Source organism: Helianthus annuus, chromosome 2 (assembly GCF_002127325.2).
Source record: "Helianthus annuus cultivar XRQ/B chromosome 2, HanXRQr2.0-SUNRISE, whole genome shotgun sequence".
NCBI classification, from domain to species: Eukaryota; Viridiplantae; Streptophyta; class Magnoliopsida; order Asterales; family Asteraceae; genus Helianthus; species Helianthus annuus.
Genome location: NC_035434.2, coordinates 145,281,005 through 145,353,093, shown reverse-complemented (window position 1 = coordinate 145,353,093; position 72,089 = coordinate 145,281,005). Strand labels below are relative to the sequence as shown.

Below are 72,089 nucleotides of genomic sequence, written 5' to 3'. Positions count from 1 at the left end.
TAAGCCGAAATGACTAGGCGATCTAGGATCCGTTCAGCCAAAAATTAATTAAAAATCATCAAAATTCCCAGAATATTATAATACATCAGTTGGTAAAAAGTTTTGTACCAAAACGTGGCCAGAAACGGGTTCTATGCGAAAAGGACCGTTTATGTAAATTTATAATATAGTTTTACGCTAATGGCCATAACTCACAATCTGGACCACCAACTGATCCGAAACTTTCGGTGCAAGTTCATATATTAGAAATAAAGATTTCTATCCTTTCATTTTTCCAAAAATCACGTTTTATATCAAAAAGGGCAAAATAGTCAACTTTATGCATAAATAGGAAACATGCATTCGAATCGGCTAAGCATAGACTTATGACATAAAATTTCCAGAAAGTTTAACTAAAATAAAAATAGTCAAAAATACTTTCCAATACAGATCTCGAACATGCATGTACGAATCCGAATCGATAGCCTACGAAATAATCGTTTTATAAGACTTTCGGTTCCGATTCGTGTCTATACTATAGATTGTCGAGTTGATGATGATAAAACACATTCTTATATGTATTACAAGTTATTTATGATGATCAATCAGATTGCATGTCTAATATATTAACATTCAAGCTTATTTTTGCAAAAATCAATTCTGTTGACTTTTTAGAAACAGGTTTGACTCGACATTTAGCATGCATGTAGTGGGAATCAGAGAGTACCCTTTAGAGGGTTTGTTTCCCATAATATTACCAACATAAATCAGGTTTCAATTCGAGAAATGACTGAAAGAAATCCGTTTAATCAGAAAGTCAAAGCTTATGAACAACCAGTTTGACTTTTAGCAATAATCACTACAAGAACGGATTAAGGATTGAATTGAAAGCTTACAAAGGTCCTATAGGTGTTTAGTGAACACTAGAAGTCGGCCTTGATGATCTGATTATCTCCAGAAAGTCTTGAGAACCTTTGCAAGTCTTGAGAGCTCTTGTTCACAATGAAAATGTCCAAGAACAATGATGTTTGATCTGATTTATGGTGTAATCAGATGGTTGGAGTAGGCTACTGTTGATGTAGGCATGCAAGGGCACGTATTGGAGCATTTGGGAGGCAAGACCAGCTGTTTACAACTCAATTTCGGACCCAAATCAGCCCCAAATACGATTTCTGTCGCTGGCAGACCCACGCGGCCCGCTTGGGCTTTACCAGGCGGGTCGCCTGACCCCTGGTTCAGCCAAACAAGTTTCAGTTTTGGCAGAATTGGTCCCTGGGCTTGTACGCGATGTTTCGGCTACTTTTCTCGACCCGTAAACCCCCAAACTTGGTTTTTAAGAACCTTAGGATTTTTACCAACATGGAAATGTCCTCGGAACATTTTGCGCTCAACCGAAAAGCCCTGAAATTCGACGTTGACGCTTTTAGTCCCTTAAGTACGGTTTTGGCCATAACTTTCTCATACGTTGACGAAACTTCATGAAATTTTTACCACATATTCTAGTGAGTATATTTTAGCTATACAAAGCTTCGGGTCTGCCAAAAGTTCACTCAGAGGTATAAATTAGACATGTTGACACTTTTGGCCCCTATAGTTTGAAATACTTCACTTTTGTGCAATTTCCGCGTCGTATGATCCATGAACCATCCGTTTAAGGTTATAAACATTATGTAGGGTTATCATAGAGCCTATTTATCCATTGTTGACACTTTGGACCCTTACGTTCCATAGTTTTCACCGTTTGTCACTTTTAGTCCCTCTAAAGTATGTTTTCACATAACGGAACCTTATGACACGTGTCAAGACATTATTGGACGAAATTTTTCGAGGTGTTACACCTCGGCAATCTACATCTACCATTCGGTGACTTAAAAACTTATTCGCCATTTGCTCTTTTTCATATTCGGGACAGAATTTCCTTTCTATTAATCGCTTAAATTCTTCCCACCCCATGGCATAGGCTACGTCACTTCCTTTGGCTTGTAACACTGTATTCCACCATTCTAACGCTTCTTCCTTGAAAAGGTGTGAAGCGTACATAACCTTATCTTCCTCAACACATTTACTTATTCTGATCACTGCCTCGGTTTTTTCTAACCAACGCAGTGCCGCAGTTGCCCCTTCATTGCCTGCGAATTCTACAGGTTTACAGGCAAGGAACTCCTTATAAGTGCAACCAGGCGTTGCAGCTTTCCTTTTCTTAGGGAGCGGAGCTTGTCGCGGTTCTTTATCATGATTAACATGATCATTGCCTCCGTTTACGCTATTACTGAAATTATCTTCAGAAATACGTTTGCTAGGAATGATTTGCTGTGGTTCTACGGGATTTTTAACAGCAGTGACAATTGCTGGAATAGCGTTGGCTATCCCCTGAGCAATCATTGTTGGAATAGTATTGGCTATCCCTTGAGCAACGATATTTTCTATATCCTGCCTAGTCATATATTGACCCCCTGATTGTTGCTCGGATTGATTATCTTCATTAACTGGTTCATTATTAGCGTTTTCCATCGGATAACTAATTGTATATATATATATAATTGTATTAGTATCAAATAAATAACAAGTATACACAAAATTATTATATAGTTTTATATAGCCAAACTATTGATTTCTCGAAATAATAATATGCCTTACAAAATTTTATTCGTAAAAATGTTACAGACTGATTTTGACTATTATTATTACACAATCCTTGTTTCATAAGTCTCCTATTCTTTGGTAAATGATATTCTAATAACAGTGTTTCCTCTTAGGAGATCTATTCCTCAATTTCTTAGATCTTATTCCCAGTATACATTAATTCTTAGTCAAAGTGGCGGAGTCTAGCTATATTCTTGTTATTTATTGGTGGATTTTGGTTCTGGATTGAACTGAGGAAAAAGCTTATAGGGATTGTTCTGTAGCTGTATTTCCTGAGTCAACCATTCGTCTATTTTGAAAGGTTGTGGGTGTACTGAAAGGTTTGGAATAGCTGGTTCTAAGTTCATTGATAGTTGTGTTTCATTAATAGTCTTGATAATACTATAGTCTGTTATTGTAAGATCTATTTCTTCTTGAGATGGTAACCCCTTAATTTGCCTAGAACTTTCCTCAATTTCTGGTTTCTTAGGCTCGAGAGGTAAAACATTAAATTCTATAGGTTCTTCCATATCTGGTATATACCTATTAAAATCTCTGGAAACTTCTACTCTAACTGGATAGAGATTTAACTTCTGAAGGGCATCAGACAAATTACTCATGCTGTTTTTGCATAATACACACAGTTATTATGTCAGAATTTATAACAAATTTTGATAGAAATATGTGTTTAACTATCAGAACAATTAGAATTTTAAAGTACCCTAAGTTTTATTTATAAGTTTATATATACTGAATAAGACTTCTAGACTTGTAAAGGCACTAAAATTTTAGTCTAATTTATTTATTAATTGCTAAACATATAAAATCTGTTCCATACTATATGCAATTAATCAGATAATAAAGCACATAATCACAAAATAGCAATTTAATAAAATTTAAGTATTTTCTAAATACTTAATAGGCTTAAATCAGTGGCTTGATCAGTGGCTCTGATACCACCTTTTTCTGTCACGGCCCCCGACCCGGTTTGACCCGTTTCGGGAGCCGCGGGACAGAAAATCCCGTGGTATTTATTTTTATAGCGGAAGTCTTCACAGGATCGTTTTAAACTTGAAAATTTTGCCCGAGTATTATTTATTTATATTTAGGATAAACTCCGTAAATATCATAATTTCATTATTTTACAAACATGTTTATTTATTTTATTTGAGCCACCACTTCAAGCTTGATAGTGCTCCGTAGCACGTGTACTTAATTCAGTAGGTCACCTGAAACATGTTGTAAAAAGGTTTTGTCAGCGGGGAAATACTGAGTGAATCATTCATTTTGATAAAAATGACACATAGTTATAAATTACAGCATAAGAGCGATTACTATGGCAGTATCTTAATTAATATCTGGTCTTGCCACCCGTGTGACGATGGTCATACCACTATTGGGTCCAGTCACCCAATTAGTGATGTTTTGTCACTGTTAGGTCTTATTAGCCTAACCTATGTTAGGGCTTATTGCCTAACTGTGAGAAATTAGTAATGTGCACAATACCCCACTAACCAGCGGTTAAGATAACCACAACTTAATCCCTGTAATTATAACACTTTGAAAATAATTTGGAGTATTGTAAAACAGTTGGCTCACAAACTGTGAGAAAAGAGTTTATAAAAGAGGAATGACTCACATTGCAGATTTAACGGGCAAGGTATAAGCCTACTGATTAGCCTTGATTAACCTAATTTAACACAATGTACACACACAGGTTAGTAACTAATACAGCAATTACGTCAATTCACGAGATTAAACCTTCACAGCGATTAATCAGTGCAATACTCGATAATTCAATCGGATTCACAACGAATAACAGAGCATAGTCCGAATTCGAACAGCACTCTAATATTCAAGTCGAAATCACGACGAATAATCAAAGTACAAGCTCAATTGAGCAGCACCTGGACTATCGTTGGATAGTTATAATCGATCGGACGTTGAATCGTAATAGCGATCGAGTTATACCCTGATTGCGGCAGCACTTCGTGAATCGTGTGTGTTTTTTAGTAAATAGTGTATAACTTCGTCTACGAAGTGAATTTCTTCGTCGAATTCACACCAAAATGCAAGTGCCAGACCCTTCTATTTATACCCAAAATTTGACCCTGTCGCGTAGCACGAGGGGTATCACTATAGGCGTCGCGCTACGCGAGTGGTAACCTATGTTACACGAAATTTGTCCCTGTCGCGTAGCGCGAGGGGTACCCCCATGGGCGTCGCGCTACGCGAGTGGTAACCTATTTTCTATAGGTAGCTTCGTGTCTAAGTAGCTTAGCTGAGTTGATAAAATTGTGAAATTCAAAACGGCCAGCAAGTTATTTAGATAATCGTAACTAGGGTTTTGCCCCCCCTGAGTTTTAGGGGCCCTGATCCTGATTCTGATTGTTCTGGAAATTTTAGGGTTTGCGTAGAATCACTTGGGTGTCTCAATTAGGGTTTTCTTAATAGCTAATTACCATCCTAATTATGGATTTTAGTGACAGTTGTTACACCTATATTTTTTCAAAGTCTTTTAAGCCCAAACGGGTCGCGTTAAAGTAAGCAAATAGCCTACGCGGGCCGCCTGGACAGCAAATATCAGCAACTCTTTTGACAGTAACAGCAGATTTGTTGTTTTTGATTTTATTTAATTCCCAAAACACCCCCGGCCCTTATTTTGTCGTTTTTACTGTTAAACGTACCTGTGATGATGCTCGTTAGTCGACCTCGGCCACGTGAAGGAATATATACCTGCAAAATACTCGACAACACACAATAGACGCAAAAACTACGAAAATCATGAAAAATGACGCAAAGACACGAAAACTCTAACTAACGACACGACACGAACGACGACTCAATGTACAAACTATACACTCGAATTCTCACTCGAGAAACTACGCGGTGGTGCTAGGTGGGTCCGAAAGAGGAACGGTTTCCTCTTCGGTGGTGTCGATGGGACCCCCTAAGTAGTGCTTCGACCGATGTCCATTCACATTCCACGAATTCGAATTCTCTTCATCAAACAACTCCACGGTACCGTACGGGAAAACCTCCTTCACGACGTACGGCCCGGACCATCTCGACTTCAACTTTCCGGCAATCAACTTCAGTCTCGAATTAAATAAAAGCACTTGATTGCCCACTTTAAACTCCTTAACCTTCCGCAACCTTCTATCATGCAAAGCTTTCGACTTTTCCTTGATGCTCCACGAACGATCATACGCGGCGTCACGAAGCGCCTCCAACTCATGAATTTGGAAAAATCGTCTCCTAGCAGCCTCGGTCAAATCTAAATTCACCGTTTTGAGCGCCCAAAGAGCCCGATACTCTAACTCGACCGGTAAATGGCATGCTTTCCCATAAACGATCATAAACGGCGTCATTCCTAGCGGCGTCTTGTAGGCGGTGCGGAACGCCCATAACGCATCGTCCAACTTGTCGGACCAATCCTTTCTACTCTTCCCGACCGTCTTCTCCAAAATTCTCTTCACTCCTCGATTCGCGTTCTCCACTTGACCGCTCGTTTGCGGATGGTACGCGGTAGACAAGCGGTGCGTAACTCCATATCTCTCTAACGCCTTCTCCATAACGGTATTACAAAAATGAGTACCGCGATCACTAATAATTGCCTTAGGAGTACCAAATCGCGTAAACAACTTCTTCAAGAATCTCACCACCACTCGTGCATCGTTCGTAGGCAAAGCTTGAGCTTCCACCCACTTCGAGACGTAGTCAATCGCAACGAGGATGTACCGATTTCCACTCGAAGATGGAAACGGTCCCATGAAATCAATGCCCCAAACGTCGAAGACTTCCAACACTTGAATAGGATTCTGGGGCATCTCATCCTTGGATGAGATGTTGCCGGTCCGTTGGCAACGATCACGCTTTCTAACAAACTAAGCCGCATCATCCACTACCGTCGGCCAATAGAATCCACAATCAAACACGTTCTGCGCCGTAACATGCGAACCGTGATGTCCTCCTGTCAAACCCTCATGAACATGTCGAATGATGTCCCAACCATCCTCTCTACTCACACATCTCCTCAAAACTCGATCACCTCTTATCCTGAAGAGGTAAGGGTCGTCCCATATATACTTCCGCGCATCATTCAAAAGCTTTCTCCTCTGCTGGCGATGCATACCCTCCATCACGAACCCTCCGGCCAAATAATTGGCTATATCGCTAAACCACGGTAAATCCTCGGCCCCTACCGTGACAGAATCAATAGACTCGTGAGGGAATCTATCTCCTATCGCCTCCTCACGAATCTCTTCTCTCCTCGGATCCTCTAAACACGACAAGTGGTCTGCCGCCACGTTCTCTGCCCCTTTCTTATCCTTAATTTCAATATCAAATTCAGAAAGAAGCAGAATCCATCGTATAAAGCGCGGCTTCGCGTCCTTCTTCTGAAACAAGTAACGCACAGCGGAATGGTCGGTAAACACAACGGTTTTCGAAAGAATAAGGTACGAACGGAACTTGTCGAATGCAAAGACGACTGTTAACAACTCCTTCTCTGTGGTGGTGTAATTCTCTTGGGCATCATTCAAAGTTTTACTCGCGTAGTAAATCGGGTGAAAATGATTCTCTCGTCTCTGCCCTAACGCCGCACCTACTGCGTAATCGCTCGCATCGCACATAAGCTCGAATGGTAAGCTCCAATCAGGTGACACGAGGATCGGTGCACTCACCAACTTCTCTTTCAGAAATTCAAACGCCTTGAGGCACTCCTCGTCAAAGACGAAAGGAATGTCTTTCTCCAACAATCGCGTCATGGGGCATGTGATTTTAGAAAAATCCTTGATAAAGCGCCGATAAAATCCCGCATGACCGAGAAAACTACGAACCGACTTGACATTAGTCGGCGGAGGAAGCTTGCTGATCGTGTCTATCTTCGCCCTATCAACCTCAATACCAGCTCGCGAAATCTTGTGCCTTAGCACAATACCCTCAGTCACCACGAAGTGACACTTCTCCCAATTTAACATCAACTTCATTTCAATGCACCTCTTCAACACCCTCTCAAGATTCACTAAGCACTGATCGAAAGAATTTCCATACACCGAAAAATCGTCCATAAACACCTCCATCGAGCTCTCTACCATATCCTGAAAGATCGCGATCATACAACGTTGGAATGTAGCTGGAGCGTTACATAAACCAAATGGCATGCGTCGGTACGCGTACGTGCCATATGGACATGTAAAAGTGGTCTTTTCCTGATCCTCTGGTGCAATAGGGATCTGGAAGTACCCCGAAAACCCGTCGAGAAAGCAATAGAACTGCTGACCCGCGAGTCGCTCAAGCATCTGATCAATGAACAGGAGCGGAAAATGATCCTTACGAGTGGTGTCATTTAACTTTCGATAGTCAACGCACACACGCCAACCCATAACAGTACGAGACGGAATAAGCTCATTCTTCGCATTCAGAACAACTCTCATCCCCCCTTTCTTCGGGACGACCTGCGTAGGACTCACCCAAGCTGAATCGGAAATCGGATAGATCAAACCAGACTCTAACAACTTCCTAACCTCCTTCCTAACTACCTCCTGCATATTCGGATTCAAACGACGCTGCGGCTGCACTACAGGCTTGTAAACATCCTCCATCAGAATGCGATGCGTGCAAAAAGTAGGGCTAATGCCCTTGATATCAGATAGCCTCCAGGAAATCGCATCACTGTGCTCTCTCAGCACCTCAATCAACCTCACTTTCTCCTCCTCTGTCAACTTCGAAGATATGATGACAGGCATATCCGGCTTCTCTCCTAGAAATGCGTACTCAAGATGCGACGGACAGACCTTAAGTTCTAAAGGCGGTGGAATCTCTACAGGAGTACCCTCATCACTAATCTCGTTGAGTTCCAACGTCTCAGGAACCCACAACTCATCATCCTCATCTAACTGCTCCTCCTCGACTTCCTTAACTTTCTCTTCCTTATGCTCGTCAACAACTCCCTCGCCTACTAAATCAGCTCCACTGATGTACTCGAAACACGTGTCGACACATGATATGAAAGAATTTAGAAAGTAAACAGAATGACACGGCCCGCTATCATCATCTCGACCTCCTGGATGCTGCATCGCTCTATCAATCTCGAATGTGACAATCTCGTCACCAGCACAAAGAGAAATCTTACCGTCAAAGACGTCGATGATCGCCTTTGCGGTCCTCAGGAATGGACGGCCCAGAATAATAGGAACTCGTTCGTCGGCCTCCATATCAAGAACAACGAAATCCACAGGAAACACAAACTTATCAACCTTTACCAACAAATTCTCCACTATCCAACGAGGATATTTGACTGATCGGTCAGCCAAAGACAACGACATATGCGTGGGCGTCAACTCTCCTAAACCAAGCTTCTCGTCCAACGAAAACGGCATCAGGTTGATGCTGACCCCTAAATCGGCTAGAGCGTGAGCGGGGGTAACGGCTCCCCCAAAGAAACATGGAATCGTGAAAGTACCAGGATCGGTTAATTTCTCTGGCAGCTTATTCAAGACTACCGCGGAACAACCTCCTATCAACGGAATATTCGAAAGCTCACCGATTCTCTCCTTACGCTTCAAGAGATCTTTGAGAAATTTAGCGTACTTAGGCATCGACTGAAGTGCCTCGATAAACGAAAGATTGATTTTCAACTGCGTGAACATCTCAAGGAATTTCCCGTATTCCTAAGCATACTTCTGCTGCTTAAGGCGGCCAGGAAATGGAAGGCGGGAATGATCAATCACTGGTGGTGGCCGAACCTTCGTCGGCTGCTTCTCAACTTTCTTCTCTACTGGCGACTCCTCGGCGTGTGCGGTACTTGCTGGGTCTAGCCTCATCTGCACCTTACCTGGAGCCTCCATCTCGATCTCCTCATCGACTTCATCCTCTTTCTCTTCCTCAACTCTCTCCCTCGCTGCTTCTCCCAAACTCTTTCCACTACGGGTCGTAATAGCCTTCGCTGAATGATTCGCGGGATTTGTGAAGGTATTTCCCGAAAACTGACCCGGTGGATGCTCCTGCAATTGTTTAGCAATTCCACCTACTGTCCTTTGAAGATCTAAAAGTGTGGATTGCTGAATTTTGAGCTGAAGTTCGTGACTTTTATTTATCTGTTCCTGACTTTTAACGAACGCCTGATTCTGCGTCATCATCTGAGCGAACATCTCCTCCATCCTGCTCAAACTACCCTGTAAAGCCTTGTCACTGCCTTGACTCTCCTGAGTCGACCCCCCACTAGCGAACTGACCTCCTGAGCCACTAAATTGACCATTCTGACCTGAACCAGTACTCGTGTATATACCGGGCCCTCTGCTCTGATACTGACCAGATGGAAATCCATGAGGATTTCCAGACGAACGATAACCACTAGTATTACCACTACCGCTCCAGTTGGAGTTGTAATTGGAATTATTGAGCGGATTTGTGGGACCCCTAGACTGGCCGGCTATGTACTCTACCTGCTCAAGAGTAAGGGTAGGACAATCTATCGTATCATGACCCCCTCTACATACCTCACACCTGTCAACTTTCTTCTTGATCTCTTCCAAGCCTTGTCTCATCTCTTGCCTCAAAATCTTGACTACAGCAGCTACCGATGGATCCAAGCTAACTTGGTTTAGCCCTCGACCGGCCGAGGAGGTACTCACAGGAATGGAAGTCCTGCTGATAGTGTCGTAATCCATATCTGAGTGGGAGAAACTCTCAAACAAATCGTTACACTCATTCACTGTCTTTTTACCCATAAGCTACCCACCTGCTGAAGTATCGAAACGAGCTCTAATCTCGGGAGTAAGACCATTGTAGAATTTTTCAACTAACGCCCAATCAGATAAACCATGCTGAGAACAACGAGAGATCAATGTCTGAAAACGCTCCCAAGCTAAGTGGTACGGCTCATCAGGCTCCATGTGGAAGGAGTGAATCTGGTCACGAAGGCGAGACGCCTTAGCTGGGGGAAAGTACTTGGCTAAGAAAGCATCACGAAGACCTGGCCAAGTAGTGAAAGTGCCTGCGGGCTGAGAATCAAACCAGACGGTTGCGCGTCCAGCGAGTGAGAATGGAAAGACCTGAAGGTATCGAGCATCAAGGTTCACCCCCTCGATGGAGAAGGTGCTGCAAAGGCGAGTGATGCGATTGATGTGAGCGGGTGCATCCTCGTCGTCACGACCATGGAACTGGCATGAATTGGTGATAGCTGTCATGATGTAAGAAGGAATCTGCCAAGACCTATCATTCGCGATGTTCGGAAGGGTGATGGGTGAAGTAGCGCCGGTGAAACCGGTGGTAGCCTGCTGGTAAACAGTGCGGTTTGCCATGGCGGGTGGAGGACTAGGTGTACGAGAACGGGAGGGTGGTGGGGAAACGCGGGGTGATGTCTTTGGTGAAAGTGGAAAATCGAGATCGGGGGTGGAATGCGAAAATGAAGGTGAGTTAGAAGAACTTACCTCGAGTGCAGAAGATGAGACGGAAGTCTTGATCGTAAACGGAAGCGGTGGTGGACCCTGCGAGCGCGTATGGGGCATCAACTGCACAAACCGAATGCAAACAAGTAAGAAGACTCTAACGAATGACTCGACAATCTATAAAAGACACTAAAGCAAATATTTTTTTGAATTTTTTTATATAACTAGACTCCTACGACTCAACGAACAAACAAATAGCACGTAATATGTCAAGTAAGTCCAAACAAAGTAATTAACGCAATCGCCAAAGAGTCCCCGGCAACGGCGCCAAAAACTTGATGTGCTGAAAGTGGTTCAATTAAATTAACTAAATTAAACCCTAAACTAGTCTCTCTAAGCTTTAAATTTATAAAACTAAGACTCTCTAAACCCTAAACCACACGACCGGTAAGTGAACCGATCGATGCAGTATAGCCTAAGGAAGTCCGAGTATCGAACCCAAGAGACTCTACTAATTACGCTAATGACTCTATCTAGACTTAGACTGACACGACTCAAACTATTCGTTTATTGATTGGGGGGTTTCTAAAAATCCTAAGAATGCAAATAACGAATGTAACACCTCGAAAATTTACGTCCTATAATGTATTGACACGTGTCATAAGCTGGAACGTGTTAATGAATACTATAGAGGGACTAAAGTTAACAAACATAGAAAGTATGTGAATTCAAGGGTTCAAATTTTCAACAAGGGATAAATATACTTTACAGTAACCCTACATGATGCTCGTACCTTCAAACGAATGAATCATGGATCATACGGAACTAAATGTGGAAGAAAGTGAGAAATTACAAACTACATGGGTTAAATGTGTCAACATGTTTAAGTTATACCTCTGAGTGACCTTTTAGCAAACTCCAAGCTTGTAATGGTAAATTATGCTCACAAGAATGCATGATATAAATTTCATAAAGCTTAAAAGGGCACCCTCTGATTCCCACTCTAACTAGTTCAAATGTCGGGTCAAAGTTGATTAGAAAAAGTCAACAGAATGCTAATTTTCGATTTAACGCATAATTAACAATGTAGATGGCATGTAACCTGTTTTATCACTCATATAACTTGATAACAAGTTTAAGAACTGGTCTAAGCTTGTTTGATCCGACCACTTACTGTTTTGACCCGGTTCGGAACCGAAAGTCGCAAAACTTTGGCTTTTGCTTTGACTTCAGTTCTGACCTGATTTAGTATGACTTAGAAATGCCTTAGGACTCCCTTAGGACCAGGTTACATGATGGTATAACCCTCTGTGGCTGGTTCAATGTTTGTCTGAGTCATTTGCACATTTCCGTTAAATGCTTAAATGTTGACCATAATGCTCTTTTGACCTTAAAACGAGAATTTTAGACATGTGAAAGGACAATAACCTTAGTTACTGATTTCTAAACATGTCCCAAAAATTTTATGTCAATTAGAGGTCTAGAATAGGAGTCATGCTAAATAGCGCAATTAAGAAAACTTTTGTTAATTAAACAGCGCACTTAGCATAAAGTCTATCTAAACCCAAATTTCGACACCAAACCTTTTACACCCTGATGTAATATAATATTCCGGGATTTTTAAAGATTTTTAATTATTTTTAACCTGCTCATAACCTAAGGTTATGACCTTGATATGGTAAATACCGAATATACCCTTTTCAGACATAAAACGAGTTCTACATAGTATTTTGATGCCAATCCAATTGCTACTGATTTTAAATAACCCGGAAATCGCTTAAAACGACTTTATACGCGTATTAAACGCATAGTTTGGGTTTAAAACCATTTTTGTCATAAAGACTTATTACCTACTGATGTAACTTGTTAAAATAAGTGGTTTTACTGATTACTTCAGACCCGAACATCAGAAGTATAAATAATCTCTTTTATAATCTTTAAAATGACCAAAATACCCCTACAGGGCGTATTATGGGATTAAACTCGTTATGGGCATAATGGAAGGTATCTACTGATATCACAACATATTTAGAGCATATTGACTTAGGAAACCTGCATAAGACTCTTACGGTTACCCGTTACGCCAATTACGCGTTCGGTTCGATTTATGTAACTAGTTTACATAAATTAGCCGAAACGGGTCAAACCTTGTCGTTTTTATCTCAAAATCCAGAATGTGGTTGGATTATCCATATTATACAAGTCTTCAATCTTGTCGGGTCTAAATCACATTCTATTCCGGTCTTCGCTTTCGTGCGTTCGAACCGTATCTTTCGTTAAAACTAACCGGTCTAAGTTTAAGCTTAATCAAAGACCCGTTAGGATTCTAATAGGTTATTATAAACCTTCGTTCTAGAGTAGGAGACCTGGTAAAAGCTACTTGCACTTGCTGTTTGTGAATTATACTTGCAAAGGTAAATACCTTTGACTTAATTTCCCTTATACGGGCTTGGGGTACGGTATATAAAATACCGCTTGGTCCAGCATTGAATTTTTAATCGATTAGAGGTTAAATCATTGATATGCTTTGTTTTAAAATGTTTTGTTTGCTTAAAGCCTTTGGGGGGTTAATGACCATGTCCGGATATCCCTGGCATCATTCATGAAATGGCCACGACCTAAGCACGGGGTGTAGGCGTACACCTGACAGCTGCATATGAAAAATGGTATCCCACTTAAGGAATAACCTTGTGGGCATTATACCTGTGGTGTGTCTATTAGTCTTTAACCCGGTCTACGGAACGGGCTACTGAACGCATAAGAAACATGTAATTCGTTTACAAGTATTATATTAAAAAAATTATCCCAAGTTATAAAAGTTTGTGCCACGTGCATTCAAATCAATTTTATTAAACCTTTTACAAAAGTGTCGGTTGAATGTATTTACCAGTGTAAACTGACGTATTTTCCCCAAAAGGTTAAGTGCAGGTACTAAGCGAACTAGGCTGGCTTTCTCCTAGCATCCTCAATAAGTCCCGCAAGCTTGGATGTCAAACTGTTGAACATGTTTCCTATTTATTTTGGATCTCCTGTGGATTAATTTCGCCTGTTGTGATACTTGATATTACAATTTATTAAAGTTGAAATATATCAATCTTTTGCTTCCGCTGTGCATTTAAATATTGTGTTGTTTGACTGTAATGTTACCAACTACGTCACGGTAATCCCCCACCGGGCCCACCGGTGAAACGTGGAAATATCGGGGTGTGACAGGTTGGTATCAGAGCCAACGTTGAGTGAATTAAACACTATCCTTATGTGTTTAATCTCAATGACACAAGTGCACATACTCGAGTCTAGACAAGAACTTAGGACGAATTCGAATTGTTGCATTAGTTTGGCCTTTATTGTTTGTTGTTGATTTCAATTGTTTAAGCAGGAAATATGCGACCAGCAATCAGAAGAGGAGGAAGAGGCAAAGGGCCAATCACTACCCACAACGACCACGAGGCCGGGCCTTCACACATGTGAGCTCCTGCCAGCACAATGAGTGCCGATCCTCAGAGAAATAGAAGGAACCTTTTCGAGCCCGCTAGACGGTCTATCTCTCACAGTTCAACACCTTCTTACCGTCACTCTTTTGGGCCGAACTCGGAAAACGAGCCCGATAACCCACAACCTTCATTCATACCTCTCCAACGTTCCGTTTCGCACCGTTCCTTTGGCGACCCTACTCCTGTCTTTCAGAGTCGATTCAACCCGGCGAACTTTATCCAAGAACCAGTAGGTTTTAACCCTCTTGGACCAGAGGACCATTTCTCAGAAGACAATGCAATGGACGAGGACACGGACCCCGTCGAGCCTGCACGCGGTACTCCCACGCACCCTATTGAAGTCTCTGATGGATAATCCTTCCATGGAACATCCTATCAGGGTCCAGACAGTTATCAAGCAAGATTCAACCAGTGTGAGTGGTACTTTACACCCTCTCACCATTTATCGCCTCATGAGCAACAACAACAGCAGCAGCAGGATCCCTCCGAGGATTCGCGTTTCGTGGCAGTTACGCCACCGCCTCCACCGCCGCCAGTTCATCAGGCACCTCCGGATCCTCCAAGGCGTAGGAGAACAGGTGCACGGATATCCGCACGAAGAGGGGATTTTCACTTTAGCACCCCTCGACACTCCAGTGGCAGTCATTATCCGCCACTGCATGAAGACCCACAAATGGGTGGACCTTCTAACCCAGCTGCAGAGGTGAATTCTGCACCAGTTGCACCACCTCCACCACCATTTGGTTATGGTAACCCGATACCTACATACGCCGGTTCCACAGCGTACAACCCGTTTGAGCAGCCAGCTCACACTCACTACAACTATATTGGTGTCGACCCATACATAGAAGCAGCGGCAAACTACCACGCCCTTCATCCTGAAGTACCTTATGAAACACCTTGGGGAATGGGATACTCAACTCATGGGTATCCAATACCTGCTAGACCTCCGGCTCAGCACCTATCGCAGCAGCCACGTTTTTCCCCACCGGAGCAAGAAGAAATCCTCCACCGTTTGAACAGGGTGGAACGAGATTTTGAGCAAGAACGTAAGAACAACCGTTGATTCCTCAAAGGCCTAGCAAACCTGTTAAAAGGAAAGAAGAAGCGAGATCATTAGTCTCTATATGTACTATTGTATTTCATATTTCAATCAAGTCCCTGCGTGGACATTTATGTGTGTATTTAGTCCCTGCGTGGACTTGTCTTTCAGTCCCTGCGTGGACTTGCCTTTTCAGTCCCTACGAGGACATCTATCCTAGTGATGGTCCCTGCGAGGACTTGTTTTCTAGTTTAACCCCTGCGTGGGTAATTTGTCTATTAAAAGTCCCGTTTAGGGCAGCGTGTAACCCTTTTTATGTTTTAATGGAATGTTAAGTTTATGAAATTCATTTTTTTGACATTATGTACATTATGTATGAAATAGATAAATCAAAATCATTCCTTTTAAAATAATCTGCCTATTCAAATATTAATAAAGAATCTTAAGGTGTAACCTAGCCTTCGTGTCACTATAAGACCTGGCCAAGATGGTAAGACCTGGTTAAAAGATTCAAATTCCTGTTAACCTCTGTAAACATGTTAACACTCCTGGCAGACGTGATTCGTTAAAATCACACGCGTCATTCTTATGCAAGGATCTTTCGAGGGAATTCCTTACCCTAACTTAATGAACTATAAATCATGGGTTTAAATCATCAAGTAAGATGATCACATATCAAGCATCCATTAGTGATGTAGTGCCTACGGGCCATACTCATTGTCATATAAGACAAAAGACAATAGTAGTCTATGACTCCCTATCAGAAAAGGTAAGAGAATTATGTTCAAACCTTTATACCTTGATTCTCTGAAATCATGGCTTATAATATAAAACGTCCCTGTGACTAGGCTTTTGTGCCACTAACAATATTGTTTATAATTAGGATAAGTTATATTAAAATCCTAAATAAATGTGAGTAACAAATTAACCAAATATGGTCTATGTTTACCATGGTTAATGAATTGCCAAAAAGGGCAATTCCATAATAAACTCCCAAATATTTTTTTTCACTATCTTATGTAGCAGTTCAAGATAAAATGGCTTACTCGGATGAAATAAATAGTCACCCAAAGGAGAATCTGAATGATTCTCATATTAATATAACGGGTGCTGAACTGAAAGCGTTAGTAGACAACGCTGTTACAACGGCCTTAGAACGGCAGTATGAGGAATATAGCGGGACTCGAAGTAGGACGCTATCCGCGCCGCATTCTAAGCCCAAGACTCATTCCGAGGCACATAGCAAGCCACCACCCTCCAAGAAAGAAGAACCAAAGAAAGATGATGACGATCGTCACTCTTCAAACCATCATAGTGTCCCGTCTCAAAGAGTCGTGCTGAATCAAGGACCCTGTGATAAGGGTTGCTCCTACAAATACTTCGTTTCATGCAAGCCCCGGGACTTTACGGGGGACAAAGGAGCAATAGACTGCATAACATGGTTGGATGAGATGGACACCGTGGTTGATATCAGCGGATGCGCTGAGAAGGATGTAGTGAAATTTGCGTCTCAATCGTTTAAAGGTGAGGCCTTAGCCTGGTGGAGATCATTGATTCAGGCAACTGGAAAGAATCCACTGTACGGTATGTCATGGGAACAATTTGTTGCCCTCATCCGAGAGAACTACTGCCCTCAACATGAGGTGGAAAAGATTGAGTCGGACTTTCTGTCGTTAGTGATGAAGAATCTGGATTGCCAAGCTTACCTTACGAGCTTTAATACAATGTCAAGGTTGGTTCCTTATCTGGTGACCTCGGATCCCAAAAGAATAGCTCGTTTCATAGGGGGCTTAGCTCCGGAGATCAAGGCTAGTGTGAAAGCCTCTCGGCCAGCTACATTCAGGTCAGTAGCTGATATATCCTTATCCCTCACACTGGATGCGGTCAGGCAGAGATCACTGAGGAACAAGGATGCCGAGAAAAGAAAGCATGATGATGATGACAACTCACAGCGATCGAGCAAGAAGCACCGAGGAAACAATGACCACAGGAAGGGATCTGGTTCAAGAAAAGATGGGCACCAGTCTGGGGATAAGCCCAAGTGTAAGACTTGCCAGAAATACCACTTTGGGAAGTGCAGACTAGACTCAAGATCCCAATCTCAGACGAGACATTGTGGAATTTGCAAATCCACGGAACATAAACCCCTCGAGTGCAAGAAGCTGAAGGACGCCACACGCTACAGTTGCAATGAAAAGGGGCACATTAAGACAAACTGCCCAAAGTATGCAAAGAAAGCGGATGAAGGAAAGAAGACTAATGCTAGAGTCTTCAGAATGGATGCAAAGGAAGCTGTGCAGGACGATAACGTGATCACATGTACCTTTCTTATAAATGATGTGTATGCAAGAGTACTATTTGGTTCAGGAGCTGATAAATCTTTTGTAGACAATAAGTTTTGCAAATTGCTGAATTTACCTGTCAAAACCTTAAGTGTGAAGTATGAGGTGGAATTAGCAGATGGCACTTTAGAAACCGCCTCATCCATATTAGATGGATGTTTCATATCCATTAAGAACCACTCTTTTCCCTTGACCTTACTTCCTTTGAAGTTAGCCGGTTTCGACATAGTTTTGGGTATGGACTGGTTATCTCATAACCAGGCCCAAATAGTCTGCAATAAGAAGCTAGTAGTGATCAAGACTCTGTCAGGTGAATCACTTACCATTCAGGGAGATACCCAGTATGGACTGCCTGAGCAAGTGACTATGCTCAAGGCCTCTAGATGTTTGAAGAAGGGTTGTGTCATCTACGTGGCACAGGTAACTATCGATGAGCCGAAACCCAAGATTGAAGATATCCCTGTTATTTCAAAATATCCTGAAGTTTTTCCTGAAGAACTACCTAGTTTACAACCAGATAGGCAAGTAGAATTCAGAATCGACATTATCCCTGGGGCAGCACCTGTTGCTAGAGCACCTTACAGATTGGCACCAACAGAGATGAAGGAATTAAGGACACAACTAGATGAATTGCTAGCCAAAGGTTTCATTAGACCTAGTTCGTCTCCTTGGGGAGCACCAATCTTATTCGTCAAGAAGAAGGATGGATCCATGCGTCTGTGCATCGACTACCGTGAGCTTAACAAGGTCACTATCAAGAATAGGTATCCATTACCCAGGATCGACGATTTGTTCGATCAACTTCAAGGGGCAAGCAACTTCTCTAAGATCGATCTGAGATCAGGTTATCACCAACTGAAGGTTAGAGATGAAGATGTACACAAGACTGCATTTAGGACTCGTTATGGTCATTATGAGTTCATGGTGATGCCTTTTGGGCTCACTAATGCACCAGCGGCATTCATGGATCTCATGAACCGTGTTTGCAAGCCATATTTGGACAAATTTGTCATCGTCTTCATAGACGACATTCTGATTTATTCAAAGAATCAAGCTGATCATGAGAAGCATCTTCGATGTATTTTTTCACTACTTCAACAGGAGAAGCTTTATGCCAAGTTTTCGAAGTGTGAATTCTGGCTTCGAGAAGTCCAATTCCTTGGACATATGGTTAGTGAGCGTGGTATCCAAGTGGATCCCGCTAAGGTGGAAGCTGTCATGAATTGGCAAGAGCCGAAGACGCCCACGGAAATTCGCAGCTTCTTGGGATTGGCAGGTTATTACAGACGCTTTATTGAAAACTTTTCAAGGATTGTTGCACCCCTAACTTCTCTAACTAGAAAGAATATTAAGTTTAACTGGGGCCCTAAGCAGCAAGAAGCTTTTGATATCCTTTAACAGAAGCTGAGCAATGCACCTATGTTGACATTGCCTGATGGAATAGAAGAGTTTGTGGTATCCTATGATGCATCACACACCGGGATGGGATGTGTGCTTATGTAGAAAGGCAAGGTTATTGCCTATGCTTCACGTCAGTTAAAGGTGCATGAAAAGAATTACACCACCCATGACTTGGAGTTGGGTGCCGTTGTATTTGCACTGAAGCTATGGAGGCACTATTTATATGGTATCAAGTGTGTGATCTATTCTGATCACAAGAGCCTCCAGCATCTGTTCAACCAAAAGGATTTGAACATGAGGCAGCGGCGATGGATGGAGACTTTGAATGACTATGATTGTGAGATAAGATACCATCCTGGCAAGGCAAATGTAGTCGCCGATGCCTTGAGTCGAAAGGAAAGAGTGAAGCCTATAAGAATCAATGCCAAGAGCATTGAGATAAAGAACAGTTTGAATGAAAGGTTGTTAGCTGCACAGAAGGAAGCTGTGCTAGAAGCTAACTATCCTAATGAGAAGCTAGGAGTAACTGAAGAACAGTTATCCTATGGCAAGGACAGAATTCTAAGGTTAAATGGACGAATATGGGTTCCAGTTGATGGAGGACAACGAGATGTTATCCTCCAGGAAGCCCACAGTTCCAAATACTCCGTTCATCCTGGGGCTGACAAGATGTACTAGGATTTGAAGGCAAACTTTTGGTGGATAGGCTTGAAGAAGTCTATCGCTACCTATGTAGCAAAATGTTTGACTTGTGGGCAAGTCAAAGCTAAACATCAGAAGCCGTCAGGTTTGCTGCAACAGCCTGAACTTCCCGAGTGGAAGTGGGAAATGGTGACGATAGATTTCATCACCAAATTGCCAAGGACAAGGAAAGGAAATGACACTATATGGGTGATCGTAGATAGACTGACTAAGTCAGCACATTTCCTACCTATTAAGGAGACTTATAGCTCCGACATGCTAGCCCAATTGTACGTAGATAAGATTGTATCTCTACATGGCGTGCCTGTGTCTATTATCTCTGACAGAGATACTAGATACACGTCACATTTTTGGAAAAGTTTCCAACAATTTTTGGGCACGCGCTTAAACTTCAGTACGGCTTACCATCCTCAGATGGACGGACAGAGTGAGCGTACAATCCAAACCTTAGAAGACATGCTTCGTGCATGTGTGATTGACTTAGGTGGTATTGGGATAACCACCTACCATTAATCGAGTTCTCGTATAACAGTAGCTACCATACGAGCGTTAAGGTTGCTCCTTTCGAAGCCTTGTATGGTAGAAAGTGCAGAACACCCGTCTGTTGGGCGGAAGTTGGAGATGTCCAGTTGACAGGACCAGAAATAATATTTGAAACGACGGACAAGATTGTCCAAATTCGTGACCGTCTGAAAGCTGCCCGTGATAGGCAGAAAAGCTACGCAGATTTGAAACGTAAACCTTTTAACTTCGAGGTAGGTGACAAAGTACTGCTTAAAGTATCACCCTGGAAGGGAGTGATGCGATTCGGTAAGAAAGGCAAGTTAAGCCCGAGATACATTGGACCCTTCGAGATCATCGAACATGTCGGATCAGTTGCCTATATGTTAAAATTACCGTAAGAGCTCAGTAGTATTCATAATGTTTTCCACATCTGCAATCTGAAGAAGTGTTTCGCTGGTGAATCACTAGTTATACCGTATACAGATGTGCACATAGACGAGAGCTTGAAGTTTATTGAAAAACCTGTGTCGATCGAGGATCGACAGGTTAAAAAGCTTCGAAGGAAGTATATACCGATTGTAAAGGTTAAATGGGATGCCCGTAGAGGTCCCGAGTACATGTGGGAGGTAGAGTCCACGATGAAAGAAAAGTACCCTCATTTGTTTGACTAAATCTCGAGGTCGAGATTTCTTTTAAGGGGGTGAGGATGTAACACCTCGAAAATTTACGTCCTATAATGTATTGACATGTGTCATAAGCTGGAACGTGTTAATGAATACTATAGAGGGACTAAAGTTGACAAACATAGAAAGTATGTGAATTCAAGGGTTCAAAATGTCAACAAGGGATAAATATACTTTACAGTAACCCTACATGATGCCCGTACCTTCAAATGAATGAATCATGGATCATACGGAACTAAATGTGGAAGAAAGTGAGAAATTACAAACTACAGGGGTTAAATGTGTCAACATGTTTAAGTTATACCTCTGAGTGACCTTTTAGCAAACCCGAAGCTTTGTAATGGTAAATTATGCTCACAAGAATGCACGATATAAATTTCATAAAGTTTCGTTATCAAATGAGAAAGTTATGATCGAATTCGTACATGAGGTCGAATTCGTACATGAGGGGTTAAAAGCGTCAACATTGAAAGTTATGACTTTTCGGGTAGTAACAAAGCAACCGAGGACTTAACAAGATGGGTAAAAGTCACGAGGCCCTTATACGTAAATAAGAAAGGCCCAAAATGCAAAGTTACCCCTCCGTAAAACCAAGAGCCAACTGCAATAATTGAAAAAGATTTGAAAAATCTTACAGCAGGTCTCAGGCGGGCCGCGTAAGAGTTACCATGAGTTTATGTGGGCCGCGTCTGATACTAAAAGATTTGAATCTGTTAGGGTGATTCAGGCGGGCCGCGTAAAGGTTAGAAGGACTTTACGTGGGCCGCATCAGCCTCCCAGATACAGAAAATGCGAACAGCAGCACTGTTTGGTGTTTTAACCGACTTTAAACCATTATTGTGCAGCATGGGCGACCCCTAAACGACTCCTAGGCCTCAGGGGCACTTGTTGATGATCTGAGTACACTTGTAGACTTAGTTGTCATGATCTTGAGCCACCAAGATCACTATAAAAGGCCATTCATGTTGTAACAATTGTTCACACCTTCAATCTGCATTTCTGATCATCTCTGGAGCATAAGTGTCTTCTCTAAGAATCTCTGGTCGTTCATTAGACTTCAGTAAGTGTGCTTAACCTTTCTTAGTTAAGTTTTTGCTTAGTTTTAGCTTAAAAGTCAAACCGTCGTAATTAACAGTTGACTTAACGATTAATCAATCTTGGTCCAGTGATTAGTCGAATCAAAGGTACTTATATGTTGGTAATTATGTGGGCATTAAACCCTTAAAAGGGCACCCTCTGATTCCCACTCTAACTAGTTCAAATATCGGGTCAAAGTTGATTAGAAAACGTCAACAGAATGCTAATTTTCGATTTAACGCATAATTAACAATGTAGATGGCATGTAACCTGTTTTATCACTCATATAACTTGATAACAAGTTTAAGAACTGGTCTAAGCTTGTTTCATCCGACCACTTACTGTTTTGACCCGGTTCAGAACCGAAAGTCACAAAACTTTGACTTTTGCTTTGACTTCAGTTCTGACCCGATTTAGTATGACTTAGAAATGCCTTAGGACTCCCTTAGGACTAGGTTACATGATGGTATAACCCTCTGTGGCTGGTTCGATGTTTGTCCGAGTCATTTGCACATTTCCGTTAAATGCTTAAATGTTGACCATAATGCCCTTTTGACCTTAAAACGAGAATTTTGGACATGTGAAAGGACAATAACCTTAGTTACTGATTTCTAAACATGTCCCGAAAATTTCATGTCAATTAGAGGTCTAGAATAGGAGTTATGCTAAATAGCGCAATTAAGAAAACTTTTGTTAATTAAACGGCGCACTTAGCATAAAGTTTATCTAAACCCAAATTTCGACACCAAACCTTTTACACACTGATGTAATATAATATTTCAGGATTTTTAAAGATTTTTAATTATTTTTAACCTGCTCATAACCTAAGGTTATGACCTTGATACGGTAAACACCGAATATACCCTTTTCGGACATAAAACGAGTTCTACATAGTATTTTGATGCCAATCCAATTGCTACTGATTTTAAATAATAAATAAAGTATTTTGAACTATATAACCTGATCAGAAAACTCAGATTTCCTATATAACCCGGAAACCGCTTAAAACGACTTTATACACGTATTAAACGCATAGTTTGGGTTTAAAACCATTTTTGTCATAAAGACTTATTACCTACTGATGTAACTTGTTAAAATAAGTGGTTTTACTGATTACTTCAGACCCGAACATCAGAAATATAAATAATCTCTTTTATAATCTTTAAAATGACCAAAATACCCCTACGGGGCGTATTATGGGATTAAACTCGTTATGGGCATAATGGAAGGTATCCTACTGATATCACAACATATTTAGAGCATATTGACTTAAGAAACCTGCATAAGACTCTTACGGTTATCCGTTACGCCAATTACGCGTTCGGTTCGATTTATGTAACTAGTTTACATAAATTAGCGGAAACGGGTCAAACCTTGTCGTTTTTATCTCAAAATCCAGAATGTGGTTGGATTACCCATATTATACAAGTCTTCAAACTTGTCGGGTCTAAATCACATTCTATTCCGGTCTTCGCTTTCGTGCGTTCGAACCGTATCTTTCGTTAAAACTAACTGGTCTAAGTTTAAGCTTAATCAAAGACCCGTTAGGATTCTAATAGGTTATTATAAACCTTCGTTCCAGAATAGGAGACCCAGTAAAAGCTACTTGCACTTGCTGTTTGTGAATTATACTTGCAAAGGTAAATACTTTTGACTTAATTTCCCTTATACGGGCTTAGGATACCGCTTGGTCCAGCATTGAATTTTTAATCGATTAGAGGTTAAATTATTGATATGTTTTGTTTTAAAATGTTTTGTTTGCTTAAAGCCTTTGGGGGGTTAATGACCATGTCCCGGATATCCCTGGCATCATTCATGAAATGGCCACGACCTAAGCACGGGGTGTAGGCGTACACCTGACAGCTGCATATGAAAAACGGTATCCCACTTAAGGAATAACCTTGTGGGCATTATACCTGTGGTGTGTCTATTAGTCTTTAACCCGGTCTACGAAACGGGCTACTGAACGCATAAGAAACATGTAATTCGTTTACAAGTATTATATTAAAATAATTATCCCAAGTTATAAAAGTTTGTGCCACGTGCATTCAAATCAATTTTATTAAACCTTTTACAAAAGTGTTGGTTGAATGTATTTACCAGTGTAAACTGACGTATTTTCCCAAAAAGGTTAAGTGCAGGTACTAAGCGAACTAGGCTGGCTTTCTCCTAGAATCCTCAATAAGTCCCGCAAGCTTGGATGTCAAACTGTTGAACATGTTTCCTATTTATTTTGGATCCCCTGTGGATTAATTTCGACTGTTGTGATACTTGATATTACAATTTATTAAAGTTGAAATATATCAATCTTTTGCTTCCGTTGTGCATTTAAATATTGTGTTGTTTGACTGTAATGTTACCAACTACGTCACGGTAATCCCCCACCGGGCCCACCGGTGAAACGTGGAAATATCGGGGTGTGACAACGAAAAACTAGATTAGCTAAATAACTAACACGAACTCGAACGAAGACTTTGACCAGAGATGATGAAGACTACCTAGGCTAGACGCAAGCTAAACTCATAATGGATCTCTATTCGATAATTTTGTGGTATGGAACCGGCATCTTCGGATACTAAACCTATTAAGACACCACTAAGCCCCTCAAACACTCTCAAGGCGATTCTTGTGGCACTACCTAGGCTGTTACGCTTACCGGTTTTCTAGATTTCCTCACAGTCCTCTAGTTTCTTGAAAGTGCCTATATAAGACAATCTACCTCACAGCGCGAAAGTCTAAAGCAACTACGGGTTTTAATTCTGGTTTAATAGACAATGGAATGTTTAAGGACTTATAAACCAAACCGAGACCTATTAATAACCTCGAGCCTCACAGCGACAAGATTAGCAGAACACTTGATTTTATTAAATTACCGAAAATTACTTCTAAGGTTACTTACTAGATTTTCACCCTAAAGGATTAATGATCTATTACGTGATAAAGACCGTCACCTAAATCAAGAACCCTAGCACAACCCTATTATGTGATAAAGACCGTCACCAAGGATTATACGAAGCAATAAACAGTGATAAAAACAATTGTCAAGCACGCATATACACCAAGTTAAATTCCCAAAGCTTTTACAATACAAGAAAAATCCATAACCACGCCAAAAATCGAATAAAGATCCAAACTTTATTTAAACTATTGTCATTAGCCTAGGTAGTTAAAGGTTTTTAGCCAGAAAACATGATCAAGAACATAAAGAAAATCATAAACAGATCTGAATTCATCGTGTTACACATAAAAACGAACGAAGAACGAAAGATTAGGATAGTAAAACCCGTAGTCTTCACTCTCGAACACTCCTGGAGTATACCTGAATGATTCCTTGCTTCCCAAGATGCTCAAGAACCTTCAACAGCCTTCAATGGTGCTTCAAGATCCAAAATTCGTATGATCCCCGACTGTTGATGAAGATGATGTTTTATAACTTCAAAAAAACCTACTAGTCGTTGCCTGTTGAGTTGGCTGCACGTATACACATCTCTCGCGGCCCGCGTAGTACGTAAGCATAAGCTTACGCGGCCCGCCTAGAAGCTCCAGAATTGATTTTTTTCTTCGTTCTTGCTTCCGAGCCCTCGTTTTCCGATCCAGCCTTTCGCCTTTCCAGATTTCAACTCATTTCTGCTTCTTTTGGTTGTAAAGACCTGGAAATCACAAAATATCAATAGTATGTACATTCTACGCTAAAAACGGACTAAAAACGAATATCTAACGACTAAAACGGACGCGAATAAAGATGTATTTTGCAATACATCATAGCTCAGCTGGAATGCTCAATTTCAGTAAGTTGGGAGAGAAATTCAGAGTGTGGAAGGTGAGAAATGAGGGTGAGGGTTCATATTTATAGGCTTGGTGGGCCATAAGAACGAATGGGCCTTCGGGGCGGATGGGCTTGGGCGACTGGGTGTTTGGGATGGTGGTCCCTTTCGTGCGAATAGGGCTCCCTTCGCACGAAAAGCCCAGTTGCTTGAAGGTCCGAGTTTGTTTTTGCGTGTTTTGCTGGTTTTAAGCGTTTTAAACGTGTAAGTGCAATGCATAAGTGTGATGTATGAATAAATGTATGTATAAAATGAATTTGCATATATAGCAAGTATGTATTTACGTATAAAGGTATCAAGTTTGCACGTATAATGAATGCATAACAAGTATGTATGAATTATGTATTACACAATGTATAAAAAGAACGATTTTTATTATGATTCAGGTCTCGGATTACAGTGCATGGAAAGGAAAGACGAATACAAGAGGATTACAAGTTTCCATTAATGGAAATACAAACAAACTTTCTAAATAAGGAAAGTTCCAAAATGAGGCGTTACAACTTTTATATAAACTAAGTCCTTTACACTTTGGTAGTAGCTTCACGTAAAGGCAAGAGCATACCTAACCCGATGTCCCATCTAAAACCTTTAACCTCAGTTAAGACCATCAACATGTTTTGATTCTACATAGACATAGAAAACATGAATGACCCAAACCAATGGTGACGTAAGATTGTTGGTAGATTTTAAGGATTAGGTGGAAACTTTAACGACCCAAATCAATGGCGACACTATTATTTCACTCACTTTCAATAAACTATTTAATTAGTTAAATTCATTAACACACACACACACACACACACACACCTTGCTTACCCATAAATTTCCTTAGTTATCTTGACATCAAGGGGATAAGTTCCCCCCAAACACCCTCAAGAATCTAGCCAAGAATGTCATGGAAGAAGATATGATCAAAATTGTAAAGATTATATAAATCATAAAAAGCTTAATTACACTAATGATTATTGAGTTCATCCTAATGATTACAATGATTAGAGAGTGTGGAGTAGAAGAGAAGTGTGTACTGGAGAAGAGGGGAGAGAATGATCAAAGAAAAATGGTGGAGACGGGCTCTATTTATAGGTTGGCTAGCGCCAGGAACGAGGTGTGCCTGGATGGCACGAGCCATGACTAGCCAAATGACCGGCTACTCCCGGTTTCAAAGGCACGGGCGTGTCCTGTCAGCATGGGGTGTGGTCAACTTTGTGGGCCCCAAACGATCCTCCAAATCTTCCAAAAGCTTTTATCTGTCTTGTACTGCCGAGGCATGGGGCGTGTCTGGACAATTTCTTCTATTTTCCTCTGTTTTTCGCCCGATTTTGCTGCCTTTGTTAATCTTGGGTTATTTTTGTCCTAATAATTCAATATAAACCAATTTAAGCCTATTTGAACATTTCATTAACAAAGCATGTTAATAATGGGTAATAATTTGATATAAAAACATATGCATTTTTGCTCATATCAGTTGGATTTTGATGATAACAAGGAAACTCCAATTTTTAATACATATTACTTGTATGGGTATATTTGTAAATTATACCGTTCGAAATTAAAAACTTATATATCAAAGATTTGTAGTTTTAAAAATATATATCTGTTAATTTTATTTATTTTTAACCAATATACTTCTCATTTACCTTTTAATCAACTAATTATAGTTTTATTCTATTTTAAGTAAAGTGCAATTTGCCTGTATTAGGTTTGGTGGTGGGAGCAAGATGCCTCCTTAAAACGATTTATATTTTTTTGCACTATGCACCCTCATGGTTTCAATTTATCATATCATGCCACCCTGCACAGGTCGTCTCTTCTTCGTCCATGTAGAGGGTGAAATGACTATTATACCCTCAATCTCTGCTTTCCTGCATTTCAAGCCTTGATTTTAAACCCTGTTCCCATTGATCAATCCATCTTCCCTATATGCATCTTATTTGGTCAATCCATCTTCGAAATCAACAATCCATTTATAATCTGGGTGAATCGTTTACAACGTCGTAGTTCTCATCATCGTCATCTTCGAAATTAAGCTCAAACAGGGTTGAGGTATCGAATGTGATTTGCTTTTGTGGCACTGGTACCTACTATCGCGTCTCTAGGACTGAAGCTAACCCTGGCCGATGATTCTCGTGTTGTGTAAGTGTTGCAAATGGTAATTTTGTTAAGAGTTAAATGCCATTTTAGTCCCTGTGGTTTGGGCCATTTTGTCAGTTTAGTCCAAAGGTTTCATTTTTAACCTGTGGGTCCAAAAAGGTTTCACAGTTGCCATTTTAGTCCACTGGGTTAACTTCATCCATTTTTTCTGTTAATGAGAAGGCCAATTCGGTCATTTTATATGGCTGAATTGTCCTTTTAGTTAACAGAATTACATACAAAATGACCAAATTGGCCTTCTCGTTAACAGAAAAAATGGATGAAGTTAACCAAGTGGACTAAAATGGCAACTGTGAAACCTTTTTGGACTCACAGGTTAAAAATGAAGTTAACCAAGTGGACTAAACTGGCAAAATGGCCCAAACCACAGGGACTAAAATGGCATTTAACTCTTTTGTTAATTTTATTTTTTAGTTGAATTGATGTGTAATTAATGCTTATGTGATCACAATATTAATGTGTTAATGTGTCTGTATGATCACAATGTTAATGTGTTAATGTGTCTCTTTGGTCACAATGTAAATATGTTAAGGTGTCTAGTTAGTTGTAACATTTGTGTGTCCTAATAACCAGTGTTATAGGATTTAGGTTATAACACCGCCCATTCACCTCGTTGTTTTCTTCTTAAACATCTATACATTCTTGCATATAACACCCCAAAAATACTAAATTCGATTATCATGTTTAACTGAGAATTTATACGATATCTTATAACCATGAATGTTAAGTATTAGTTAATTACTAGTTATGTGGATTTTAACCAAACAAATAACTAGTAAAACTACAAGGATTGAATTTGAACATGTGGCAAGCTTAATTGATTAAAACACAAAAAAAAGTGTATGTGTGTGTGTTGAGATACAGAAAGAGAAGAGAGGGAAACCCCTTCTTGCACAAGAACATAAATTCAGAAATCTAGAACTTAAATCAAAGGGGTTTTGATGCATGCTTGAGGGATTAGATTACACAATATCATCTAAACCTAAGTTATGTCATAATTTTACTTTTGGTGGATTCTCAAGTTTAGGAGAAATCCATGAAGTAAGAAGGTCTAGTGATTAAATCACTGTAAGGATATGTATAGATGATTGTAGGAGTGTTTATGATTATCATACTTGTTGATAATGTGAAGTATTTGATTTAATGACATGCTTGGATGATTATCCAAAGTATAAGGTGAAGTGGGTTTTAACCTAAGTGTGAAAAGCCCCAAATTCATGTGTAATAACTAGATGTAATAGCTTTAACTGAATATAAATTTTAATTGGGTTCCTAATGAATGATTCAACTAGTTGAGTTGAGATAAAGTGATAGAAGTTAGCAAACTAAGCTAATTAAATAGCTTGAAAAGAATGCTCACCAAATGTTTAATAAAATGCCTAAGTGAAAACTAGTTGGTAATAACTCATGAGAAACCCTGGTGAGAATCCCAAGAATGATTGTTTGCAAGTATTGATGAAAGGTTATGAATGATTTTGTGTCCTAACGGCCACTCGGGTTGTAAACTATAGGCAACTCGAATGAGGCTTCGGGAGGCCAAGTCGGGAAGAACTCTCGTCTCAAAGGAAAGCTATAAGGTACGTAGCTATATTGTTACCTTTGTACTATACCATATTGTTGTTGAAACTGCTAAATGACATACTAGAGAGAATTGATTTAAGGGTCCCTTTTTGGGATTAAACGGAAGAAAAGTGTTTTAAAATAAAACTGTATCAAATCGCATGTAAAACCGAAGTATAAATGACCTGCTGGGTCATAGAAGCTGAGGTATTGCCTAAAGGAAATAATTGTGGTCATGGACCATGGAGAAAATTAATGAGAAGGATGGTTGACACTCGCGCTTGTTGAGAATCATGAGTGGCAAAGCAAACAGGTCGTTTGTGGTCTATAAGGCCATGTAAAACCAACATATAAATGACCCGTGGGGTTGTAAAAGTCGAGGTATTGTTCCAAGAAACCAACCATAATTTTGATTGTGGTTGGAAAATAATAAGAAACTTTGCTAAAAGGGTATGAAAGATTTGAGCTATATATCTCTAAGTCTTGTAACGGGTCGCTTTGGGTAAAGTATCAAATCGAAAGGAATAAGTGATTGTTAAGGTTTAGTACAAAAAAATAAATCATAGTAAAGATTGTGGTTGGAAGAAACGGGGAAAATTTAACAAGAAATTAGGAGGCACGAGCTAAGATGCAAAACGCCTCCTAAACGGGTCGGTTGGGTAATAAACGTCAAACCAAATAAAGAGCATGAAAACTCAAAAGACTCTGGCATGGGTAGTGTATTTGGACTTATACATACATATAAGCGAAAAGTGTTAAGACGAGAAAAAACTAAATCTGGGTCGAGTTTGGATGGAAATTGGTGAAAATTTTGGCAAAATATGGCCGAGGGTAAAAACTGTCAACTCTCCACCGTGCCACGCGGAGGAGAGGGCTTGCTCCCGCGACGCGCGGAGGACCCAGTCAACCTTTTTTCTCCCTCGCACCACGCAAGGGAGCTGGGTTGCCCCTCCACGACGCGAGGTCACCCTGTTTAGAAAAATTGTTTTGCTTTCTTGTGTTTAGCGTTTTCATTCAAATATTGGTGATTGCTAATCGTTTGGATGAAATCGTATGATAGGTAACTACTAAGTTAAGACCCTGGATGAAGATCAATCCACGTCAAGAATCAAACACTCGTTAGCATCCGCTTTTGTTAATATGCTTTTGAAATGTAAAACATGTGGACTTGTATTTTGAATTGAATGATTGCTACCTTGTCTAGCTTATGTTTTAAAGAGAATGTAAACTTCTCTTGAATTAGTTCGTATAAAATGTAAATTTTATATTCTTCTTTAAGACGGGTCTTACATGGCACCCATTCCCCCTCTCTTCTTCCACCCAAACCTTCATTTCAAGACCACTTCTTCCTCAATCTTCTTACTTGTATCCATCCGTTAGCACTCCCACACAGTCTAACGACAAATCGCTATCTTCGGATTGAATTTGAGACGCATTTTACCAACGTTTTGTATCTTTAGCCATGCTATTCTCTCATTTTACCAACGTTCACCCTTTCCATATTTCACAGTTAGAGAACCATCCAGTCCCATGGAGCGTCAACCCGAAAAGCGTATACCTCTTCTTTTGATCGGAAAACCAATAGCACATTAAAGTCTCCAAGGTACTTGATCTCCACATTCCGGTAACCTGCTTCCAGAACTAAGACTTTGATCTTACGTAGCGTCCACAAATCTATGGTCCTCCCTGCAACGGCTCTGCCATGGAACTCCGCGAAAGCCTTGACGTTGTATTGACTCAAACTTGGACAAGGGTGTCACAAAGATTCAAAAGCCAAAAGTATAAATACAAATGAAGCCTCAAATGACAGAAATTTAACAATCTCATTTCCAGGCAGTTTCTTGATAATTAACTAGTAAACTAAACCACATTCAGTTCAGAAACAAATGCTCAAATAAGGGCAAAAAGGTCACGCAACCATACTCGAAAAAAGCGCGATAAAAACACTAAACCGCGCTTCGTATTCCAGGCAGCTGACTATGAACAACAACGGTTCCATTTACATATTTCAATTGGTTGTTTCCTCAACAGCTGCCTCCTGGACGTGCGATGAATCTTGATTTGGTTCGACTTCATTTGTTTCATTGGACGATATTGTAATTTCACGAGAAGTTGTATCTTTATCGTCAGCGGGCAATTTCGTCTTTTCAGATGGTAGTTTAGGAAGCGATTTCCTAATCGGCTTCTTAGCAGGAACAGGAGAATGAGGTTTAGTGACGGTTTTGTTGTTTAATGACTTCTTTGCATCCAAACTTAACCGCGGTCGAAAAGTGTTACCGCCGTTTGCTTCCGTTTCTGCTGATGGTGATTGCGAATCCTTTTTCCGTCCAAGTTTTGGAGATTTGGGACGCGTGGTCGGTATCTACATGATTAAGAATCAATCGTTATCGGTTTCGAGATTTAAAAGTAGTTTGTTTGACTTTGTATAGTCAAACTTACCTTCTTTAACTCGGTTTTAGGAGGAGTTTCATGGTAAAAACTCGGCATCGGTGTTGCTTTGAACATAAGGCTCTTGCGTAACATTTTAATCTCGGCTTCTTGATGTTCCTATAAAAAATATATACAATTTATTGTTATAATCGATCGCCTTGACGTTTATCAACCTTTAGATATGTAGCAAAAAAATATATAGAGTAAAGTACACGAATAGTCCCTGTGGTTTTCCAAAATTTTGGATTTGCTCCTTAACTTTTCAAAAGTACAAGATGGTCCTGGTGGTTTGCACATTTTGCCAAAAGTATATGGATGGTCCCTGTGGTTTGCACTGTGTAATGCATTTACTCCCTAACTTGGACCACCTAAAAGGCTAAAACCTTTAGATTTGTTGGCTAGGGACTAAATGTGATATAAAGTGCAAACCTCAGGGACCATGCGTGTACTTTTGGAAAGCTAGGGACCAAATCAAGAAATTTGGAAAACTACAAGGACTATCCGTGTACTATACTCTAAAATATACCTTCGTTTTTGCTTGCAATGTGTTTTTTTCCTCTTCTTGCGCATGGATCTTTTCCTCGAGCTTAGAATAAAACTACCAAATGCAAAAAAAATATAAATAAATAAATAAAGTTTTCAGGGTTAATTATGCTTATATGACTCATAAAGTCAAAAGTCAAAAGTCAAAGGTCAATATTTTGAACCTCTTTCCGTTTTTCCGCTCTTTCGTTACACCTAAAACTAAAACTATAAGCTGGCAGTGTGCCCTGTCTTTGCGGTTTCTCATCTCCTGTTGTAGAGCTTCTATTCAAGTAATTAAGGACAAACCGAACATAATAATGTCCTACTTTGACTTTAAATGTCAAACAAAGTAAATTTCTTTTTGAATTTGATGTGACCATGTTTATCTTTTCAGAAACGATCGGTAGCAAGATCAAAGAGTAAATAAGGATTACAACTCCGAAAAAGAACCAAAGTTAAAATTTCAAAACATACAAGTATAATTGTAGTTTCGGTAAATAGAAGTTTGACATTCAAAGTCAAAGCAGATATGTTTTTTTATCAAATTAGCGAGAAATATTTGATACCTACATTAAATCGTGTATTCGTGTGGATAATGAAACGTTCAAATTTGAACATGAAAACGAATTAGAATTGACCTCAAAAGTCAACCCGTAAGATCCAAGAGAAAAAGGATACTCAGAAGAATGTGTTCTTCCTTCAGTTGTGCTTCCATGAACGGTTCTCACCGACTTCACTTTACTCTTCTCCCTGTAATAAAATAAATAAATAAAGCATTATCATTATAAAGAAATTACATGTTTAGTCATTCTACTTTAAAATTCCTAATATACATGTTTAGTCCCTCTACTTTGATAAAGTTTTTCCCCCATTAGTTAACTTTGCTTATATACATGTTTACCCCCTCTACTTTAACTTTGCTAACATATATTCCTTTAAATATTTCGCCTTTTATGGATTTTTCTTGCTAACGTGACAAACCAAACCAAACCAAACAATATCTTTAGCAGTATCGCTATCATCAGAACCGGTAATTTTATTTTTTATTTTTGCTTTTACCATTTCGTCTTTTAGTGTTTTTCTTCTGATACGTACGTTGACGTTTCGATGTTCTTTTCCCCATGGTTTACGTTGTTGCTATACTGAGTGTCGGTATTGGTATTGTACTGATAATCAAACTCCCGCCGCAACGCGCGGGGTAAAATTACTAGTTTTCAACGAAGCATAGAGCTCATATAACCAAAGACATTGGACGCAAAGTTTAAGAGTAAACGAAACTTACTTGACGCCTTCAGATTGCTCCACATTGGCGGCAGACGTTATAGAATCCGACTTTACAGGCTGCAGACGTAAACCAATAAGGAACGTGACTTGTTTATTATGCAAGGATTATATTATATACAGAAATTACGGAAACTTGGTGTTACTCAAGAAACAAGTGTATAAAAAAGGTTTTAGAGTAAAGTACACGTATAGTCCCTGGGTTTTCCAAAATTTTGGATTTGGTCCCTAGTTTTCCAAAAGTACACAGATGGTCCTTGTGGTTTGCAATTTGGCAATTTGTAACGTATTTAGTCCCCAGCCAACAAATCTAAAGGTTTTAGGTGGTCCAAGTTAGGGAGTAAATGCGTCACAAAGTGCAAACCACAAGGACCATCCATGTACTTTTAGCAAAAGTTGGGGACTAAATGCGTTACAAAGTGCAAATCACCGGGACCATCCTTGTACTTTTGAAAAGTTAGGGACCAAATCCAAAATTTTGGAAAACCACAGGGACTATCCGTGTACTTTACTCAAGGTTTTACTATGTAGATTTATTGAAGATAATCTCCAAAAAAAGCGGCATAACTACATAGACATATAAAGAAGAAAATGTACCTTAGAAAGACGAGCCTTAACTTGAACTACTGCGGGCTTTGAATTGCCACTTTTCTTTTCACTAGAAGCCGGGCTGCTTTTAACCTTAGTTTTCTTTGCGTTATTAGTATCTGTTTTGTTTGTTGTACCCGTTTTATGATCCAAACCGTTTCCCGTATCAGTTTGACATTTGGGTTGAGCTCGTAAATCATCAGTATCTTTCACTTGAAGCTCCTGATAGTAAAACAATACCTTATCTTTTAGAAAACAAATAAAAACGGAAAACAATGATGGTTAACAAATTTCACAAACATTTGTTACGAAGTTGATGAAAAACATTCCCGATGCCAAATTGCTTTTTTTTTTGGTGACCGTGAGACCCATTAAGGTATACTCACGGGCCCCACCAGTACTCTGCTAACTAGTAAGACTAGATAAAGCACCGCTTACGCTGGGCAGGTGGCCTTCAAGAGGTTACGGTAGAAAACTAGTGGAAGTTGGATTCGACCATGAAACTTGTGCTAGAATGTGTTTTTATGTCTAAATGTATTATTCGGTCAATTCTTCTATAACCCCTAGTTGTCAATAGTGAACGGCGGTAAATAGCAACAAGCTACCTATATGATGCATAGCGATAGCGACGTAATAGCACCCATTATTTCATGTTTAATGATAAAGTAGTAGAATGTTTAGGAAATATTGTACATGTATATTTTATCAAAAATAGCTAAAATACGCTATCACTAATCATCTATATACGCTTCTTTTTTTCAATCGTGAACCAAAAAAAACCCTAATGGGCATCGCTAATTCACTATTTATATTTATAAAAAATAAACAAAAAAATAATAAAATTTACAGAAACGTCGCTATTTGTCGCTAAACACCCTATGGCGCCATATGGGCGCATCGCTATGTAGCTCACTCTAGCAAGCGCTATAGCCGCTATTGACAACTATGCTATAACCGTTAACAAAAGGATGAACATGAATATATTTGTCAGATTGACTAAACTTATATTACATAGTTGACTTGGTAAATAACTTATGAATATCCAAACTACAAAATAAGCCTGTTTAGTACCTTGAAAGCATCGTTGCTTTCTTCGACTTGCTCAGAAAAGGACTCGTTAACACTCCCATTTCCTTCTTTACTTTCAGAATTATAATTCGGAATTCGCGCTACGATTTCCATCGAGTCATCCTCCTCGGTGTGGTTGGAAAACTGATCATGAACCGCATCATGAGTAGTCCCATTTCCGGAAGCAACCATCATATCATCAACGTCAACGTCAACGTCCGCCATATCTACAAAACTAAAAAAACTTAACTTTAATCCATAAAATAAAAAATAAAAGCCTACATTTTAACTACTATTTTATGTGAAAAAACTAAACAAACAGATTAAACATATACCCTTTTCGGCATAATCCAATTAACACATCAACAAGTCAACAACATTAGATTCAATCAAAGAATCACAAACCCTAGTTAACATTTCTTCATTTTTCCCTTAAACATCAACCAATCTAAATAAAGATTCAAACTTTATAACAGTATAGCACTAACCAATCACTTCACAAGCTAAATCTGAACAAAAGACACAACCTTTATTTAAAAACTAGCCAAAATACATCTACCCACAACTAGATCTTCAAACTTATAAACAGATCCAATGTTCTATCAGTAAGATTCAAGTTACACATGAACAGAATAAACCCATTATAACAAATCACACATTATTAAGATATGAAGTACTAAAAAGACCCACCTAGAGACTAGAGTAGCAGACAAAGATCAAAAGGCCATGAACAGAGAACACTAAAGGTGGGATCTTTGGATGAAATATGAATCTTTTTGGTGTGAAATGAAATGGGTTTGTGTGTAATGGTTATTGCAGGTAGAGATTGTGATGAAAGACAGTGGAAAATAGAGTGAAGAGGAGGGGATTGAATTGGTGGAAGCGAATCTGGTGGAGCGTCGGTGATAAATGCTGCTACAAGTCATCTATCTAAATCCAACGGTGAACAAAGTGTCTTCAAAATTGGTCAGCATATTCCTTTTCACGGTTTTTTTTAAAGAATTCTTGAATTTTACAAGTTACCCGTCTGATGCGTAGGGACGCGATTAGAATTCATAACGTATAGCGTAACCGATAAATAAATTTGTAAAATTAAATAAAGTGATATCTAAATGTGTTATGCTATTTGCGTCGTAACTCAGCTCTAAGCATCTAAATAATAAGAAAAGGTAAAACAATATAGTAAATAACAAAGGTAAAAAAAGGTAAACGATAGAAACTCGGTTGGTTTCGATGCGCTAGTTATAGCAAAGAAAAAGAAAAGTTAAAAATTCTGTTCAAAAGAGTATCGGCGTGTTCGTTAAAAAAAACGTTCGACACACTCGTTATAACAAAGAAAAGAAAAGTTTAAAAAATATGTCTAAAACAGTATTAACGTGTTCTTTAAAAAGACTATTTAGGGTTACAAAAGTAACTTGGTTAAAGTAAAAGAAAAAATATAATAATTAAACTACATGGTTACAAATGAAAAAGTTTAACTAAATGACGAAATAGACTAAATCACAAAAAAAAAAAAAAAAAAATTATTCATCTTCTTATAATTTATATAAAGAGATAATTTATATATTGAGATAATTACAGGATGAGAAAATGGTACCTTCTTTTGAACGGCCAACTAAATCACCAAAAGTATCATGAGATGCCCTCAATCGAGCAAATGTAACCCTTCCTTCATAACGGTCACAGTAGGGCTGTTCAAATCGCTCGCTCGCCAATCGCTCGGAAAACGCTCAGAATATGCTCGCTCGGTTTGGTTCGATTTACAAACGAGCTAAGCATGAGCAAAGGTCCGCTCGGCTCGGTTCGGCTCGAATTAATTTTGATTAAATTATTACATATATAATTATATATGCACACACAAATTACATGTATATTCATATTTTATACATACCGCTCTATTACATTTGGACCACTATACTCAAATATACAATTATATTTATCCATACTAGCCTAATCAAACCAATAAAAAAATTTAACACCAAATTTAAAACTAAAACTCTAAGTCGTGAAACGACAATATTTGACATCTTTCTCTTATCAATCAGCAGTCGTCAATCGTCTCTCGCTCTCACCATACGCCACAATGCGACAATTGTTCATTGTTGTATATTCATCGCCTCACCTGCCTCAACCAGAGCCTCATCCTCGGACGATCCGACCTCAATCTTTTTGTCATCCTCGGACAGTTGGACCTTAGTCGTGACCCGATAGCGGAGACATCAAAGGAAACGTGCTAAATCTATGGTTGTCCAAATTACTCGTCGCTCGCTTCTTACTCGCCTCTCGCTCGGAAAATTACGCGCTCGAGTATGCTCGTTCGGATTTCGCTTGGTTGTAAACGAGCCAAGCACGAGCAAAGGTCTGCTCGGTTCGGATCGACTTGTGAACAGCCCTAGCGCAGAGTTGGATGCATACCCGAGCCACCAAGCCACTAGTTTCGGGGAAAACTTGCCCGCCCGAAGGCCCACTACAGTAAAACCCGGTTCGGCTCGGTTTCGAACTGGCAACCTCTAGAGAGGCCTAGTTCTAAACTTTATTGTCACCACCAATGTCCTTCCAATGTCCTTCAAAGTGATGCTAGTGGTAGTTGAACTTGTGACCTCAATAAGAGAAAGAGAAACCAAGTGACTAAGCACTAGACCAACTTATTAGGATTGATAAAATGGTACCTAGCACTGAAACAAACAAGTGCCAGGTGCTAGTATTAAGCCGACAGTAAAGAGCGATTTTCGGTACCATTTCGCTACCCACTTTTTTGCGTTTTTCGGGGTCGATACTTTTGGTATATTGGGTTGATTTACCTTCGAATACCGATATTGAACCGTACCGATCACTTTCGATACAGATACTCATTTTTTACATTGTTCGAGATCGGTGCCTTCGGTGTCAGTACGGTACCGAGCTCATCCCTAAAGTACACGCTAATTGCCTCCTGGTGGAGAGAACTAGGGTTTTGTCTCGATTAAAATGATAATTAATCGTTTTTAAGAGTAATTTTTAGAGGGGTGTATGTTTGCCATAAAAAAGTAAATTGTATAACTTTATTATACTTTGTTATAATAAGTTACGAATAATATCATTGAACTACAAAACATATATGCATCAACATCTTTTAAATTACTAGCACGGTGCATGCATGATGCAACGGAGGCAATACTTTGCATTGTGATACTCGTTTTTTGTAGTTTTATTATTCGCATAATATTTTTATAAAAGTTTATTATGTTTTTTAAGGTTTTAGTTAGTAACATCATAGTGGTGGATATACGTTTACTTGCTGGGATCAAGGCCGACTCAAGGGGGAGTGTAACAAAGTAAGGGCTTTAGGCCCCCGCTTCTCTAAGGCCTCAAATTCTTAAAAAACATATTATATGTAGGTGATTTTGTCTTTGAGATTGTTGACAATGAGGTTTATAGTCTATAATTATATATACATATAGATGATATACGAATAGTAGGATCTAAAACAAAAAAAAATATGGAAATGACCTCAATTTTGTTATCCGCTTTAGGCCTAAAAGGCTGCCTCTGTGGAAACCCTAGTTAATATGGTAAAAAAAAAACGAGACATTATTTAATGGTAATTATGTTTATCAAGATTATGTAAAGTAAGTTAGTAAATTTGGGTTAGTATATTTTGGGTGGATCTACATAATGTTTGTGATGAAAGATGTCGCTTTTATCCGAAAATTAACGAATAAATACAAACGAACACGAACACTTTAATTTTCTTAATTATCGAATACAAACATAAAAAATAGGTTAATTTTATATAGTATGTACCTTAAGTTAGCAGGCAAAAATAATATTCCACAAATTGAGTCTTCTTCTAAGGTTACGCAAACCTAAATCTCGTATTTTCGCAATTAGTTTTATTATAGTTTATTAAAGTCAAAAGATGGTTCGTTAAACTTTCCCCAACGATTATAAGATACACTAATTATAATACTCATTCTAATTGATAACTAATTGAATGAATTAATTAATTAATCGTGATAAGAATTATGAGTATAAAACCAACACATACGCAACCATCACATATCTCGACACATACACACACTGATTAAATCAAACACACACGCACACCATACACATGTTCAAAATTACACACGCACACACAAAAACTTAAACCACTTCCACCACACAACACATTATAATAGACACACACTCACATGTAACACACTTACACACACTCTTTAATAGTATATTTTTAGACATCATTTGATGGTGCCAAAATGACAATTTTATCCACTAACTAACTTCATTTAGTATTGTACTATAAGCATAGGTTGTAATTACTTAAATTTTGCAATAATCATTCCCAGATGTATCCACCCTTATCGGTTTTACTCACCATTGGTCATTGTTGTCTTTTTCAGCCCACGATAGCCTCTCATCTCTTCTTCCATGTAGCTGCTTCTATCATCCTACTTTAACTTAGTGCTTTTCGACTTGGGTGTGTGAAACATGTGAATTGGACCTAGTTGGTTTAGGGGCTTCAATTTATAAGGTGGTGGTAATGGTTGTGAATGATTAGTTTGTTTTTGTGTGGTGGTTTTGATTTTTGAACAATCAAGTGGCGTTTGTGTGTGTCGTGAACGATGGAGTGTTGGTTGGATTGTGTGGTTGGGGCAGATAATCGAATATTATGGTGTTGTAGTTTCTGTCAAATTCATTATGAGAGTTCTATTCGAAGTTGAAAATAGGGCAGGTATTATTGAGTAATACATATAACAGGAAGTGAAAACAAAATTATGCATTTACCCTCCTCATGTGCCTTGGCTATTAAACGAACATCTATATAAAAGATTATTGGTGTTACACATTTTATAATAAAAGATTTTCCATGTAATTTACTCTATAGTTATATTTGATATATATGTGCACACACGAACAAATATAAAGTTTTCGTTAAATGCTCTTTATTATAATAGTCCATCAATATCAATGTTATAGTTAACCTTAGCAATCACAATAAATTGAAGGGTACGTGCATTGCTTAGCTTCTCTTGTAGGGGTACCTTTTAGAACATGATTACTTAGAAATACACAAAGATTTTTTTGTATGTAAAAGCAGAGACACAATAAGAAAAATGCTTAAAATACTTAGGTCATACGTAGTGGGGCGTTATGGGAGGGATTTTTTGGGTGATAGCACCCGCCACACCATTACAAGCGGCGTTATGAGGGTAAAACTTGAAGGCGGCGCTATGTTCATAGCGGCGTGAAGAATTTGCAAACCTTTCCCCCCACTCACACTCATATATATACATACATATGTATGTATAATTGAAGGGGTTATTAATTAATTGATTAATGATGAGTTAGGAGCTTTATGACTACGGGCTCTAGTGATATAACGTCCCATAAAACTCCTGTATGACGTGACACGACTCCTGTCGCATAACGCCCACAAAGAGGCTTTATGACTACACATGATCTTACGAATACAAAGTGAAGGTATGTGTATGTATATGCATCTTTATTATAATCCACTATAAATTGTTGAACAATGTGCAAGTCTTTGATATAACTCACATGTCATATTTAGTTGGTCTTGGATATTTTGTATTGTCAAAAAGAACTTGAATTAAGCTGAACTTTTTTAACTCATTTCAAGATTCCTTCCAGCATAGAGACCTAAAGCTAATATATTTATGTCTAATAGAACGTTCAAGAGCACAAATAGAGACAGACACACTTTTACAATGTTTAAATCAAATTTAGGATTTAACTTGGTTATTAGTTATTACATTTTGCTATTAAGGTAAGATTTTTCAAACTTTATTTTATAGTACTGATACCTTAATTTTGCTTTTAGTTAGGATTTAATTTGGTTATTACATTTTGCTATTAAGGTATGACTTTTCAAACTTTATTTAATTGTACGGGTACCTTAGGCTACTCGGTGCGGGGACTTCCTCGGGCCGGCCTGATGCGGCGATGCCCCCCCCCCCCCGCACGGGTCGTCCCCGTCTTCTCCGTCTCGACGCTCAAGCCGGGCCTCACTTCTTTAACCAACACACACACACAACTATACATAGATACATATGTATATATAAAGGGGCTCATCCCCACACCCTAGGCCCATCCCTTTCCCACACATGCTTATGTGGACGCCTAAGTGGCGGATCATCCTTTGAGAACTACCCTCCTCCACACCCCATAGTATTAACTTTGCTATTAAGTTTTGCTAGGTATGCCTTTTCAAAGTTTATTTGATTGTACAGATACCTTAACTTCTTTAGGGGGTGGGCACCTGGTTACGCTACTGTAACACCTCGTATTTTGAAAGTCAAAGTACAAGTCAAAGTCAAAGGAAGAAAAGATTGCTAATTACGATCTGTCAATCCTTGCTTAACTATGGATTGTATGCCATTGACTTGTAATCGAATTCTACTATTTGTTTGCTTTAGTTGTATTATGTGGAGTATCTATTAACAATCGAGGTTTAATCGCATGTTAATCGCTAATCTATTTATCACTTTATCGCTAATCGCATCGCAACTCGAATTATGTGTTCTGAATATTGTTTTACGTGTGTGTGCTATTTATGTGTACTTGTGCATGTTTATTAATGTTCTGTGATGATTATTCGAAAACGCAATTGCAACTCTAACGCAACGCAATCTAAATCGCAGACGCTAAAACGCAAGATATTTATGATGATTGTATGTTAGATATAGTATTTGTGTAACTATTATTAACCTATCGCATCACTTAATCAACACTCGCTTAAACGCATTGCAACACTCAACACGCAAAACGAAACGTCGAAACGAACTCGCTGGATCACCTCGATCGAATGACCATTCGATCGAATGGTCATCCGTACGGATGACCATCCGATCGGATGGCCATCCGATCGATATGCCATCTGATCCGACACTTGTGCCCCCCTTTCCTCTTTTGCCAACCTACAAATACCCCTATCACATCACCAACAGCGATGTGACAGCTCCCTCATTCGACCAGCATGCTCAAGCCCTCCTTTCTCCCGATTTCTCGCGATTCTTGTAAGTTTTCAACTCAAATCTTGTACTTCTATGATCTATACACGCTTCTTCATCATTTTCACCTTTGAATCTTAACTTTTAACCGTGAAATCAGCGGGTTTGAGGTGTTCTAGGGTGATGTCATCATGGGGTTCTTATGAACTTCAAGATTTGGCTTCATTCCACCAAGAACAACTCAGATCTAAAGGATTTCGACATGTTTAAACACTGATTTCGCATAGATCTAAACATTTTCAAAGATAAAAAGGATTGAAAGATGGTTTCATAACTTTCTTTCAACTCTTTTACACTCAATGCACTCAAAACCGGTAGAATCGGAGCTCGTTCAGGCCTTCTACTCGTTTCATAGTGAAGAGTCGGTCCAAGATCTGATTTCTATCAAGGAGACCAATGGTTTCGGGTTGAACACGAACAACCGTCACGAACAGTTCACTGATCAGACTGGGGTGATTCCCATCCAATCAGATAGTCTGGACTTGGTGGAGTTCCCGTTGTTTAACACGTTGTCAAACCATCTCGATCAAACCGCAAAACTCTCAAACTTAACAAATTTCCAAACGAGCAAGTCCTGGAATGGATTGTCGTCCGATCAGATTGCCATCCGATCGAACGACAATCCGATCGGACGACACAAGATTTCAACACTCAAACATTTTCTGAATTTTCAAAGATCATTAGTTCTAACGAATTGCCATCCGATTGGTAGACCATCCGATCAAATGACAATCCTGCTGTGAACTTGTTCTCTGAGAAATGTCACGCCGAACGGATCGCCATCCGATCGAACGACCGATCGACCAGACGACCTGAAAGGTAGAGATACTTCTCTGATTTTAAAATACTACAACGAAAACTTCAAAGCCATCATACACAAACACATCCATCCCAAACGAGTGGCAATCCGCCGGAATGGCCATCCGAATGGATTGTCATCCGATCGAATGACCATCTGTTCGGATTGTCATCCGATCGGATGACCACTCGTCACTTGGTTCAATCATCATCGTTTTACACGCCGTTCTTCGCTTACGCTATCGTTAACTGTTCAGGCTAATTCCTCAGCGCTCCCTTCAATCCAAGAGAGTGTTTATTTACTAAACACGATGGTGAGTATACTCGATCCCTTTTTTGCTTTACGCACTATTGGGTGTTACATACGTTACTTATTCAAATCACAATCTACACACAACGCAAACACTTTTATATGCTGACCGTTATTGCATGCTACGTGTGATTCGATGAATGCTTGTATGTTATGTTTACACAGTGATTGTTGCCTGACACCTTAGCAACGATAGTACTATAGTTTGGACTCGGCACATGTCACGGACGGGGATTGCTAAGGGTATTTCTTCACGTGTCACAGTGGTGATATGTGTTGCGCTCTCCACAACTCGCAGTCACGTCTGTGCATATTTCATTGTCGATAACCTACTAGCTTCACTTTGGTACATGTTACATGTTGGTTATGCGTAAACGCTTTCGCAATCTATTATTGCTATTAAACTTGTATGCTCACCTTTACACTATGTGTATTGACCTCTATTTTAACATATGTGACAGGTGTTTAAGATGCTAGGAATGTTGTGCTTTGGTGAATCAAGCTAGGGGTCTAGTTATGTCACGCTAAATCTGAGTTGTCAGAACAGTGTCTGTTTTTTAGACAATTATTTGTAATAACTGTTTTATTTGGATATGTTGTGGTATGGGACATGACGTTCAAATATCTGGTAATTAATAGTTATTATGGATACTCATGGACAATCTGTTTCGCTCAGTGCCATGCCCCGATGTTTCCATCATCGGTTGGGGTGTGACAGCTACAGCGGATAACCCTTACCCACCATCACACACTGTCGCCGGTGATGCGGGTAAAGGGGAGGGATATGGGTTGTGTTAAATACCTATCAATGCGTTTGTTGATTTTTTTTATGTGTATGACCATTGAACAGTCGAATATTTAATAATTTTTTTAAACATCTAAAACCATAACCAACACCACAATTACAAAAAATTAACCATACAACTCTCAAATACTCTCCATACATTCACTCACCCACAAATATTTTTACACCATATCTCACGAGTTTTTCACTCCATCGTTCGAAATCCCAAATGCATTATTATCATGCCATAGTAGTCTACAATATTTGGTGGATGCCGCCAAGCGAGCTGAATTAGAAGACACGGGAGCATCTACAAAAAGAATTGTGCGGCGTGATCGTGATAAAGCTCACAATGTTTTGTTTGAAGATTATTTTTCTGCTAAGCCCAAATACCACAAAGGTATATTTATACAAAGGTTTCGTATGTCGAAACGTCTATTTTTAAAAATAGAGGTCGACAAAGAATCAAATTTCGAGTGGGCGCGGATGAGCGGATGAAAAAGAGTTTTACCCCATAAAATGCACATCCGTCGTTAAACTTGCAAGTGGTAATCCTACAGACGAGTACGATGAATATTTATGTATGGCCAAGAGGACTTCGCGTGAATGTCTACAATTTTTGTAATGGCGTGATTAGATTATACGACGAAGAGTTTTTAAGAAGTTCGACAAGCCACGACATTGCATGCTTGTACCAAACACACGAAGGGAAACACCACCTTCCAGGTATGATCGGCAACATTAATTGTACACGTGTTAATTGGAGAACGTGTCTTAAGGAGTTGCGAGGACAATATATGAAAGGTGACCACCGATATCCTACGATCATGCTAGAAGCGATTGCGTCACAAGATTTTGTGGTTTTGGCATGCATTTTTTTGTCCACCCAGATCATTAAACAACATTAATGTTCTCCAACAATCTCCAACCAACGAAATGGAACATCACCACAATGTCCATTTATTTAAAATTGACACACATATAAATGTGAATACCATCTTACTGATGGTATCTACCCTACTTGGTCAACATTTCGCTATCCCACTGATCCGAATGAAACGAGATTCAAGAGGGTGCAAGAGGCGGCGAGAAAGGATGGGGAGCACTCGTTTGGGGTACGAAAAGGGAAATGGGGTATACTTAATAGATCATTGAGGGCTATGAAGGTCGACGACGATAAGAATAGGAGCGTCGTCTATGCGTGCATGATATTGCACAACATGATCTTGAAGAACAAGGGTCATGCATTATCACCGATCAACACAAGAGATCCACTTGTCGAGCCAATTTTTGACGAAAATGTCCTTGGGGAGTTGCATAATGAAGACATACGTTTCCGGCTTCGGTATGATCTCACGGAACACCTTGAATCTCTAGATCTACCCTATCTTTAGGAGTCAGATAGTTTATCTATATTTTTTATTTCTATTTTATGGTGTGTCGCATTTTTAAATTTAATGGTTTGTTGGTTATTTAACTATCATTGAATGTATGTTTTTAATTTATAGGAATAATTATTTATGTGTTTAATTATTTATATCTGTAATTAAAAAAAATAAAGAAAGAGAGACCTGGTCTAAGTGGCACCACTATATAGGATAGGAGAGGGTAGTGGATCATGTAAGTGACGTGGCACAAGAATATTGGCGGAACTTGGGGTAGGGGTGAAGTGTTTGACCCCCTTATAAATGAAGCCAATGACCTTTAGGCATCCGATATGTTTTTGAATCATTTTGATTTGGCATTTGCGTTGAGTTAAATTAAGTTTTTACTTACAAATTATTTCATGTTGTAATAAGAATTTTGAACTTATGTGATATTATTTAAGTTATAGATAGATAGTTGAACTGCCATGTATATAATGAATTTATGTTTTACCTTAATTATGTAGAGGTTTTTTTGTATCGTCTCACATAGAAGGCTTAAGTATTATTTGTTTATGTTGAAAAATACTTTATTAAAGCGATCCCGCATTCATAGATTAATAAAAAAATGTGTAGTTTTGGTTGTGTTATGAAAAAAACAAGCTAAATCCAACATTGTGGTTTCATTTTTATTTTGTAGGCCAATTGGTTTATTGTTTTTGAACTGTAGCTCAAAGTTAGTTAAAGTTGAAGTTTTGTGTTAATAATCGATACTAACCAAAACCGAACTATAACCAGCTTCTTAACCGATTAACCATAACCGAAATTTGGTTACGGTTATGGTTAACCGAACAAACAGTTATGGTTGTAGTTAATAGTAAAAACTGAACCAAATCCACCCATACACACCCCAAAGGAAAACATGGATCAATCCTAGGGTATAACAAGAAATCAAAAGTCAAGGGGATGGATGGGATGCATGTCATCCCACATCTTAAAGATATATGAATGTTAACTCGGGTCGATAATTCTCTGTGTGATACAATATTATTGTTTGTGTAGTCATGCTGACTATGAGTTATTATATTTTTTTTATACCAGACTTCATACTTATTCATCAATATTTGTGTATTCATCATATTTCAGACTTTGGTTCGATTATTTGATAACCTTTGTAACGTGATTCAGTTATTGTCTTATTTATCATATCGCTTAAAATTGTGTAAGCCATGATAATGTTTTTCCTTCTTTGCACAATAGGCTACTAGGCATAAAGGAGATCTTGTATTCATTAGAGAACAATTATTTTTTTTTACCTGCGTGATTAATAATTACATAAATCGTTTAACCTATCTGTAGGCCATATGGTGTGGGTAAACCCCCAAGCCTTACCCACCATCACGTCGGAGCCACGTTGGACGTGCCCCCACCTCACTATAACGCCCCCTCCTCTACTCCTTTCGCTTTTATGGGATAACAACCAACACCATGACACCCCTTAAAACCCAGGTATTGGTGTTTGGTGCCCTCTTTTTGAAAAAGGCCTCCACATTGGAAGTGAGGTGGCTGTTGGCGCTGGTGGGCTCACGCCCCATACTGGGCAGCCTTTCAATGTTTTAAGTGTTGAATGTTGAATCTTTGCTTTTGATATCAAGGACAATTTGTCTTATTTCTAATTTTTATGATAATGAAACTTCAGTGAGTTGGGGTGTTGCAAAACCTTTCATAACTAGGTCTTAATCAAGTAACCAAACAACGACCAAAAATCGAGTAAATGCGTAAAACAAAAACATAAATTTCTAACATCAAGTGACTCACGTGATGTAAAACGTAGACGAAGTCGAATTTACACCAACAAAAGTTTAGGGTTAGAATTTTTTTTTACAAGCAAACGAGTTCTAATTCAAATACTTTTTCTATATTAACCTAACAGAAAGTAGAAACCCAATTCTTGAAGCACCAAAGCTGTCTATTAAAGCTTACTATTATCTTCATTTTTACTGAGGTATGGATCTCAAGCATTACAAAAACGTAAAGAATTATAAGAACCCCAAAAAAAAATAAAAAATTGAAAACTAGTAAAACTCAAAACCTTTTTTTGTTTTTTTTTTTTTTTTTGGAAAAACACAAAGAAAAGAAAAATAACCTCCTACATTAATACATTTATTTGCAATCTCATATTTTCTTCCTTCAATTTTACCCTATGATTTACCCTATGGAGGGCATGAAGTAAGGATGAGTATCTATGATTTAAAAATCTTTTGTTGGGTATATGGACCCACTTTATTACATAAAACTTAAAAAGGCTTGTAAGCTAATTATGATGTGTAGCAAAATTGTTTTTCCTTAGAAGTGGTTGAGGGTTTTTAATCTCTCATGATGAGGAGTATGTTCAAAGTAAATAATAAAACTTAAAACTAAAATCAGTTTAAAAGAATTATTAGGATGTTTGGACATTTTAATAAAACATAATTTTAATTTTAAAAAGCTCCGATTCTTCCCTAAAACCTGTATTTATCACATTAAAAAAAATATATTTCCACTTAATAAAAAGAGTTAAATGTCATTTTAGTCCCTGCGGTTTAGGTCATTTTACCAATTTAGTACAAAGGTTTGAAACGTTGCCATTTTTGCCCAAATAGTTTCAAGCGTTGCCATTTTAATCCACTGGGTTAACTCCGTGCATTTTTTCTGTTAGCTAGAAGGGTAATCCGATCATTTTATATGGTCGAATTGCCCTTCTAGTTAACAGAATTACATATAAAATGACCAAAATATCCTTCTAGTTAACAGAATAAAGGGATTGAGTTAACCCAGTGGACTAAAATGACAACGTTTGAAACTATTTGGACTAAAATGACAACGTTTCAAACCTTTGGACTAAACTGGCAAAATGGCCCAAATCAAAGACTAGAATTGCATTAACTCTAATAAAAAAACCCTCTAGCTCTAGTATACATGACTCTGCATTGATCTTCCTTTCATTCAAGAAACCAAGGTGCAAAAACCAATCCAAACCAGGACCACCTCGCCAAACGAATCGCGGTCTGGTCATCTTCGATCCATTAAGAAAATTGCATCTTCGGTCCGGTCCGGTCCAGAAAAAAAAACCCGCTAAGCCCGAGACCAGCCGAGATTGGAAATCTGGCTTTATAAACACAACTCCAAACACACCTAAATCTTATCATCACATCTTTAAACACACATGTCAAACACCCTGAATTCTTTTGATTTAAGGAAGCAAGTATCTAATGCTATTTCTCTTTTTAAGTAAAAGCATATCAATATGAAAAGACCCAAACAGAATAAAGTTTGCTTCCAAATGTCACACAAAAGAAACAACATATAACAGCTTTGATTCAAAACCAAATAATTACATATAGTTGGTTATTAATGTGTTCTAAAATAATAACAAAAATGCCAACAAGAGCGGAAACACAAACCTGCAGGAATCAATTGAACAGTACAATATATGATAAAAGAGCAAGTAAATACACATCACATATGGCATCAATAAGTAGGATAGTAGTACCCACCATTTACTGGCGGCGGAACGCCGTAAGGCATCATGGGCGGTTGACCCGGAGCAACATATCCTCCACCGTTGATCCTGGTCAAACCGACTTGACCTTGCATTCCATCCCTCGCATACTGTTGCCAAACCATCTGTTCTTGAACTAGCAACCGCTGTTTGTTTTCGACATCCGCCATTTGGACATACGCTGGCGGAGGGACACTTAACGAAGCCGCAAACGGGTCTCCACCGACGGCTTGAACGGACCCGTCAGGAGCCGGGAGCGCCAACACAGGTGTGGATGTCTTCCCCGGCAACGCCACGCTGCTAGCACTGCCGCCGGTTACCTGAGTGTTGTTCACGTGTTGTCTCACCATTCCTTGGTCGTACATTCCGTTTAGCAGCAACGGGTCGAGCCCACCGCCCATTGCCGCCTTCTGTTTCTCGAGATTGCTCGTCGTTTCCACCAACGCAAGTTCCCAATCGGCTTTTCCGGGCTCCGCGGCGGGATTCTGCCACGCGGATGTCACTTCCGATTCCCCATTCGACCCAAACGCTTCCCATTTCCCGTTCCCGTTATTCGCTGCTGGACCCGCAAACAACGCCAACGCAAATTTATTCCCTTGATCATCAGCCGTCCCCACGTCCTCTCTTAAGTCCACTAAATCGCCAGTGTGTTGCGGTTTTGGAACCGGCTCAACCACAGGTGGTGGCGGCGGTGGTGGAGCGGTTTCCGGTGCCGGCAAAGCCTTTATTTCGTTCATATCGGGAACGGGCTCTTCTTTAACTTGTTCGACAACCTCGGGTTTCTTCTCGGGGCTTTTCCTAGCTTTCGATCTATCCCGCACGAAGTCTTCAAGCGTCTCCAGCAATTTTGCGGTTATTTTCTGAACTTCCGGATACTCGGATGATCTCGCGATGCCCGTATCCTTACACCAGTTATAAAAACCGACAAGCTCGTCAATCTGTTTTGCCGCACTAGCATACGCGTCAAACGCCTTCACACAATCCTGATGCTCCATATCAAAAAACCGATCAAGCAAAACTGCTAAAACCTCACATATGTCGGAATAAAGTTTAAAACTTTCTTGCACAACGGGGTATAACGCAACCAAAACCATCCTGCTGTTTCTTGCAAGACCGGTCGGTCTGCACGATAACACGCGATCTAACAGCCTCTGTAAATGTCCCATTTTCCCGAAAATCCTCTCGAGGGTCATCTCGCGTACCGGAGTCGCGTCTTTCTTTTCTTGAGATGATCCACCAGACCCAGACCCGTCTCGCACATCCCCGTAAGATCTCGTCTTCCTCATGTTTCCGTACCCAGGCTCATCGCGAAACTCGTAATCATAATCGTACCCACGGTTTTGCGGAGATCTCCAACGATCTTCACGGGCTTTCTCAACATCTTCACTGCCACCACCACCGCCGTTTTGTTTCCGCTCATACGCGATCAAATCCAGCCGCTGATCCAAATAAAACCCATAAGTCCTCACGAACGCAGAATGATCCCACGAATTCGAATGCGCCTCATCGCGAAAATCCGCCATGTTAAGCAACCTAGTTCCTCGTCTAGTAGCATACATAATCTCCTGCTGAAAAACCGTATCCCCATCGTTCAACAACCGGTGGATCAAAACCAAACATTTCAACGCAACAATCCAATCACGCGTCTTGCTCAACCGCTTCGACACCGCGTGAACGCAGGCGCTCACGTAGCCGCGCGAGTACGACGTAAGCTGTAAGATCTCCCTAATGTACTTCTCGCTTGCCGGATCATCGTCGTGGCTTGTGGCTTTCACTATGGCAACTTCTAGCTCAGGCGCCATATTGCTAGCTACCTTAGCAATGCTTATGCTTGTTTGATCCTTCACCGCTCCTATCGCCTTTCGAATCGTTGTCGGTGCCATTGTAATTTTTCTTCTTCTTCTTCTTCTTCTTCACACAAAACCCTAAATATCAAAACCAGATCTATAATTCTATACAATACACATTAAATTATAAATTATATAAATTAAATTCTATTCTATTTATACAAGATCAGAATAATCTGATCTCAGAACTTGATGAAACAAATTAAACAGTAATTAAATATGACGTCATTAAATATAAACAGAATTGATAATCATTGATTAGGTTTCTATTAATAACAGAATTTATATATAATAAAGGTGAAATCAACTAATTAGGGAGCGTAATTATGTGATATAATTGAATTTAATAACAGCGGATTTATACAATTATTATATGAATATTACAAATAGGTAATCAATCACAAATGCAGTTGGTAGAGTAATTTAACAAAATTTCAGATGAATTTAATTGAGAAAAATTATAAAAATGTAGTGGAGTATGTTACCGGTTAAGATCTGCAACAGGTGATCGGAGTGGATGAATGGATTTAGATCTGAGTTGACTCAGTTACATCTGGAGGTGTGTATCGCCGGATTCTCTCTCTATATGTATATGTATATCTCTAAAATTGAGCTGGATTTGGTGTGGAGAGAAATGAGGGGGGGATAAGTTGGGGGAGTCGGTGAGATCTAGAGAGAGAAAGTGTGTGTGTGTGAGAGAGAGAGAGAAGATCTGGGTGTCGGAATTGATGTGTGATGGGTTGGTTGGCGGTGATGTAAATTGTTTCAGAGTTCACGTATTTTTGTAAAAGTATTGGACTAACGTGATTGAATTTACACTTTACGGTGTGATTGGGGTTTTGACTTTTTGACGGTGGATATATTTGTTGACTTTTTTTACTGGGATTTCTACATCGCTCGCTACGATGGGGAATTCGCGTACAAACTAAATGATAAAGATCGATATGAAGATGCAAACTATAAAGACGTATAAAACTAAAATTTAAATAAAATGTAACAAATGGAATAAAAGGCGGTGACATGGTACCTATGATGTGGTGTTGCGACCCGAACAAACGAACGAAAAAAATTGTTGGTGATGTGGCGTTGAGCCGTTTAAAAAGAAAGTTATATCACGTAACGAATCGAATGAAAGTTATAAAAGAAAAATAAAACCGTTGGGTTAAGGACGTAGTTTATTGTAATGTATAGGGCTAATTTGGAACATTAAAAAAAGAAGAAAAAGAAAAAAGAAATATAGCCGCTAAAAGTGTAAGAACCAAAACCTTGATGGTTAAAATATAAAACAAAACAAAATGCACTTAAGGGTAAATGATGAAACTAATAAAAATTTATGGTAAAAACATAAAAGTGAAAAAAATGTCTTGTAGTTTTCATGATGTTATTTAATATATATAATAATAACGATAGGGATCACGAATGTGGAGGTGGCATTACGGATAAGCCTGGTGGTACCAGTATTGAAAATGCTAATTTTGAAAATTGTTAAAACTGGTATCGAAAATGTTTGATACAGTATTGTATTTGAAGACAAAAATTGGTAAAATACCGGTACCAGAATTTTATCGGTATGATATCTTTCGGTATCAGTACCGATACCGAAATGTTCATCCCTAGGTGGCATCACCTTCGGGTGGGGTGGGGGGTTGGGGGGGGGGGGTTGGGTAGGTAGTACCCAAACAACGTTTTTATGTAAAAAATAATTAATCAAGAGCAATCAAAGCTCACCAAAATCCATCCAATAATGAAACGCCGCCACGTCACCACACCATTTGCCCTCCACGCCAATGAAGAAAACCCAGCCCCCATCATCATGCCACCCCACGGAGCGGTGTTCCCGGCGTAGAGGGGTTGCCATGTCACCACAACGCCCACCACTCTTTGTGGTCTTAGAGTAAAATTGAGTTGACAATGCGTGAGTGGTGGAATTTCGAGTACATTAGGCACGTGCTCTGACCCCCTTAGAGAGAGATAATTGTAACACCCCGAAAACGGTTTTGGTAATTAAACCCCGTTAATATTAAAGAGCGGGTAAAAATAACATTAGTGGTAAAATTTAACCCCGTAAATATTAGGATTTAAATAAATAAATCTAATATTATGTAAAAGGTGAAAGAATGTTTTTGAGAAAATAAAGTTTACTAGAGGCCCGAGTTAACGGGACTTAAAATAAAACAGGTTATAACCTCCCCGAACCCACTAAGTTAGCTAGGAATGTTTAACCTAGTTAATAAGAGGAGATGTTGTTGGAAATGAGTAGGTTGTAGCCTACTTAATAACTAATCAAACAAGAGGGGCCAAAGTGGGATAACTTGAAAGTAGAATTAATAAAAGAAAAACAAAACGAAACACACACTAAGTGTGTGTTCTGGAATGACCAGGAGAAGCTCCCAGGAGCCAAAACCCTAATTCAACCAAAATGATCAAATTGAAAGGCTAATTGGAGCTCAAATTCATGAATGAACGTGAATTAACGATCACCCAAGCTAGGGGATCATAAGGTATGTAGAATTTTGATGTTTATTGAAGTTGTGAAATTTGATGAACATCACAATTTGCGATTTATGTATGAATCGTATAGGTTATGGCTGAATTAGTGATGTATAGTTGCTTAGGAACAAAACCCTAAGTGAAAATTATACATATGTTGCCATGATTTGAATGTTTAGATGATTTACCACACTAGGATAAGTGGGTTTTAATAATATGATGAAATTGATGATATAATTATGTTTAGAATCATCATACATGATAGTGATAAGATGATGCCTGAATAAATTATAAATTCGGGCATATGTTCATACTCGCCGTAGAGTGGGTTTTGAATGATAAGAAGGGATAAATGATATATTCATGTGAAATGATGTTTGAGATCATCATGTGTTATGAATGGTTAAGGTATTTAGCTAAACTTGATGTTTAGGTGAATTATATATATATATATATGATGTAATGAATTGTTTCATATTGATAAAACAATCCCAAATCTTTGTATGTTATAAATAGTTTAGCATACAAAGATTGATGTTGTGTTAATTCGATGATTTATGGTTACATGAACTTGGTTGAGAAAGTGGTTAAAACGGTAGTGTAAGAATAATGCTTACTGGATATTTGACAAAGTGCTTAAACGAGTAGTTGAGCTACATAATATCAACATAAAACCCGTAACATGGAATAGTCGTGATTGATAATGACTAATCTAACCATCTTATGAATTATAATGATAGTTTGACGCTTGACAAGCTAGGTGGAAACTTGGGAAGGAAGCGAGTCAAACGAATCGAGTATGAAGGAAAAGCATAATTTGGATGCAAGGTAAGTAAAGCTTACACCCTTGTTATTTTGAAGAGCATTCCCTTATTATATTGAGTACGAATAAGGTGAATAAGTGTTTGGAAAATGACGTTCCGACGTGTAGTCATAAGGAACGAAATAAATAAAAATATTAAGAAACCATGTTTAATGGTTAAAAAGTAGTAATACGATAATTCGGTCATGCAATGACGAATAGACAATGAAGTTTGAATTAAGTTACCTTATGGTGTAACCATAATGAGTAAAAGAATAATATAGTAATTGGTTACAAGTTAACGGATAAACCTCAGTTTTTTAGAAAGACACTCTATAGCGTAAGCCATGATGGGTCAAAAGAATCAAGAAGTGATTTAAGTAATATGATGGTACAATGTAAACCGAAATAGATTACATGGATGAGATGGTAAATAAATATCATCTCACAAGGATAAAACGGTCATTTAGACCAAACGGGTCAAAAGGTGATGATATCTCCATTTGACAATATCGACTAATGATTGTTTGTCGAGTCACATGCTCACAGGAGTGAATAGCGAATGGATATTTACGTTGCTATTAATTAGCGGTTATTAAAGCAAGATATTAAAACGGGTCTATACTTTGACCCGAGCCAGGTATGTCTAACTAAGATTATAGCTAAAATTTGCGATTTTGGTCAAACATGTAATTGAAAGTCCTTTGTCGTTAAGGAAGGGCTAAAGTTGACCAAAACGCCCTTGTATGAAAAACTGGGCAAACGACCGCTAAAGGTAGTTTGATAATAAGTTTAACGATCGAGTAAATCCTTAGGATAAGTATAAAAGTGAAAGGTATGAACCTTTTGGGTCAAATGCCTCGAAATGAGTCTTTTCCGTAAAATGACAAACCGAGGGGTAGAGCTCGGAATGAAAAGTTTATCACATTAAATCCACCACAAATATAGTTGTGGTGGAAGACAAGTTGACATTTAAATGTGGAAATTAGATGTAAGCAAAAGAGGAGCGTGATTTAAGTTTAAAAATTCTTAAATCCCTTAACGGGTCAAAATGAGTATACACGGAAAAACAGGTTAGGGATGCATAAAAACCCGTGAATAGAACCTTGGATAATATGAAACATTTATAGTATGATGTTCATGAGTATTTGAATGCAAATAAACAAGTTTATTTGATAAATCATGAACGGGTCAAAAGTTTTGTAAATTAATATAAAGCCGAGGGCTTAAAAACCTAGAAAGTTGTTAATCTGGATGTCGGATTTTAACTCCACGTGATGGAGGAACAAATTACGATCGCGTAGGAAGAAACGGGCCGTAAAACGGATAAAAATTCGGAAAGTTATGACCAATTACGTAAACATTGGCAAAGCTGGGAAAAATGCAGCCCAACTTAAGAACTTTCTGTCGAAACCAGGTTCTCGCGCCCCGCGACGGGATTAATAAACTCGGTCGCAACCCGCAAGAGGCCCTCGCGGCACGCGAGGGTGATGTCTGATCTAATCGCGGCCTGCGATGGCTTAAAAGGCTGATAAAAATTTGTTGTTTACTTGTTTTTGGCTTACGGACATGTTTAAACGTATTATAAACTCTCATAACTAACTCATTTCATGTTTTATGAAATGTAGGTATACCGTAAAGTATCAGATGACGATCAAGCTCAACGAAGAACCGAACACCATCAAGTTTCAAGCTTCCGCATTATGTTTAGTCATCACGCCTAAACGACAATATTATATTGAAATGTTTAAAATTATAAGAAGGTTTAAGAAACTCATTTTCATACGTATGTGTAATTGTATAAACACGATTATATACGAAACTTATATGTAATATCGATAATCAAAGTAAGGATCTTACAATAACATGTGGTGTAACACTATAGGTTATTAGACTAGATGTAATGGGTTAATGACTATGATTACATTAGTAAAAAAGGGGTGCCAAGGACCATGAAACGAGCATCAAAGAAGGTAACTGAAGGGTTTAACCGGCATGAGATATCTAACATGAATAGCCTTTTTTAACCAATCACATCAAGACACATCACTTACTTTTTTAGTTCAACCACTATATATTTTTGAATGGCATAGTAAGCCAAAGACCCCGCTGCATAAGTTGTAGAGACATGACATAAATGTTTATACTTTTTAGTTAACAAACTACACATAGTCTTATATGTTATCAAGTAAATACTTATTTTATATCCTAAATGAATGATTATGAATGATTTTATTTAATAATGAGTTTGTAAAAGCCATATATATATATAATCTGTAACGGACATGGTATGGTGTTAAAGGGCCTTCGCTCTATCAAAAAAAGGCGAATTGGAAATAAATAATTCCACCTAACTCAATTTGGGTGATAATAATCTCAAGTCAGTTATTGGCCGATAATAATCCGAACTGGTTATTTTCTTTTGTAAAATAGTCCGCCGTTAAAATAGCTTAACGAAGTTAGTTTTTTTTTTCCGAATTACAAACCGATGTTTTAGGGCTTTTGATCAGAACGAGGATACGAGTCGATCGATGTAAAACTTACCAAGAAATTGTGCTCGAAATGGCTTGATTTTTATTAATTGGAAGTTTAAACACCCGAATTGAAGCACCGTTTTCGTGGGTTGGGACAGTATTTCGAGGTAAGTTTTACATCAATCGACTTGTATCCTTGTTCTGATCAAAATCCCTAAAACATCGGTTTGTAATCCGGAAAAAAAACTTAACTCCGTTAAGCTATTTTAACGGCGGACTATTTTACAAAAAAAAGACCAGTTCGAATTATTATCGGCCAATAACTGACTTGAGATTATTATCAGCAAAATTGAGTTAGGTGGGATTATTTATTTCTAAATTACCTAAAAAAAGGGTTTAAATCCTACAAGGTGTAGATTTAAAAGTATTTAAGAATAAGTTGTTTACAATTTAAGAAAAAAAAGCCAAGAACTTCGTTTATTTATTAATCGAAAGAATGTGAATAAAATCATGTGCTTGTTTATCATTTTGTTTGCCCCACTCGCGTTGTGGGGCGATAGCCGAATAATTTTCAATCAATTAAAAAAATACAACTATAATTTTGCTAGGGAAAAAACTAAAACGATTATAAGACCGTAATTTTCGGCTTAGGGCAAAAATGTAATTTTTCAGGACTAACGAGCGAGTGTCAGTCAGCTCTTTGATACGGAAAAAAAATTAAATAGAGTAAACCAATTAAAACAAAAACTTTTATAGTTTTGCTAAAAAAATAAAACGATGGGAAAAGCGTAATTTTAAACCGAGGGCCAGATGATAATTTTAATTCAGGGATGAAACCGTAAATTAAAAGAACCAATGGGGGAGTGCTAGTGTAACGCCCCAAAATTTGAAAACATATATTTACCCTATGTTTTCACATGATGTAACATGAAATAAAATAACTAGGCCATTTAACCTAGTTAAAATACTTGGTAAAATAAGTATTGAATGAAATGGATGGCATTTGTGATGGTGTCACAAACTAGAGGGGCTAAACTTGAATAAGTGGGAAGTGTTTAAATCAAACACTTAACAAGTTTGAAGGGGGTGATGTGAAAGATTGTAATGAATTAAGGGTTAGTAGTGCCTAAACCCCAAACACACACTCTGTGCGTGTTCTGGGATCGATCAAGGGCAGGAGAAACAAGGGTTTACCCTTGTTCTTGGTAAAACTCATCAATTAGCAAGAGAATTCGATGTTAATCGGCTGCATGTCTTCAATTTTCGATCATCTAAGCATACCAAGCGAAGTGGTAAGTCGAATTTCTTGATTTGGTGAATTGTAGAAAAAGGGTTTCAACCCAATCATGAATATGTGATATGATATGTCTAATTTGGATGTTAGGGTTACTCCCTAGAGTAGAAATCATGCTTGATTTTAGTTTAATTGAAAGAAAATTTTATAAACCCACTTGTAGTATAGAGATGATGATATGGAAGACTATACATGTTCAATGCTTGTGTGAGGTTGATGCGTGATGTTGTTGTAAGGAGTAATGGTTTGATAATGGTATGAAAAGTTATATGATTCTAGTTGAAATTGATAATCTATGTTGTGAACTAGGAAGAGTATGCATAAAACACTTGTACTATATGCTTAAATTGCTTGTACAATGTGCTTACAATGTTATATGCACGCCAAGTGTTCGATTAAATGCTTGAATGGGTAATATTATAAATTTAAATGAATTATGAAGTCTTGTGTTGCATGTAGAAAATTATGAAATTGGCCTTTTATATAAAAAGTGTTATGGAGTGCATACTATACGAGAATGCAAGAGTTATGTAAGTGTATGATTAAATGTATACAATGTCGTCCGTATAGTCGATTATGATGTTACGGGCATATGTTGATAAGTCGATAGTTACCTATGGTTAATAGTTGACTTTTGGAAGCCAATAAGCACAAGAAACATGATTTGACTCGTTATTGTAAAAGCAGGATTATAGGAAGTCGTTTGATACATGTTATGTTAATATGTGTTAATTTTGATTACCCGATGAATTACGTGTGTTGGAAAGGATATGAAGTTGATTAGATGTTTTGATACTTGTTAGAAATGACTAAGGAAAGTTAAGTATGAATTATGCGAATGATATGATTGTTACATGTACAAATGAGTATGCTAATAAGAGCGTGGTTTCGATGAAATGAAAGTATAGGGATCACGTCGTGACGGACTCAAGCATGAAAGGATAACGGGTCAAGAAAAGGCAAGAAAACGGATACGAGCACGAATGCATAAGGTAAGTGATTCCGTAATCACTTCTTAGTTGTTTATGTAATGTTATATGCAATTTAATTATATGTGATAATTGAGGTCGAATAGGAATGAATTGTATGATGTCAATGAAGTATTAAACGGATTTTAGTTTTGATCCGAGCAAGGTAGGTGTGATTAAGAAATTGTAGCTAAGTAGTGGAATTGGTTACTTATGTAAGGAATTCCTTTGTTATTAAGGATAGAGCATAGTTGACTAAAATGCCCTTGATAGGTATATCGGGCAAACGACCTTAGAAGTCGTTTGGAAACGAGCTATTCGATTAGAGTAATGTCTTGGACAAGTATGAAAGCGAAGTATAGGGTTTGGTATGTCATAGTCCACTTAATGTGCAAATACCCATAACGGGTCAAAAATAAGCTTTTGAGCGAAAATGGGTTAAGAGGATGCAAGACGTCCGAGAATTTAATCTTTTATGATAGGTGCCAATGAAATTATTAAAGTTCTTATGAGATTGAGGTCAAATAAACTGATTATGTTGATAAATGCACGAACGGGTCAAATAGTTAGAAAATGATAATATGTCGAACGCACGTAAGTTAAGAATTTCCTTAAACCGAACGTGGGATTTCAAGTCCATATGATAGAGGATTAAATTACGATCATGTAGGAAAAAGAATCGGGTAAAACGGACAAGAAATGAGAAAGTTATGACCAAAACTGTAAAAATTCGTCATGCTGAAAGTTGCAGGTCTGAACCAGGCGCAAGGTTGCGCCCCCCTGGCACAAGGTTGCGCCCCTGACTGATGTCATCTGTATTGCGCCAGAACTGGCACAAGGTTGCGCCAGATTGGTTCCTTCTTGCGCCAATTGCTGGTTCTTTCATATTTTTCGCATTCTTCAACTCTAAACTTGTGTGAAGGCTATCTAAATACGTTATATGCATTATATAACTATATGTAAGAATGTACGTGTAGATGTGTTTATGTTTGCATGTATGTTTTCGGGTGTATTTAAATAGATGTATGACTATACATATATGAAAGTATGTACATATGTAGTAAATGGGATTGGATGTACACAAAGGAATAAAGCTTGTATGTATGTATGTATGTATGTATGTATGTATGTATGTATGTATGTATGTAAGTATGTATGTACATAAGTATGTATGCATGTATGTATGTAGGTATGAAATGAGTATGAACATACGTGTGTAGGTACTTATCCATGAAGTAGGATTTGTTGGTGCATGAAAGAAAGGATCTTGTATATATGCATATATATATGGCTCTAACATATTTTAATGGTCATGTTACTAATGGCGTGCCATGGTGAATGAAGTGTAACGCAGGAATAGCAAAGAAGTCTCACCGCGGGTCATATGATCAGATGGAAAGCCGGAATGTAAAGAGTTAACGGAACGAAAAATAAACGTAAATGAATTTTACATGTTTACGATGCGTACTGATGTTTATGAATTTTATGTGGTGAGCGCAGGTAGTACGAGATACGAAGGATCTTCAAGGGATAGAGATCAAGGACCGAGTCACAAGACAGATTGTACGGGAACGTTGGTGTTGAAATTTAGAAAACCCATGTCATGTATTTAATTGTAAATGAGTCGGTTGATGACTTCATGTGAAAAAGTTGTGTTAAAATGAAATTTTAAATAAGTTAAGGTATTTATAATGAAAGAAATTTTATGGCTTAAACTTCCGCTGCGACTCTTTGTCAAATACGAATTAGGGCGTAATAAGTTGGTATCAGAGCCCTGGTTTGAGAGAATCAAGTAACAAGAGGTAGATACTTGAACTCAAACCGGTGTGCTCTCGTGACCAAGAACCCGTACAATCTAAGACTCGATCGAGGCCTAAATGCAAAAGCGAATGTAAGTATGTATTAGATTATGTATTTGAAGGAAACTAATAGTATGTTATGTGCAAGGTAAGCGTAAGAGTTTGAAGAGGGTGATCCGTGAATGCAGAATAGGATGAACGCCAAGGCGGGCGAAGGTGCAACTAGGCAAATTAACCCCAGGTACACAATACTAAAATGTATGAGTACCGATGTCAAAATAAAAAGGAAGGGGTCTCCTTGGGAGGGTAATTATTAAACGAAAGGCCATGATGTGGTCTTGGGGAAGTTTTGGAAATATACACGAAACTGAAACCCATCTCTCGGGCATAAGGCGATGATTACACGAAGGCACGAAACTAGTGTGTGGATTGCGCACCTGGCCAGTACGCAAGAAGCATATGACGTTCGTGAGACCGTGGCAATTGTTGCAGGTATGCCCGGTAGAACGGGGTAGCAGACGGGCGCTATGTTGTAGCGAATGCGAATTAGCAAACCATTGCGGATTTGGTTATGCTAACGAAGGTTATGATAAGCTATGCGAGCCGACCGGTTCTAGCGAACAAGTCGAATAAGAATAAGCTACCATCCGTTTTGAACGGGTGATTTTGAATGCTCTAATGAATGCTAGAAGCTTAATCCGTTATACGGATTGAAAGAAGAAGTTATGATTAAATGCGAAAAACCCAATTATTTGGGTAGTGGAAAATGTGTATGCTTAACTCTCGTTGAGAGTGTTTATGCCAAACCCAATTATTTGGGTGGTGGAATGTGTATGCTTAACTCTCCTTGAGAGTGTTTATGCCCAAACCCAATTATTTGGGTAGTGGAATATGTATGCTTAACTCTCGTTGAGAGTGTTTATGCCAAACCCAATTATTTGGGTAGTGGAATGTGTATGCTAAACTCTCCTTGAGAGTGTTTATGCCAAACCCAATTATTTGGGTGGTCGAATGTGTATGCTTAACTCTCTTTGAGAGTGTTTATGCCAAACCCAATTACTTGGGTAGCCGAATGTGTAAGAAAGAAGAAAGCTCATATGTGGATGGAACTAAAATGAAGTGATTATGATTCGACAACTGAGATGACTAACTTTAAAATCTTGTTGCCGAAGGTAGGTAAAACTTTAAGTTTTTGTTAGAGCACATGTAAGGAAGAAAAGGTACGAATGATATGTTTGAAGCCGATAGTGTGTAAGTTAAGATTTTTCCTTAAGGCGGATGTGGGATTTTAAGTTCATATGATAGAATGTGAATTTACAAGCGTGTAGGAAGAAACGGGAGGTTAAACGGGTAAACGGTTCAAAAGATACGCGCGTTTTAGTGCGTTCAGACGACGAAACGGATCTGCAGATAAGGGGCTTTTCTAGAGGCCGTCGCCGACGGGTTCCCACCCCGTCGCCGACGGGCTCCCAAAAGTGTGAAAGAGGCCGACGGCCTAACCGACTGGTTACGGGTTAAATTGGACGACGGGCATTTTAAGAGGCCGTCGCCGACGGGTACCCACCCCGTCGCCGACGGGCTGTCTAGCCCACTTCTCCGTTTTGCTTAATTTTGCATTTCCAAATGATCCGTAACGCATTCCGATGATTCGTAAAGTTTCTATTGAGCATATAGGGATGTACATAAGTAGATAAGCATGTAAGTATGTTTATATGTAACCGTATATGTACGTAGAACTTATGCAAGTAGGTATGCGTGAAAGTATGTAAGTTTATAGTGTGGGAACAAGTACTAGTTATGTATGTATAAATGTATATGTATAGATATCGGTTTATGTAGGTACGCAAGTATTTATATAAGAGCACAAGCATCATGTGAATGAATATGAAGATGTGTACGTATGTATGCATGATGATATGTATGAGCGTATGCATGTATGTGAAAAATATAGGAAATGTGTGTACGTATGTAGATGTATAAGTATATGGGTATGTAAGTACATATATGATGTATGAGTAGAATGAAATAAATCGATTTATTTCGATTAGTAAATGTATGAATGTAATATGCTTAAATAGGAAATTAGAAACAAGCCGTAGACTTAGGTTTGTATGAATAATAATTGTATACAATTGGAATGGATTCAATGAATGAAACGCTAGTGATGATATGTGTTAGGAGCTAGCATTATAAAGTAAAAGACACTAATAAGAGCTCTGGATCAGACCCTGACCCTTGTGTGATTATGAGAGTAAATTACTAATTTAAGAAGATAAGGGCAATGCGTACGATTATATTTATTCATGAATAAGACTTATGTAAAGATCTCGAATGCAATCATTATATACTAAGCATCGTGAATGGGTAATCGAGAAAGTGAGTGTAGTTCTGGTCTACTGAGAATAAGAAAGGTTTCGCGGACGAAACCTTCTTTAAGGAGGGTAGACTTGTAACGCCCCAAAATTTGAAAACATATATTTACCCTATGTTTTCACATGATGTAACACGAAATAAAATAACTAGGCCATTTAACCTAGTTAAAATACTTGGTAAAATAAGTATTGAATGAAATGGATGGCATTTGTGATGGTGTCACAAACTAGAGGGGCTAAACTTGAATAAGTGGGAAGTGTTTAAATCAAACACTTAACAAGTTTGAAGGGGGTGATGTGAAAGATTGTAATGAATTAAGGGTTAGTAGTGCCTAAACCCCAAACACACACTCTGTGCGTGTTCTGGGATCGATCAAGGGCAGGAGAAACAAGGGTTTACCCTTGTTCTTGGTAAAACTCATCAATTAGCAAGAGAATTCGATGTTAATCGGCTGCATGTCTTCAATTTTCGATCATCTAAGCATACCAAGCGAAGTGGTAAGTCGAATTTCTTGATTTGGTGAATTGTAGAAAAAGGGTTTCAACCCAATCATGAATATGTGATATGATATGTCTAATTTGGATGTTAGGGTTACTCCCTAGAGTAGAAATCATGCTTGATTTTAGTTTAATTGAAAGAAAATTTTATAAACCCACTTGTAGTATAGAGATGATGATATGGAAGACTATACATGTTCAATGCTTGTGTGAGGTTGATGCGTGATGTTGTTGTAAGGAGTAATGGTTTGATAATGGTATGAAAAGTTATATGATTCTAGTTGAAATTGATAATCTATGTTGTGAACTAGGAAGAGTATGCATAAAACACTTGTACTATATGCTTAAATTGCTTGTACAATGTGCTTACAATGTTATATGCACGCCAAGTGTTCGATTAAATGCTTGAATGGGTAATATTATAAATTTAAATGAATTATGAAGTCTTGTGTTGCATGTAGAAAATTATGAAATTGGCCTTTTATATAAAAAGTGTTATGGAGTGCATACTATACGAGAATGCAAGAGTTATGTAAGTGTATGATTAAATGTATACAATGTCGTCCGTATAGTCGATTATGATGTTACGGGCATATGTTGATAAGTCGATAGTTACCTATGGTTAATAGTTGACTTTTGGAAGCCAATAAGCACAAGAAACATGATTTGACTCGTTATTGTAAAAGCAGGATTATAGGAAGTCGTTTGATACATGTTATGTTAATATGTGTTAATTTTGATTACCCGATGAATTACGTGTGTTGGAAAGGATATGAAGTTGATTAGATGTTTTGATACTTGTTAGAAATGACTAAGGAAAGTTAAGTATGAATTATGCGAATGATATGATTGTTACATGTACAAATGAGTATGCTAATAAGAGCGTGGTTTCGATGAAATGAAAGTATAGGGATCACGTCGTGACGGACTCAAGCATGAAAGGATAATGGGTCAAGAAAAGGCAAGAAAACGGATACGAGCACGAATGCATAAGGTAAGTGATTCCGTAATCACTTCTTAGTTGTTTATGTAATGTTATATGCAATTTAATTATATGTGATAATTGAGGTCGAATAGGAATGAATTGTATGATGTCAATGAAGTATTAAACGGATTTTAGTTTTGATCCGAGCAAGGTAGGTGTGATTAAGAAATTGTAGCTAAGTAGTGGAATTGGTTACTTATGTAAGGAATTCCTTTGTTATTAAGGATAGAGCATAGTTGACTAAAATGCCCTTGATAGGTATATCGGGCAAACGACCTTAGAAGTCGTTTGGAAACGAGCTATTCGATTAGAGTAATGTCTTGGACAAGTATGAAAGCGAAGTATAGGGTTTGGTATGTCATAGTCCACTTAATGCGCAAATACCCATAACGGGTCAAAAATAAGCTTTTGAGCGAAAATGGGTTAAGAGGATGCAAGACGTCCGAGAATTTAATCTTTTATGATAGGTGCCAATGAAATTATTAAAGTTCTTATGAGATTGAGGTCAAATAAACTGATTATGTTGATAAATGCACGAACGGGTCAAATAGTTAGAAAATGATAATATGTCGAACGCACGTAAGTTAAGAATTTCCTTAAACCGAACGTGGGATTTCAAGTCCATATGATAGAGGATTAAATTACGATCATGTAGGAAAAAGAATCGGGTAAAACGGACAAGAAATGAGAAAGTTATGACCAAAACTGTAAAAATTCGTCATGCTGAAAGTTGCAGGTCTGAACCAGGCGCAAGGTTGCGCCCCCCTGGCACAAGGTTGCGCCCCTGACTGATGTCATCTGTATTGCGCCAGAACTGGCACAAGGTTGCGCCAGATTGGTTCCTTCTTGCGCCAATTGCTGGTTCTTTCATATTTTTCGCATTCTTCAACTCTAAACTTGTGTGAAGGCTATCTAAATACGTTATATGCATTATATAACTATATGTAAGAATGTACGTGTAGATGTGTTTATGTTTGCATGTATGTTTTCGGGTGTATTTAAATAGATGTATGACTATACATATATGAAAGTATGTACATATGTAGTAAATGGGATTGGATGTACACAAAGGAATAAAGCTTGTATGTATGTATGTATGTATGTATGTATGTAAGTATGTATGTACATAAGTATGTATGCATGTATGTATGTAGGTATGAAATGAGTATGAACATACGTGTGTAGGTACTTATCCATGAAGTAGGATTTGTTGGTGCATGAAAGAAAGGATCTTGTATATATGCATATATATATGGCTCTAACATATTTTAATGGTCATGTTACTAATGGCGTGCCATGGTGAATGAAGTGTAACGCAGGAATAGCAAAGAAGTCTCACCGCGGGTCATATGATCAGATGGAAAGCCGGAATGTAAAGAGTTAACGGAACGAAAAATAAACGTAAATGAATTTTACATGTTTACGATGCGTACTGATGTTTATGAATTTTATGTGGTGAGCGCAGGTAGTACGAGATACGAAGGATCTTCAAGGGATAGAGATCAAGGACCGAGTCACAAGACAGATTGTACGGGAACGTTGGTGTTGAAATTTAGAAAACCCATGTCATGTATTTAATTGTAAATGAGTCGGTTGATGACTTCATGTGAAAAAGTTGTGTTAAAATGAAATTTTAAATAAGTTAAGGTATTTATAATGAAAGAAATTTTATGGCTTAAACTTCCGCTGCGACTCTTTGTCAAATACGAATTAGGGCGTAACAGCTAGGCACCTGCCGGCATGACTGCAAATTTACACTGGGGGCAAAATTGTAATTTAACCAGGATAACAAACAAAAACGATGGAGAAAATGTAAATTTAAGTTGGGGGGAAAATCATAATTTGGCTGAGAGGAAAAAAAAACTAATGGCAAAACTCTAAATTTAAATGGGGCAAAATCGTAATTTTTAACCGAGGGCAAAATTGAAATTTTTAGCTGGGAGCAAAAGCGTACATTTATTTTTTAAGTGGGGGTAAAAACATAATTTTAAACTGATGGCAAAACCGTAAATTTAATGAAAAAACTAACGGGTAAAAGTGTAAATTTAAATGGGACAAAATCGTAATTTTTAACCGAGGGCAAAATCAAAATTTTTAGCTGGGAGTAAAAGCATAAATTTATTTTTAAATGGGGGTAAAAACATAATTTTGAACTGATAGCAAAATCGTAATTTTAAGGGGAAAAAACTAATATCAAAAGTGTTAATTTAAACGGGGCAAAATCGTAATTTTTAACCGAGGGCAAAATCGAAATTTTTAGGTGGGAGTAAAAGCGCAAATTAAAATTTAAGTGGGAGCAAAAACATAATTTTATACTGATGGTAAAATCGTAATTTTAAAGCGGGATAAAATCGTAAATTTGTTTGGCCAATAAGGAAGTGCCAGACAGCTGCCTGACATTGTTGAGTCTACCGTCCATTTAAACCAATAGGGGGCAGAAGCTATTTTCGCCGACACTGTGATTTGTAGTTGTTGAAAATAAGAGAGTTCAAGAATAAATTATTGTTGTTGTTTAGTTCATTTTGTTTATTAGTAAAAGAGTTAAAAGACCATTCACATTAATATCTCTATTTCATTCATATCATTAAATTATAAATTATTATAAATTATGAAGAAAGATGTATATTTTTTCATCTTTAATAATCTCCGTGAAGTTCTTTGAAACAGACATAAAATTTAGAGAATCTATACTAGTTTTTTAAATATTGAAATCATCATTCATCTCTAAATAAAATTACGTGAGTGTATAAAACTGAGAAAACACAATAAACTAATGTAACGTTCGTTTCACAGAATAGAAACGAAATCTTGATAGAACACAACCGATTCAAAGTTTTGAGCCGAACCGAACCATAGTTTAAAACGAGTTGAAATGATTTATGGAGACGAGTATACTACTATTCTCGATTGGAAGGTCGAATGACTCCTAAACAACTTATGGATCATGAAGAAGTGTAATGGGGGCTATTATTGACTATTGAGTAACTTTATTAAAAGTTGGATTTATTCGTGATGAACCACGTCTTTTTGGAGAAGCTGCAAGAACTTTATGAAGGTGTTGAGTACAGAGAGAGTGATCGAAGGGGGAAGATGAGAAAGAAGAAATCTTATTACACTATCACAATGTAAAAAGATAAATCGACTATCAAACTTTGTTCAATCCATGTTATGGGTGGAAATCATTAGGAAACTATTTGGTAACCTTCTATCCCCTTTTGTTGTAGTGTTTGGGATTGCTTATGAAAAACAACTTATTGACTTTTTTACCTCTTTATCTCCTTTTTCAAAAAGTCATTCCCTCCTAAGTTTTTCATTTCTTCTTTTCAAAGCCTTAAAACCTCATTTTCAACCAATTGCCTGAACATCATTTTCTTAAAAACTTTTTTTTTTCCAAAAAGTTATAAGTCAATAAGGGTGTCCGGGGCGCTTTGCGGGGAGGGGTGCAGTGAGGCTAGTCCCCGAGCGGGAACACCGCCGCCGACCCCTCGGGGAGTGTAAGTGGGGAGCGGTGTGTGTTCACCGCACAACTTTTCAACTTTTGAACGTTGGGCAACGGTCGGAAAAAAAAATTCAATTTTAACCTATATAAATAACCAACTAAATCTAATTTTTTACCACAAAAATTCTCAATCTTACTCTAAAATTCTTTCAAATACAACACAAAGCCAAACCGAGCAATGGAGAACCAACCCCGCGAAGCCAAGAAAAAGTTCGTCGGCTCTAACACTAAGGGACGCGGCTCGCAACCGTCTCGTGGTGCTTCGAGCGGTGCAAGTGCACAACCACAACCACCTTTCGGATATACTACACAACCCCCGTTTTTTTTACCAACAACCTTCACACCCCTCCTTTTACAACACCCAACCACAACCCCATTTCGGCTATTTTCAAAATTTGTTATCAATGGATCCTCAAGTCCCCGCCTTCGATCCGTTTGCTTTTCGTTCCCCACAAGTTCCATCTCCACGAGAAAATGTTGAACGTCCTCTACCCAGTGACGGAACTAGAAAATTTTGTTCGGGGGGTCGTAATAGAATTGTTTTACATTTACAATGCATACATCAAATTAATTTTTGGTTTACGCAAATTCGGGTCACTATCTATTTCATCTTTGGATAATTCAACTTTTTCTTGACTTTCTTTTCTTATCCAACAGATTTTGATGGAGTCGCGTATGGGTTTTTTTTTACCAAAGTTTTTTTAAATAGTGTTTCTACATACATATTATCTCAATAATGAAACGTAAAAACTCATACGCATTAAAAGTAAATTCAAAATCAAAGAGTAATTTCTCTATGGTGATAAAATAAAAGCCAAGCAAATAAACAATGTAAATATAAAACTAAACTTAAACTTACCTCGTCTCTAGGAGAATATGGCTGCAGTTAAGTAATTCACCGTTTGGAAAAGAAAATCAAAAGCTAATCTTGATGAATGCGTGTTGTCCATAGAAGCAGCAGAGAGAACAGGTTAATTTGCTAATGCTTTCATATAAAATAAAATATTAGGTTTTTTTTTTTTTTTTTACTTTAAGTTGGGCCCTACTAGGCTAATAAAATAACCACCCATCAGATAAAGAAAAGCCCAGGCTTTTAGCTTCAGAATCTTATCTCTTCTTCTCTTACCTTAAGTTACACCGCCCAACAATTCCGCCGGAGTTAAAGAGCGCCATCGCTGAACTGCCCACTGGCCGGAATACTTTGAACTTTCTACTATACTTTTCTTTTAACCGAATATACTCTCCTGAAACAAAACGATAGGGTCAACTGCAAAAGAAAACTTCCGGCAGTACTCCGTTTAACAGAGAATTTGGTCGGCCAGGGGGTCAACGGACCCCCTGACCCCCTATAGATCCGCCGATGCCTCTACCTATTTACGAGGACGAGGAGGAGGAAGTAGTGCCCGAAACTCAAAATTTGGGCGACTATGAAGATGACACCGGCGACGATGAATATAATGTGAATGAAGACGCCGACAACGAAGAAGATGACGCTCGGGGTAAAAAGGCAAAAATGGAGCGCCAATCTTGGACAAAATACCAAGAAGAGGCGTTGGCGAAGGCGTGGGTACATTGCTCTACCAACAAAAAGAAGGGCAATCAACAAACCCGCGATGGTTTTTGGCGTAGGATTTTAGATCATTATAACGCCACCGTTGGTGGAAGTAACCGGACCGTGCATCAAGTACGGTCTAAATGGAACCCGATGATGACGAAAATAAACTTTTTGAACGGCCTATACCAACAAGCGGTAAAAATTATACTTTAACGTTGTATATTTTTTAAATTTGTTTACTAAGTTCATATGTTTTTAACACTTGTTATTTTATAATATGTAGGATCGCACACGAGAAAGCGGGTGTAACGATCTCAACGTGATGAAAATCGCTTTAAAGGATTTTCAAGATAGATATCCGAGCGGTTTTTAACATGTCGAGGCATGGGAGGTCGTTCGAAAACACGACAAATGGGCCCAAGTCCCATTGTTGGGTGAGGAAGGGGAAGGTTCGGCACAAAAAGAAAGTCTGTTGACGTGGACCCTTCCATACCCGATATGAACGAAGACCCCTCGCCACAAAGAACACAACGGCGAGACAAGCGTCAAGCGACATCGTCCGAGGGCTCGGCTGAGTTGGCGGCACAATTCAAAGAGCACGTGAGTGAGATGGAGGTGATTGAATTGAGGAAGAAAAGAGAGTCGGAGGCTCGCGATCTCATAACGGAACAACGCGAGACGATGAAAAACTACGCGCACGATCGAGATATGAAAACATTCCTCAAGCCGCACGACGATGCTCCGCCGGAAATGTTGCCGTTCATCCTCGCCCGAAAGCGCGAGATCGCTAACAAGTACAATGGCCGTGCAATTTCTAAAATTTTTATGTAGTATTGCGATGTAATTTTTATTTTATTAAATGAAATGAATTTTTTTATTTTATGAAATTATGTTTTACTTTTTATAAAAATATTTTCTTAATTAAAAAAAAAACAAGTCCCCTAAGAGAGGAGTGCCGCCATCAAATTGAGGGTGTGGGGGGAGTTAAGTGGGGAGTTGACGTAGCGCGTGCTGATTAGCTGTGGGTAAGAGAGTTCACTCCCCCAAGAGAGAAATGCCCCTTACACCCTAAGTTGTTTTATAAACAATCCCAAACACCCCAATTGTTGAGTTTTTTTTAGGAGTTTTTACCTTAAAAGATGGAATTGTTTCAAACTAATGGTTTACATAGTGAAAAATAGTAAAGAATCATTACATCGGTGAATAGATGCTATTAGGACTAATTTATCTTCAACCTTGATGCTAGTAGGAAGAATTAGTGTTTTGGCATTTTGATGGCTTAAAGCTCTAATCTTTTTTTTTTTTTTTAGTAAAATGTTATTTTCTTCCATGAGATTTAGTTATTTCTGTAATTTTCGTCAAAAGGTTTGTTTTTTCGCATAGATTTAAAAGGATTGAAATCTTGTCACTTTCGTCCACTTGACTAACCCCATCCAATTATTATGTTAAATATTTTTGTGAAAAGACTAAAAAACCTTTAATTATTATTTTTTTTTGTTTTAAAAAACAAAACCTATAATAAACTAATAAAACCCATCCCAACCCACCCACCCACCCGTCACCCAACACATGCTCTCTCTCTATACTGATGCCACCAGTCGCTGATGTTGTTACGATTTGAGTTCACCAGGGCAAAATTGTTGCTTGAATTCCTATATTAAGTAAACTGTCGCTTGAATTCGATGTAAAATTGGAAGATTTTCAACAAATGTGATAAATTTTTCAACAGATTTGAAGATCCAAAAACCAGTAATCCTAAATGACCAGTTGCTTGAATCTTTGTACAAGAAGAAGACCTGCAAAACAAGAAATCGTTAGACTCGTCGTAGAGATAGAGGGGACACTCTGTGAGTAAGAATAAGTATCTGTTTAGAGAGAGAAAGTTGAGAGAGAAGTAAAGGCCGAATGTCACAGAAAACATACTGCAAATGTACTTGGATTTGGGGATTTATACCCTTGAATTTAGATGACGTCACCCAGACCGGTTATGAGTTGACCGATATGCGGTTTGTCCCGGTATGGGTGTCTAC

General features: G+C 38.4%; 4 protein-coding genes and 3 long non-coding RNA genes across 9 annotated transcripts; 4 read left to right on the top strand and 3 right to left on the bottom strand.

The window, feature by feature from the left end:
- Nucleotides 1-6,488: 6,488 nt before the first annotated feature.
- On the bottom strand, nt 6,489-9,254 carry LOC110897479. Its single transcript, XM_022144228.1, has 2 exons — nt 8,076-9,254; nt 6,489-7,703 (listed from the first exon to the last, which is right to left on the bottom strand). Exons 1-2 carry the CDS (start codon nt 9,252-9,254, stop codon nt 6,489-6,491), a joined length of 2,394 nt encoding a protein of 797 aa, XP_021999920.1.
- Nucleotides 9,255-27,789: 18,535 nt separating this feature from the next.
- Nucleotides 27,790-31,055, top strand: LOC110923441. Its single transcript, XR_002584091.2, has 3 exons — nt 27,790-28,199; nt 29,729-29,794; nt 30,838-31,055. It is a non-coding gene; the product is annotated as an uncharacterized LOC110923441 (long non-coding RNA).
- Nucleotides 31,056-31,581: 526 nt separating this feature from the next.
- On the bottom strand, nt 31,582-36,568 carry LOC110923410 (protein WVD2-like 5). 2 transcript variants are annotated; one of them, XM_022167514.2, is made up of 9 exons: nt 36,360-36,568; nt 35,673-35,896; nt 34,611-34,823; nt 34,015-34,073; nt 33,411-33,482; nt 32,915-33,014; nt 32,734-32,805; nt 32,217-32,324; nt 31,582-32,139 (listed from the first exon to the last, which is right to left on the bottom strand). In XM_022167514.2, the coding sequence occupies exons 2-9, from the start codon at nt 35,892-35,894 to the stop codon at nt 31,786-31,788; spliced, it is 1,200 nt and encodes a 399-aa protein (XP_022023206.1). In that variant the 5' UTR covers nt 35,895-35,896; nt 36,360-36,568; the 3' UTR covers nt 31,582-31,785. The 2 variants fall into 2 exon arrangements, with proteins under 2 accessions (XP_022023206.1, XP_022023210.1); XM_022167518.2 differs by having other exon boundaries at nt 35,673-35,904; nt 36,360-36,565.
- A 12,690-nt stretch (nt 36,569-49,258) lies between these two features.
- Nucleotides 49,259-52,080, bottom strand: LOC110923400 (putative clathrin assembly protein At2g25430). 2 transcript variants are annotated; one of them, XM_035984446.1, is made up of 2 exons: nt 51,809-52,080; nt 49,259-51,387 (listed from the first exon to the last, which is right to left on the bottom strand). In XM_035984446.1, exon 2 carries the CDS (start codon nt 51,357-51,359, stop codon nt 49,446-49,448), a length of 1,914 nt encoding a protein of 637 aa, XP_035840339.1. In that variant the 5' UTR covers nt 51,360-51,387; nt 51,809-52,080; the 3' UTR covers nt 49,259-49,445. The 2 variants fall into 2 exon arrangements, with proteins under 2 accessions (XP_035840339.1, XP_022023198.1); XM_022167506.2 differs by having other exon boundaries at nt 49,259-51,401; nt 51,809-52,079.
- Nucleotides 52,081-60,688: 8,608 nt separating this feature from the next.
- LOC110906393 lies at nt 60,689-61,027 on the top strand. The gene is made up of 2 exons (XR_002573834.2): nt 60,689-60,758; nt 60,852-61,027. It is a non-coding gene; the product is annotated as an uncharacterized LOC110906393 (long non-coding RNA).
- A 5,280-nt stretch (nt 61,028-66,307) lies between these two features.
- Nucleotides 66,308-66,646, top strand: LOC110906389. Its single transcript, XR_002573833.2, has 2 exons — nt 66,308-66,377; nt 66,471-66,646. It is a non-coding gene; the product is annotated as an uncharacterized LOC110906389 (long non-coding RNA).
- Nucleotides 66,647-69,446: 2,800 nt separating this feature from the next.
- Nucleotides 69,447-70,916, top strand: LOC110923393 (glutathione S-transferase T3-like). Its single transcript, XM_022167497.2, has 2 exons — nt 69,447-70,254; nt 70,343-70,916. Exons 1-2 carry the CDS (start codon nt 69,865-69,867, stop codon nt 70,430-70,432), a joined length of 480 nt encoding a protein of 159 aa, XP_022023189.1. The 5' UTR covers nt 69,447-69,864; the 3' UTR covers nt 70,433-70,916.
- The last annotated feature ends 1,173 nt before the right edge of the window (nt 70,917-72,089 follow it).

What these genes read in the sequence shown, in the direction of transcription:
- LOC110897479 (XM_022144228.1), bottom strand. Translation starts at nt 9,254, where the DNA reads ATGTTCACGCAGTTGAAAATCAATCTTTCGTTTATCGAGGCACTTCAG. An exon ending in CGATTTCCGATTCAGCTTGG is followed by an intron (nt 7,704 to 8,075) that starts GTGAGTCCTACG and finishes GCGATCTTTCAG; the next exon opens with GATATGGTAGAGAGCTCGAT.
- LOC110923410 (XM_022167514.2), bottom strand. Translation starts at nt 35,894, where the DNA reads ATGGCGGACGTTGACGTTGACGTTGATGATATGATGGTTGCTTCCGGA. An exon ending in TTAAGGCTCGTCTTTCTAAG is followed by an intron (nt 34,074 to 34,610) that starts GTACATTTTCTT and finishes TTACGTCTGCAG; the next exon opens with CCTGTAAAGTCGGATTCTAT. An exon ending in GAGCAATCTGAAGGCGTCAA is followed by an intron (nt 33,483 to 34,014) that starts GTAAGTTTCGTT and finishes ATTTTATTACAG; the next exon opens with GGAGAAGAGTAAAGTGAAGT.
- LOC110923400 (XM_035984446.1), bottom strand. Translation starts at nt 51,359, where the DNA reads ATGGCACCGACAACGATTCGAAAGGCGATAGGAGCGGTGAAGGATCAA.
- LOC110923393 (XM_022167497.2), top strand. Translation starts at nt 69,865, where the DNA reads ATGCCTCTACCTATTTACGAGGACGAGGAGGAGGAAGTAGTGCCCGAA. An exon ending in ACGGCCTATACCAACAAGCG is followed by an intron (nt 70,255 to 70,342) that starts GTAAAAATTATA and finishes TATAATATGTAG; the next exon opens with GATCGCACACGAGAAAGCGG.